Source organism: Helianthus annuus, chromosome 6 (assembly GCF_002127325.2).
Source record: "Helianthus annuus cultivar XRQ/B chromosome 6, HanXRQr2.0-SUNRISE, whole genome shotgun sequence".
NCBI classification, from domain to species: Eukaryota; Viridiplantae; Streptophyta; class Magnoliopsida; order Asterales; family Asteraceae; genus Helianthus; species Helianthus annuus.
In genome coordinates, this window is record NC_035438.2 from 65,131,691 (window position 1) to 65,203,779 (window position 72,089).

The window sequence follows — 72,089 nt, forward strand, 5'->3', positions numbered from 1 at the left end:
TATTGCGGATCCGCTAACAAAAGGCCTAAGTAGAGAGTTAGTACAGAAGTCGTCCTTGGGAATGGGACTGAAGCCCTTGAAAATATAAGTTCATATGATGGAAACCTAACTCAGTAGACTGGAGATCCCAGGAGCTAAGATCAATAGGAAAACCTAATTGTATGAATTAGTAAGGTCATTGTGGGGGATAACCCTACGTATATATATAAGGGAGTTTATTGCAAAGCTTAGTAAACTTCCTAGTCCATTCCTAAAAGTGACAAGTGTGAGGCTAAGCCTATGGCTTTTAATGATTCGACTAAGGTAACAATACATAGTGAATCACCTATGTGAGAGAGAAGTAGGGTCGCTTCGAAGGATATTGTTGGGGCACAATACCTAATGGCTCTCACAGAACCAGGCATCATGTTCATGACCATAACGAACATAACTATGAGGACTTGACTTTGTCAGGGAGAGTCTTGTGTGAAGTGCATTGTCGTCTACACAAACGGCAGACGAGTTCAAAGACATCAAGTTCTAGTCAGAGCTAGTGGGCTAAGTGCATTTCATGAGCGAAGATTCAAAGGGTAACACCTACCTATCATATGCAAAACTCAACTGCTGAAATCTAATTGGAATAATGTTGTTTCTGAGATCGACCTCCATTCATGTGGGGGATTGTTGGAAGTTTTGGTATGAATGGAAAGTCTCAAATGGTAAAACCACTTTGTCCGACATTGGAGTGGGAACAAAAAGATAGGCTATTTATAAGGTGAAACCTTAATGAAGACTTTCAAGTCTTATGACATGTTTTACCACAAGTCCTACCCGCGCGCGCGCAGGGGGTGCAAAAAATGGAATCGGAATTAGCTGAACTCGCGTATGCCCGCACGTCCTGCAGACACGAATGCTGCTCCGAAAACCCAGGCTCGCGGGAGACAGTTTTTGCACTCGAGACTGACTAATTATTTTTATTAATTAGTCTTTAAAACTAAAACGGTTGGTCTTATTAATGGGTTTTTAACTGAAATGATTTTCAATTTCAATGAGAATCATTATTCAGTTTCGAAACCGCTGAGCCATTATGGGAGTTAACTATCTTCACTGATGAGGCATCAGTTTCGAAACCGATGAGCCATTAATTCTCTGCAATGATGAGGCCAGAATCAGTTATGATCTGTGCCTATAAAATCCAATGCAGACAACCTGTTTAGACACACCTCAACAACTTCTCTTCTCTCAATCTCAGCTTCTATAACACAGCTCCTTTTTCTTTTCAGGCAAGTGTTCAAGTCCGGCAGTGCGCTGTTGCTGCTTCGAACCGGCGTACCCTAGGAACAGACAACGAATCTATCTAAGGGAATTGTGTCAAACACAAGCCCGGTTCTCATTAACTGTTTCATTATTTCTGTTTTGATTATTTTGCACCTCTTTTAGTAGCAGTTCTCTAACAAACCTAAACAGAACCGTCTTACTAATTGTTTCTTCATTTTGTTTTCCATTTCAGAATGGCATCCCAGCCCATGTCTACTTCTGTTTCTACAGTCATGACTGCTGTCATGACTTCCGTTGTTGCTGTTACAACCGGCCTGGTTGCGCCACTGCCTAACGCAATCTCACATGCCGAGAAACCTGAGAAATTCAACGGTGTGAATTTCAAACAGTGGCAGCAAAATATGTTCTTTTATCTGACCACTCTGAACCTAGCACGGTTCTTGACTCAAACCATTCCCCATGTGGATGAAGGGGATGTGGATGCTCAATTACTGAGCGAGGTTCATGCTTGGAATCATTCGGATTTCTTGTGCCGCAACTATATCTTGAATGGTCTGGTTGATACGCTTTACAATGTGTATTGTAAAGCCAAGATTGCAAAAGAGTTATGGGAGTCTTTGGACCGCAAATACAAAACAGAAGATGCGGGCACCAACAAATTTGTGGTGGCTAAGTTCTTGGACTTTAAAATGATAGATGCTAAAACTGTCATGAGCCAAGTCCAAGAATTGCAAGTTATTCTTCATGATATACAAGCGGAAGGAATGGTCCTCAGCGAGACATTCCAAGTTGCTGCAATGATTGAAAAGCTGCCACCAAGTTGGGTTGATTTCAAGAACTATCTCAAGCATAAGCAAAAGGAGATTACCATTGAAGATCTCGTTGTTCGTCTTCCTATTGAAGAAGATAACAAGTTGGCTTTTAAACGGACTGATGGTCCTGAAACAGTGAAGGCCAATCTTGTTGAACATGGCTAATCTTCAAAGGGAAAAAACAGTGGAAAGGGTGGAAAGAAAAGTCATGGGAAACGCTCTAACCTTGGTGCTAAGGGAGGAGTTGGGAAGAAGAAGTTCCAAGGAACTTGTTATAATTGTCAAAAGCAAGGCCACAAGGCCAACGAATGCAAGCTTCCCAAGAAGGAAAATTCTCGACAAGTGAACATGGTTCATGAAGTTGACAACCTTGTTGCCATGGTCACGGATCTCTCGATTTTGGTGACTGAAGTTAATTTGGTTGGGCAAAATAACAAGGATTGGTGGGTTGATACAGGGGCTACCCGTCATATGTGTCCCGACAAAAGCCTTTTCAACACCTTCAAGGAGGTGACTAATGGCGAAAAGGTTTTTATGGGAAACTCCGCCACGACGGAAATTAAAGATGAGGGGAACGTGGTTCTCAAGATGACTTCTGGAAAGGAACTCACTTTTTCAAACGTGTTATATGTTCCAGAAATTCGTAAGAACCTTGTGTCGGGGTGGCAATTGAACAAATTTGGGTTCAAAATGGTGATTGAGTTGGATAAGGTCGTGTTGACCAAAAATGGTATGTATGTTGGTAAGGGCTATGCCCTAAATGGAATGTTTAAACTCAATGTAATGGTTTTGAATGCAATGAAAGAAACCGCTACTAGTTCTACCTACTTGATTGAGTCTTCTAATCTTTGGCATGGTAGACTAGGTCATGTTAATTATAATTCCATTCGTCGTTTAATTAAACTTGATTGCATACCAACATTCGATATCGACTCAATAAATAAATGTGAAACTTGTGTAGAACCAAAACAAACGAAATCGTCATTCAAAAAGGTTGAACGAATCACCGAACCCTTCGAGATGATCCACACTGATGTGTGTGATCTAAAAGCAATTCCTACTCGTGGTGGGAACAAGTACTTTATCACGTTCATTGATGATAGTACAAGGTATTGCTATGTTTACTTACTTAAGAGTAAGGACGAGGCTACTGATAAGTTTATCTTGTTTAAAGCTGAAGTTGAGAATCAACTAAATCGGAAAATCAAAATCATAAGGAGCGACCGAGGAGGTGAATATGTTTCACCTTTTATTGATGTATTTGCAAAAAGTGGAATCATCCACGAACTCACGGCTCCTTACTCCCCTCAATCAAATGGCATAGCGGAACAGAAAAATCGCACCTTGAAAGAAATGATGAATGCTATGATGATGAAGTTCTGGTGTAAACCAAAACATGTGGGGGGGAAGCAATCTTATTGGCGAATTATGTGTTGAACATGATACCCAATAAGAAAAAGGATGTAACGCCTTACGAATTATGGACGGGAAAGAAACCACCATATAAATCCTTGAGAGTGTGGGGGTCTCTAGCTAAGTTGGTGGTCACACCGCCTAAGCGCCTACTAATAGGACCCAAAACAGTGGATTGTGTATTTATAGGATACACTCCTCCCTATGGTCCATATCGATATGTGTTGAACATGATACCCAATAAGAAAACGGATGTAACGCCTTACGAATTATGGACGGGAAAGAAACCACCATATAAATCCTTGAAAGTGTTGGGGTATCTAGCTAAGGTGGTGGTCACACCGCCTAAGCGCCTACTAATAGGACCCAAAATAATGGATTGTGTATTTATAGGATACACTCGTCCTTATGGTCCATATCGCTTTCTTATGCATGATTCTAAGAACCCTGGAATATGCAATGGCACCATAATAGAATCTAAGGATGCATCATGGTTTGAACATATGTTCCCATGCTTAGATAAAAGTGAACCGAGTTCTTCTAGACGGGTTGAGAAAATTGTTCCCGAGGGTGAAGTTGAAAACGATGAACCTCGAGAACAATCTAAGACTGAGGAAGTTGAAATCAGGAAAAGTAAACGGCAAAGGACTGAAAAATCTTTTGGCCCTGAGTTTCTTACCTATATGGTAGAAGATGAACCTCAAACGTACCAACAGGCGGTGCATTCCTCAGAAGGACCTCAGTCGCGGGAGGCAATCAAAAGTGAGATAGACTCTATCTTACAAAACCATAGTTGGGAACTAGTGGATCTTCCTTAAGGATGTAAACCACTAGGATATCCATGGATCTTCAAGAAGAAGATGAAACCAGATGGAACCATCGACATGCACAAAGCAAGGTTGGTGATCAAAGGATATATACAACGAGAAGGTTTAGATTACTTTGATACATATTCGCCAGTTACGCGAATAACATCCATCGGGTTGGTGCTTGCCATTGCCGCCATTAGAAATTTGGAAGTTCACCAAATGGATGTGAAAACAGCTTTCTTGAATGGAATCCTAGAGGAAGAAATCTACATGGAGCAACCCGAAGGCTTCACAACTATTGGGAAAGAAAAGAAAGTGTGTAAACTTGTAAAATCCTTGTCTGGATTAAAACAAGCTCCAAAACAATGGCACCAAAAGTTTGATCATGTCATGCTTGATGGTGGGTTCAAAATCAATGAATGTGACAAATGTGTGTATGTGAAGGACACATCTGATGGATATGTAATTTTGTGTCTATATGTAGATGATATGCTCATTGCTGGAAGTGATGACAAAATCTTAAAATCTACAAAAAACATGCTAAAAGCAAGATTTGACATGAAAGACATGGGTCTTGCAGATGTGATTTTGGGGGTCAAAATCACGCGAACCCAAAGTGGACTTGTTTTAAGTCAATCCCACTATGTGGACAAAATTCTTGAGAAGTTTAATGCAAATGACTCTAATGAAGCTAGAACTCTGCTTGACACAAGTCAACATCTAGCCAACAATTGAGGTGAACCCGTAAACGAGTTGGAATACTCAAGAATTATTGGTAGCTTGATGTATGTTATGAGTTGTGCTAGACCATACATAGCATATGCTGTGAGCAAGCTAAGTAGATACACGAGCAACCCAAGTTCAATGAATTGGAACTGTATCACTCGGTTGCTTCGCTACTTAAGATACACTCAGGAATACGTGTTGCATTATAACAGATATCCAGTAGTTATAGAAGGACATTGCGATGCAAATTGGATATCTGACAAGAATGATTCCAGAGCAACAAGTGGGTATGTATTCTCACTTGGAGGTGCTACTATATCGTGGAAATCGTCAAAACAAACGGTTATCGCTAGATCCACAATGGAATCAGAGTTCATCGCTTTAGATAAAGCAGGTGAAGAGGCAGAATGGCTACGGCAATTTTTTGAGGACATACCATGTCACACCCCGATTTCCACGTGTATCACCGGTGGGCCCGGTGGGGGATTACCGTGACGTAGTTGGCAACAATATAGTCAAACCACACAATTATATAAATGCACAGCGGAAGCTTAAAGATAATATATACTTCAACCTCTGGTTGTAATATCAAATGTATTACAGAAGTCGAATGTATCCACAGCGGATCAAAATAATAAAATATTGTTCATTCAGATACGGCATCGTGTTTGCGAGACTATTCGTGATGCTTAGGAAGCTAATACCAGCCAATTTCGTATAGTACCTGCAATTAATCTTTTTGGGGAAAATACGTCAGTTTACACTGGTAAATACATTCAACTGACACATTTGAAAATGTTTATTAAAATTGATTTGAATGCACAAGGCACAAACTCTTTTATAACTTGGGAAAATTATTAAAATCTTGCGAACGTTTTACATGTTCATTTATGCGTTCAGTAGCCCGGGTCGTGCCGGGTTAAAGATTTATAGACACACCACATTGCGTAAAACCGTAGTATAAAAACCAACGGCTACGTCTTTTAATTAATGTCGACAATGTATACCGGGTGTACGCCTACACCGGGATGTCGATGGTCGTGGTCATTTCGTAAAATGATGCCAAGGATATCCGGGACAACGGTCATTAAACCCCCAAAGGCTTTTAAGAAACAAAACTGTTTAAATGAGCCGATCATATTATTCAATTAACCACCTAAGCGATGGAAAATATAATGCTCAATCAAGCGGTATTAATATACCGTAACCCAAGCCCGTATAGGGGAAATAAGTTAAAAGTATTTACCTTTGCAAGTATTATTCCTTAATTTGATTAAATCACCGATAGCTTTTACTGGGCTCCTAATCTGGAACGAAGGTTTTAATTAACCTCTTAGAATCCTAACGGGTCTTTATATCGGCCGTAGCCTAGACCGGTTGGTTCCGGAATATATGTATGGTTTAATCGCGCGAAAAGGCGAAAACCGAGAATGGAATGTGATTCTGCCCCAAACAAGTTCAGAGACTTGTTTTATATGGGTTCAAGGTTCACACTCTGGATTTTGGGGTCCAAATAATATAATTTGACCCGTATTGGCTATTTTATGAAAACTAGTTTTATAAGCCGTATCGTGCGCGCAATAGGCGAAACGGTTAACCATGAGAGTCTTACGCTTATTTCCTAAGTCAATATGCCTTAAAGAGGTTGTGGTATCAGTAGGATACCTTCCGTGATGCCCGTAACGAGTTTAAGTTAATATTATGCCCCGTAGGGGCTTTTCGGTCATTTTAAAGACTTTTAAAGGGCTTTTCGAGTTCTACAGGAAATCTGAGTTTCCTGAACAGTTTATAAAGTCTAAAATACTTTATTTATTATTTAAAATCAGTAGCAACTGGAATCGGGTCAAAAGACCTTGTAGAACTCAAGTTTTGGCCGAAAAGGGCATATTCGGTATTTACCGAACCGTAGCCATAACCGCAGGTTATGAGCAAGGTAAAAATTATTAAAAATCTTTAAAATTCCAAAAATATTATTTTATAATAGTGGGTAAAAGTTTTGGTGACGAAATCTTGGTTTAGATGGGTGTTATGCTAATTGCGCCGTTTATTACAAAAGTTTACTTTAATCGCGCTATTTAGCATAACTCTCATTCTAGACCTCGGATTGACGTGAAACTTTAAGGACATGCTTATAATTTAATAAGCAAGGTTATAGTCCGTTCACGTGTCCGAAATACTCGTTTTATTTTTAAAAGGCCGTTACGGTCAACTTTTAGGCGATTAACGGAAATGCGTAAAAGACTCGGACAATTCATGAACCGATCACAGAGGTCTATACCATCATGTAACCTGGTCCTAAGAGAGTCATAAGGCATATCTATACCTTACTAAAACAGGTCAGAACTGAAGTCAAAGCAAAAGTCAAACTTTTGCGTCATTCGGCTCCGAACCGGGTCTATATAGCAAATGGTCGATTCAAACGAGCGTAAACAAGTTTATATACTTAATATCATGTTTTATGAGTGTCAAAACAGGTTTCATAACATATACATTACAGATTATGTATAAAACGGCAAAATAGCTTTCTGTTGACTTTTTAAGTGCACGTTTGACTCGACATTTGACATAGTTAGAGTGGTGATCAGAGGGAACCCTTTTAGGGGTTTATTACCCACATAAATACCAACTCAAAACTACTTTTGATCCGACAATTCACTGGGCCATTTGTGAATTATCGTTATGACAACCGTTAGTTACGACGGTTGAGTTTATAAGCTAAATCTAAGGAAATATAAGACCAAAATGGATTTGAACGACTTACAGAAGTTGTATCTTGCTTAGAGAGCAGAGAAGAAATGCTTGGGAGCTTTAGAATGATCAGTAGGTGAGTGTTTGAGTTGTGTGAATGTTATGAGCCAAATGTGGCTATTTATAGTGCAACAAAGCCCTCAAGATCATCACACAACACTCTACACTGATCATGGATGATGGGCAGGTGTCCCATAGAGCTATGGGTCGAGTAGGGGGTGCCCATGCTTCATTAATTGGTGTTTTGATCGTTCACAAGCTCAAAAGGCATAAGAATACAAGGTTTCTGCATCTGGGAGTCCCACGCGACCCGCATGGAGAATCCATGCTGCTTTTACGCGGGCCGCCTGAGATTCAAATTTCAGGCGAGTAAAAGAGGTGGCTCGCGGCCCGCCTCAACTTAAGCCTAATCCTTACGCGGGTCGCGAGAGGTTAAAATTTTAGGTTTTTAAAATCTTTTGTAATGATTACGAAATCCTGATAATTAATAACGAAATCTTTCGTAATGATTTACCTGACCTTTCGGGTTTGAAGGGGTAACTTTGCGGTTTGGCCCTCGGTTAATTACGACTAAGGACCTCGTGTTATTTACCCGCGTTGTTAAGTCCCCGGTTAGTTTATTAATTATTCAGAAAGCCTTAACTTTCATTATTGACGCTTTTAACCCTTCTTATACGAATTCGATTATAACTTTCTCGTTTTAAAACGGAACTTCGCGGAATTTATACAATATGTTCTAGTGAGCGTATAATACTGTTACAAAGCCTCGGGAGCGTTAAAGGGTCACTCAGAGGTATTATTAAACATGTTGACACAGTTAACCCCTGTAGCTTGTAATCTCTCACTTTCTTCCGCGTTTCGCTTCCGTACGATCCATGATTTATTCGTTTGAAGGTACAAGCATCATTTAGGGTTACAATACAGTATATTTACCCTTTGTTGACATTTATAACCCTCGAATTTACATACCTTCAAGGTTTGTCAAAATTAGTCCTTTATTTAATATCAATGCCACGTGTAAACTAATGACACGTGTTAACACATTATTGGACACAAAAAATTCGAGGTGTTACATCCTCACCCCCTTAAAATAAATCTCGACCCGAGATTTACTCAAATAAATAGGGGTACTTTTCTTTCATTGTGGCTTCTACTTCCCACGTATATTCGGGACCTCTACGAGCATCCCATTTGACCTTTACAATCGGTACGTGCTTTCTTCGAAGCTTCTTCACCTGTCGATCTTCAATCGACAAAGGTTTTTCTACGAACTTTAAGCTCTCATCTATATGCACATCTGTGTGTGGGATCACCAATGATTCATCGGCGAAGCACTTTTTGAGATTGCAGATGTGGAACACATTGTGAATTCCATTGAGCTCTTCAGGCAAGTTCAACTTATAGGCAACCGATCCGACACGTTCAATGACCTCAAAAGGTCCTATGTATCTCGGACTCAGTTTGCCTTTCTTGCCGAAACGCATCACCCCCTTCCAGGGTGACACCTTAAGCAATACCTTTTCACCCACTTCGAAGTGAAAATCCTTACGCTTTGGATCAGCGTAGCTCTTCTGCCTATCGCAGGCAGCCTTGAGACGTTCCCGAATCTGGACAATCTTGTCCGTTGTCTGGAAAACTATCTCTGGTCCCGATAATTGGACCTCTCCTACTTCCGCCCAACAAACAGGCGATCTACATTTCCTACCGTATAATGCCTCGAAAGGCGCAGCCTTTATGCTGGTATGGTAGCTATTATTGTCGGAGAACTCGATTAGGGGTAGATTCTTATCCCAGTTACCACCTAAATCGATCGCACACGCACGAAGCATGTCTTCTAACGTTTGAATGGTACGCTCACTCTGACCGTCCGTCTGTGGATGGTAAGCCGTACTGAAGTTCAAACGTGTGCCCAAAGATTGCTGGAAACTCTTCCAGAAGTGAGACGTGTATCTAGTATCCCTGTCGGAGATAATAGACACAGGTATGCCGTGTAAGGCTACAATCTTATCAACATAAAGTTGGGCTAACATATCGGAGCTATACGTCTCCTTGATGGGTAGAAAATGAGCTGATTTAGTCAGCCTATCGACTATGACCCATATTGTATCGTTTCCTTTCCTGGTTTTGGGTAACTTGGTTATGAAGTCCATAGTTACGCATTCCCACTTCCACTCGGGAAGCTCAGGCTGTTGTAGCAAGCCAGACGGCTTTTGGTGCTCGGCTTTGACTTGAGCACAAGTCAAGCACTTTGCTACATGGGCGGCCACAGACTTTTTCAAGCCTATCCACCAATAGTTCGCCTTTAAATCTTGATACATCTTGTCTGCACCAGGATGGACAGAATATTTGGAACTATGGGCTTCCTGGAGGATAACATCTCGTAGTCCTCCATAAATCGGAACCCATATACGTCCGTTCAGTCTAAGGATTCCATCCTTGCTAAGAGTCAACTGCTCCTCAGTTACTCCTAACTTTTCATTAGGATAATTAGCTTCCAACACAGCCTCTCGCTGTGCAGCTAATATCCTCTCAATCAAATTGTTCTTGACTTCAATGCTCTTGGCATTGATTCGAATAGGTTTTACCTTTTCTTTCCTGCTCAAGGCATCAGCGACTACATTCGCCTTGCCGGGATGGTACCTGATCTCGCAATCATAATCATTCAATGTTTCCATCCAGCGGCGTTGCCTCATGTTCAGCTCCTTCTGATTGAATAGGTGCTGAAGGCTTTTATGATCAGAATAAATCACAAATTTAATACCATAAAGGTAATGCCTCCACAATTTCAGTGCAAATACAACGGCACCCAACTCCAAATCATGGGTGGTGTAATTCTTTTCGTGCACCTTTAATTGTCGTGAAGCGTAGGCAATAACCTTGCCCTTCTACATAAGCACACATCCCATGCCTGTGTGTGATGCATCGCAGTAAACTACGAATTCTTCTGTACCTTCAGGTAAGGTCAACACAGGTGCGTTGCTCAGCTTTTGCTTCAGGATTTCGAAGGATTCTTGCTGCTTTGGACCCCAAATGAACTTTTCTTTCTTCTTGGTTAGGGAAGTCAAGGGCGCAGCAATCCTAGAAAAATTCTCAATAAACCTCCTGTAGTATCCTGCTAACCCCAGGAAACTACAAATTTCGGTAGGCGTCTTTGGCTCTTGCCAGTTCATGACTGCCTCTACCTTAGCGGGATCCACTTGGATACCACGTTCACTTACAACGTGACCTAAAAACTGAACCTCTCGTAGCCAGAATTCACATTTCGAGAATTTGGCGTAGAGTTTCTCACGCTGTAGTAATTCGAGAATGCAACGGAGGTGCTTCTCGTGGTCAGCTTGGCTTTTGGAATATATAAGAATATCGTCGATGAAGACGATGACAAATTTGTCCAAATACGGCTTGCAGACGCGATTCATGAGATCCATGAACGCAGCCGGTGCATTTGTGAGCCCAAAAGGCATCACTAGGAACTCGTAATGACCATAGCGAGTCCTAAATGCGGTCTTATGTACATCTTCATCTCTGACCCTTAGCTGATGATAGCCCGACCTCAAGTCGATTTTTGAGAAGTAGCTTGCTCCTTGAAGCTGATCGAACAGATCGTCGATCCTTGGTAAAGGATATCTATTCTTGATGGTAACTTTGTTCAGCTCACGGTAATCGATGCACAACCGCATCGATCCGTCCTTCTTCTTTACAAATAGGACAGGTGCTCCCAGGGAGACGAACTAGGTCTGATAAAACCTTTTGCCAATAGTTCATCCAACTGGGTCCTTAGTTCCTTCATTTCCGTCGGAGCTAGCCTGTAGGGTGCTCTCGCTATGGGAGCTGCTCCAGGTATGATATCTATTCTGAATTCCACCTGTCTATCTGGTGGCAATCCAGGTAGTTCTTCAGGAAAAACCTCGGGATATTCAGAAATGACAGGAAGATCCTCGATCTTCGGCTTAGGTTCTTCAATTATCACCTGAGCCATGTAAATTACACAGCCTCTGTTCAAACATCTAGAAGCTTTGAGCATAGATACGTCCTCGGGTAATCCGTACTGCGTATCTCCTCGAATGGTAAGTGATTCACCACTCGGAGTCTTTAGCACTATATGCCTTTTGCCGCAAATGATTTGGGCCTGATTACGGGATAACCAGTCCATGCCTAGAACAATGTCGAAACCCGCTAGTTTGAAGGGAAGTAGAGATAGGGGAAAAGAATGGTTCTTAATGGACATTTCACATCCCTCTAGCACAGTGGAGACGGTTTCTATCGTGCCGTCTGCTAACTCTACCTCGTATTTCATATCTAGGGTTTTGATCGGCATGTTCAATAGTTTACAAAACTTTTGGTCTACAAAGGACTTATCAGCGCCAGAATCGAAAAGTACTCTTGCAAATATATTATTTACGAGAAAAGTACCTGTAAGCACATTGTCGTTCTGTACTGCCTCCTTTGCATCCATGCGGAAGACTCTAGCATTAGTCTTCTTTGTCTCCTCCGGTTTCCTGGCATTCTTAGGGCAGTTGCTCTTGATATGCCCCTTTTCATTGCAACCGAAGCAGGTTGCGTCCTTGATTTTCTTACAATCCACCGTCTTATGATCCTTGGACTTGCATAGTCCACAGGAGGAAGTCTTTGCCTGCGACTGTGAATTCGACGCAAACCTACATTTCCCAGAGTGGGGTTTCTTGCAGATTTTGCAATTGGGTCTTTCACCAGCCTGCCCATCCTTCTTCGTCTCCGACCCTCTTTTGCCATCACCGTTTCCACGGTGCTTCTTCCCAGACCTTCGTGAGGTATCATCCTCACGTTTCCTCTTCTCAGCCTCCTTGCTCCTTAGCGTCCTCAGACGGACAACATCTAAAGTGAGAGACAAGGAGAGGTCAGTAACTGACCTGAAGGTCGTCGGCCGAGAGGCCTTCACGCTAGCCTTTATCGCAGGCTCCAAGCCCCCAATGAAACGGGCGATTCTTCTAGACTCTGGTGTCACAAGGTACGGAACCAGGCGAGACATCGTATTGAAGCTCGTCAAATAAGCCTGGCAGTCCAGGTTCGTCATCACCAGTGACACAAAGTCAGCCTCGATCTTCTCAACCTCATGCTGAGGGCAGTAGTTTTCCTTAATAAGAGCAATAAATTCCTCCCATGTCATCTTGTATAAAGCAGACTTACCTGATGCCTGCACCAATGCCCTCCACCATGCCAGGGCCTCGCCCTTAAATGACTGGGACACAAACTTCACCACATCCTTCTCTGCGCACCCACTGATGTCCACAATAGTGTCCATCTCATCTAGCCAGGTGATACAATCAACATCACCTTTCTCCCCCGTAAATTCCCGGGGCTTACAAGATACAAAATACTTGTAGGTGCAACCCTTGGCACCAGATGCATCAGTGTACTCTCGTTCACGACGAATACTATTTTCATCTGACGAGTGATTGTCGTCATCCTTCTTGGGTTGAGAGGGTGGTTTGGAGTGTGTCTTTGGTTTGGAGAGTGGTTTTGTTACAGATCTGCTATGAGACTCAGTGTATTGACGATCAAGAGCTGCCTGGACAGCATTGTCAATTAGAGCCTTTAGCTGTGCGCCTGTCAGATGCACTGGCGCATTGTCGTAGTCATCTTCATTTGTATGGCTGTTCTCTCCATTGGGATCCGCCATTGTAACTTGAATCTGTTACAGAAGATAACAAAATTTTATTCAGGAGATTATTATATAATTGTCTTTTATGACAATTTGTCAACCATGGTAACAGAGACCATATTTGGTTATCTTATTACTCACTTAGTTTTAGGATTCGAATACATCCTATTTTAGCTATAACAATAATATTGGCGGCATAAAGCCTAATCACGAGGATGTTTTATACTATTAGCCGAGATTTCAGAGAATCAAAGGCATAGAGATTTGAACCGTAGTTCTTTTATCTCTTTCTGACAGGGAGTCATAGGCCACCACTGCCCTTTTGTCTTTATACGACAATTATTACGGCCCATAGGCACTACACCTCTAATGGATGTTTTAATATGGTTGGCCCATAGGCACCAGCTTACTAATGGATGTTTTAATAAGATTGGCCCGTAGGCACTACATCACTAATGGATGTTTAAATAAGATTGATCACCTTCATTGGTGATTTAACCCACGATTTATAAATCATTTAGTTGGGTTTTGAAATCCTTAAAGGATTATTGTATAAGAATGACGTGCGTGATTTTAACGAATCACATCTGCCATGATTGTTAACACGCTTGCAGCGGTTAACAGGGAATCTGAATCTTTGAACTAAGTCCTACCATTTTGGTCGGATCTTAAAAGACACCAGGCTAGGTTTCACTCGTAAGATTCTTTATTTAGGCAGATCAATTTAAAAGGAATGGTTTTGATTTATTTCATACATATTAGAACAAAACTCATAACATACATTCCATAATCTCAAATACAATCACATATTGCCCTAAATGGGTCTTTCAAATAGTACATACCTCCATAGAGATTTTAAAATAAGTGAGAAGTCCACGCAGGGACTAACATAAAATAAGTGTCCATGTAAGGACTAAAAGATAAGTCCACGTAGGGACTGAAATACGATAAATGTCCACGCAGGGACTTCTTTCACAGTAGAAATTACATTAGTACAACTATTAAGGTTAGTGGTCACGTTTCTTCTTTTTGCCCTTTAGTAGATTCGCCAAGCCTTTGAGAAATCCTCGGTGGCTCTTTTTCTCTTCCTCGAACTCTCTCTCCACACGATCTAGTCGATGGAGTATCTCTTCCTGTTCAGGAGGAGAGAAACGTGGTTGTGGCGCTTGTTGCGGAATTGGAGGTCTGGGAGGTATTGGATACCCATGAGCTGAGTAGTCCGGAGCTCCCATGTTTCCATGTGCTCTGTCAGGGTAGCGTGCATTATATCTAGCCGACACCACATACGGGTGGCGCTCATAATTGTAGTTGTAATGTGCCTGAGATGGTTCGAACGGGTTGTAAGCCGTTGGACCCGTGTAAGCAGGTATGGGTTGGTCGTACCCAAATGGTGGCGAGTTTGGTGCAGCTGGTGCGGAGTTCGCCTCCTGTATAGGATTTGAAGGTCCTTCTTCTTGTAGTGGCGGATAGTGGCTACTACTAGAGTGTCGAGGGGTGCTGAAGTGGATACCCCCTCCTCCTTGTGTGGACATACGAGCATTTGTCCTCCTACGCCTTGGCGGATCAGGCATTACTGGTTGCGCCGGTGGCGGAGGTGGTGGCGTAACTGCCACAAAGCGTGAATCCTCAGAGGGATCCTGTGGATGTCGCGGTTGTTGTGATGTCTGTTGAGGTGGTGTGTAGTACCACTCATGTCGGTCGAACAACGCTTGGAAACTATCTGGCCCCTGATAGGGTGTGCCATGGAAGGATGACCCATCAGAGACTTCTATCGGATGCGTGGGCGTACCACGAGCAGGTTCTGTTGGATCAGTATCTTCATCCATATGGTCTTCGGAGAAGTGATCTTGTGGCCCTAGTGGAACAAAGCCCGAAGGTTCCTGTATGTAGTCAGCTGGATTAAACTGACCTATGAAGTATGGAGTAGGGTCGTCGTAATTTCGGTGTGATACCGAACGTTGTAGAGGTATGAAGGAAGGTTGTGGGTTGTTGGGATCATTCTCTGAATTTGGCCCAAAGGAGTGCCGGTATGATGGCGTCGAGCTGTGCGAGGTGGAATGCCTCGCGGGTTCGTAAAGGTCTCTTCGTCGTTGTGGTTCTTCGCTCCTTGTCATTGAAGGAGGTCTTGTACCTGACGGTCCAGCTTCGTGATCGTGATGTGTCACGATATCTCCTCTGCCTCTTCTTCCCCTTCCTCTTCCTCGAAATATAACAGGTGGCATTTCCCTGCTCCAAAACTTATTAAAAATCGAAATGAAAATAAAGACAAAAAGGAGTATTAATCCGAATTTGTCCTAAGTTATTGTCTAGACTCAAGTATGTGCAATTGTGTCATTGAGATTAAACACAATAGGATAGTGTTTAATTCGCTCAACGTTGGCTCTGATACCAACCTGTCACACCCCGATTTCCACGTGTATCACCGGTGGGCCCGGTGGGGGATTACCGTGACGTAGTTGGCAACAATATAGTCAAACCACACAATTATATAAATGCACAACGGAAGCTTAAAGATAAATATATACTTCAACCTCTGGTTGTAATATCAAATGTATTACAGAAGTCGAATGTATCCACAACGGATCAAAATAATAAAATATTGTTCATTCAGATACGGCATCGAGTTTGCGAGACTATTCGTGATGCTTAGGAAGCTAATACCAGCCAATTTCGTATAGTACCTGCAATTAATCTTTTTGGGGAAAATACGTCAGTTTACACTGGTAAATACATTCAACTGACACATTTGAAAATGTTTATTAAAATTGATTTGAATGCACAAGGCACAAACTCTTTTATAACTTGGGAAAATTATTAAAATCTTGCGAACGTTTTACATGTTCTTTTATGCGTTCAGTAGCCCGGGTCGTGCCGGGTTAAAGATTTATAGACACACCACATTGCGTAAAACCGTAGTATAAAAACCAACGGCTACGTCTTTTAATTAATGTCGACAATGTATACCGGGTGTACGCCTACACCGGGATGTCGATGGTCGTGGTCATTTCGTAAAATGATGCCAAGGATATCCGGGACAACGGTCATTAAAGCCCCAAAGGCTTTTAAGAAACAAAACTATTTAAATGAGCCGATCATATTATTCAATTAACCACCTAAGCGATGGAAAATATAATGCTCAATCAAGCGGTATTAATATACCGTAACCCAAGCCCGTATAGGGGAAATAAGTTAAAAGTATTTACCTTTGCAAGTATTATTCCTTAATTTGATTAAATCACCGATAGCTTTTACTGGGCTCCTAATCTGGAACGAAGGTTTTAATTAACCTCTTAGAATCCTAACGGGTCTTTATATCGGCCGTAGCCTAGACCGGTTGGTTCCAGAATATATATATGGTTTAATCGCGCGAAAAGGCGAAAACCGAGAATGGAATGTGATTCTGCCCCAAACAAGTTCAGAGACTTGTTTTATATGGGTTCAAGGTTCACACTCTGGATTTTGGGGTCCAAATAATATAATTTGACCCGTATCGGCTATTTTATGAAAACTAGTTTTATAAGCCGTACCGTGCGCGCAATAGGTGAAACGGTTAACCATGAGAGTCTTACGCTTATTTCCTAAGTCAATATGCCTTAAAGAGGTTGTGGTATCAGTAGGATACCTTCCGTGATGCCCGTAACGAGTTTAAGTTAATATTATGCCCCGTAGGGGCTTTTCGGTCATTTTAAAGACTTTTAAAGGGCTTTTCGAGTTCTACAGGAAATCAGAGTTTCCCGAACAGTTTATCAAGTCTAAAATACTTTATTTATTATTTAAAATCAGTAGCAACTGGAATCGGGTCAAAAGACCTTGTAGAACTCAAGTTTTGGCCGAAAAGGGCATATTCGGTATTTACCGAACCGTAGCCATAACCGCAGGTTATGAGCAAGGTAAAAATTATTAAAAATATTTAAAATTCCAAAAATATTATTTTATAATAGTGGGTAAAAGTTTTGGTGATGAAATCTTGGTTTAGATGGGCGTTATGCTAATTGCGCCGTTTATTACAAAAGTTTACTTTAATCGCGCTATTTAGCATAACTCTCATTCTAGACCTCGGATTGACGTGAAACTTTAAGGACATGCTTATAATTTAATAAGCAAGGTTATAGTCCGTTCACGTGTCCGAAATACTCGTTTTATTTTTAAAAGGCCGTTACGGTCAACTTTTAGGCGATTAACGGAAATGCGTAAAAGACTCGGACAATTCATGAACCGATCCCAGAGGTCTATACCATCATGTAACCTGGTCCTAAGAGAGTCCTAAGGCATATCTATACCTTACTAAAACGGGTCAGAACTGAAGTCAAAGCAAAAGTCAAACTTTTGCGACATTCGGCTCCGAACCGGGTCAATATAGCAAATGGTCGATTCAAACGAGCGTAAACAAGTTTATATACTTAATATCATGTTTTATGAGTGTCAAAACAGGTTTCATAACATATACATTACAGATTATGTATAAAACGGCAAAATAGCTTTCTGTTGACTTTTTAAGTGCACGTTTGACTCGACATTTGACATAGTTAGAGTGGTGATCAGAGGGAACCCTTTTAGGGGTTTATTACCCACATAAATACCAACTCAAAACTACTTTTGATCCGACAATTCACTGGGCCATTTGTGAATTATCGTTATGACAACCGTTAGTTACGACGGTTGAGTTTATAAGCTAAATCTATGGAAATATAAGACCAAAATGGATTTGAACGACTTACAGAAGTTGTATCTTGCTTAGAGAGCAGAGAAGAAATGCTTGGGAGCTTTAGAATGATCAGTAGGTGAGTGTTTGAGTTGTGTGAATGTTAAAATGTGGCTATTTATAGTGCAACAAAGCCCTCAAGATCATCACACAACACTCTACACTGATCATGGATGATGGGCAGGTGTCCCATAGAGCTATGGGTCGAGTAGGGGGTGCCCATGCTTCATTAATTGGTGTTTTGATCGTTCACAAGCTCAAAAGGCATAAGAATACAAGGTTTCTGCATCTGGGAGTCCCACGCGACCCGCATGGAGAATCCATGCTGCTTTTACGCGGGCCGCCTGAGATTCAAATTTCAGGCGAGTAAAAGAGGTGGCTCGCAGCCCGCCTCAACTTAAGCCTAATCCTTACGCGGGTCGCGAGAGGTTAAAATTTCAGGTTTTTAAAATCTTTTGTAATGATTACGAAATCCTGATAATTAATAACGAAATCTTTCGTAACGATTTACCTGACCTTTCGGGTTTGAAGGGGTAACTTTGCGGTTTGGCCCTCGGTTAATTACGACTAAGGACCTCGTGTTATTTACCCGCGTTGTTAAGTCCCCGGTTAGTTTATTAATTATTCAGAAAGCCTTAACTTTCATTATTGACGCTTTTAACCCTTCTTATACGAATTCGATTATAACTTTCTCGTTTTAAAACGGAACTTCGCGGAATTTATACAATATGTTCTAGTGAGCGTATAATACTGTTACAAAGCCTCGGGAGCGTTAAAGGGTCACTCAGAGGTATTATTAAACATGTTGACACAGTTAACCCCTGTAGCTTGTAATCTCTCACTTTCTTCCGCGTTTCGCTTCCGTACGATCCATGATTTATTCGTTTGAAGGTACAAGCATCATTTAGGGTTACAATACAGTATATTTACCCTTTGTTGACATTTATAACCCTTGAATTTACATACCTTCAAGGTTTGTCAAAATTAGTCCTTTATTTAATATCAATGCCACGTGTAAACTAATGACACGTGTTAACACATTGTTGGACACAAAAATTCGAGGTGTTACATACCAAGATGGCCTAAGCCGGCATCGGCCATTTGTATACATTGTGATAGCCAATCGGCACTTGGCAGAGCTCGTAGCACAATTTATTACGGTAGGAACTGACATATCAGATGTAGACATAATACGATACGATAACTAATCTCTACAGAAATTATCACTGTTGACTATGTGAGGTCAAAGGATAATATTGCGGATCCGCTAACAAAAGGCCTAAGTAGAGAGTTAGTACAGAAGTCGTCCATGGGAATGGGACTTAAGCCCTTGAAAATATAAGTACATATGATGGAAACCTAACTCAGTAGACTGGAGATCCCAAGAGCTAAGTTCAATAGGAAAACCTAATTGTATGAATTAGTTAGGTCACTACGGGGGATAACCCTACGTATATATATATAAAGGAGTTTATTGCAAAGCTTAGTAAACTTCCTAGTCCATTCCTAAAAGTGACAAGTGTGAGGCTAAGCCTATGGCTTTTAATAATTCGACTAAGGTAACCATACATAGTGAATCACCTATGTAAGAGAGAAGTAGGGTCGCTTCGAAGGGTATTGTTGGGGCACAATACCTAATGGCTCTCACAGAACTAGGCATCATGTTCATGACCATAACGAACATAACTATGAGGACTTGACTTTGTCAGCGAGAGTCTTGTGTGAAGTGCATTGTCGTCTACACAAACGGCAAACGAGTTCAAAGACATCGAGTTCTACTCAGAGCTAGTGGGCTAAGTGCATTTCATGAGCGAAGGTTCAAAGGGTAACACCTACCTATCGTATGCAAAACTCAACTGCTGAAATCTAATTGGAATAATGTTGTTTCTGAGATCGACCTCCATTCATGTGGGGGATTGTTGGAAGTTTTGGTATGAATGGAAAGTATCAAGTGGTAAAACCACTTTGTCCCACAATGGAGTGGGAACAAAAAGATAGGCTATTTATAAGGTGAAACCTTAATGAAGCCTTTGAAGTCTTATGACATGTTTTACCACAAGTCCTACCCGCACAGGGGGGGTGCAAAAAACGGAACCGGAATTAGTTGAACTCGCGTATGCCCACACATCCTGCGGACACGAATGTAGCTCCGAAAAGTTAGGCTCACGGGAGACAGTTTTTGCACTCGAGACTGACTAATTATTTTTATTAATTAGTCTTTAAAACTAAAATGGTTGGTCTTATTAATGGGTTTTTAACTAAAATGATTTTCAGTTTTAATGAGAATCATTATTCAGTTTCGAAACCGCTAAGCCATTATGTGAGTTAATTCTCTGCAGTGATGAGGCATCAGTTTCGAAACCGATGAGCCATTAATTCTCTGCAATGATGAGGCCAGAATCAGTTATGATATGTGCCTATAAAACCCAATGCAGACAACCTGTTTAGACACACCTCAACAAATTCTCTTCTCTCATTCTCAGCTTCTGCAACACAGCTCCTTTTTCTTTTCAGGCAAGTGTTCAAGTCCGGCAGTGCGCTGTTGCTGCTTCGAACAGGCGTACCCTGGGAATAGACGACGAATTTGTCTAAGGGAATTGCGTCAAACACAAGACCGGTTCTCATTAACTGTTTCTTTATTTCTGTTTTGATTATTTTGCAGCTCTTTCAGTAGCAGTTCTGTCACAGCCCCCGATCCCTAGTTCCCGGGAACGGGCGGCCGTGAGCCAGTTTCGGTGGTATCATGTTTATTTATCCAATTTTGGCAGTGGAAATTTTCATCAGGACCGTAGTTAGGAAATATTTAATCAGAGTAAACCACCATGTTTTATAACATTAGACATATTGGGAAAAACCCAAGTTTTCAATATACACATTTTATAGGAATAAATCCTATTTATTTAATAAAAATATCCATTTTATTCTTAGGTAACTTTATTGCCACTTTTCCAAGCCTCCAGTGCTATCCAGCTGGCTTCTATTTGGCTTTCACATTTTGTTACCTGAAACGCGTTTTAAAAACATTTTGTCAGTGGGAAATACTGGTGAGTGAATCCCATTTTAATCAGATTTAAATAAAAAGTAATTTCACAGTGAACAGTATTGAGGGCGATCCCGCAATTACATTTGTTTCCAAGTTATATCAATTATCACCCGTTGGTACTGTCGAAACCCGACTTGTGGAAATGTTACTCCTTAACCAGGTTGTAACCAATTTTGTATACAAAACCCCAACATACCCACGATAATTGTATTCTTACAAATACTCAATAACTGTTATTCGCATAGAAAGGTATTTAAGGTTTTGTAAAAACAGTTAACAAAAAGTGGATCAACTCACATTGCTGTCTTAGGTTATTCTTTAGAGTTTCCTGGTGAATATCTATAAATTACACAAATGCACGTGTGTTAGTATAATAACCCATTTTAACATTAGTAATACCCTCCCCGAGACGGCATTCCAACGACTACGTCGGGCAGAACCACGACAGCCGTTACGGAACCCTAGATCAATCGGGCAGCGTATCTAATACGTCTCCAGGGGTTATAATACTTACATCGTAGCAGAACCTCGCTATTTTAGGGGGGTATAATGCCCGGGTATAATAACGCCACTACAGAAATTTAGAAAGAAAGAAAGGAAATGAACGAGCAGACTGAAGGCCCGTTGCCCTCTTTATATAGGGCTGTAATCGCGTCTCCACGCGGCCCGCGTGAAGAACAGGCCAAGCTTACGCGGCCCGCGTCAACGCTGGGTCAACGCGTAGCTTGGCTGGGTCAGCGTATAGACTTGCCGTGTGTTAGGCCACGTGGCCGCACCGGTCTTTGCCAGATTTTAGGACGCTCGCGGCCCGCATGAACTTAAACGGAACCATACGCGGCCCGCATGAACTAAAGATTTCAGCGGAGTCCATTTACATATTAATGCGGCCCGCCTTAGGTTGAGGTGAGGTCATACGCGGCCCGCCTCAACTTAAGATTTAGGGTTTTTAATTTATTTTAGAGTAAACTTCCGTTTTGCTCCCTGTGGTTTGGTCAGTTTAACGGTTTTGCCCCAAACCTTTCAAAATAGCCATTTTGCTCCCTGATCTTTGAAGGAAATCTCCAGTTTGCTCCCCGCCCCTTAACCTCATCCATTTGTGCTGTTAACTTATGTCACATGCAAATCACCTGAGGGGCATTTTAGTCTTTTCCTATAATTAATTATTTATTAATTTATATATATATATATATATATATATATATATATATATATATAGGGTAAGGTTCATGCGAGAACCACCTTATTGCGAGAACCGCGAGAACCAATGTGAACACAACCTAAAATAGCTAAAAAAAACCCTAAAAAAAACCTAACCCCCACCCCCCAAAAACCTAAACCCCCCCCCCCCCTAAAAAAAAACCCAACCTCCCCCCCCCCCCCAAACCTAACCCCCCCCCCCAAAGCTAAAATGCTAAAAACTAAACCCCCAAAAAACCTAAAAAATCTAAAAAAAATCTAAAAATTTTTTTTTATTTTTTTTACTTTTTTTTACTTTTTTTTATGTTCAAATCGCTACTTTTAGTAGCTAAAAAAATTTTTTTTTTTTTTTAAAATTTAAAATTTTTTTTTTTTTTGGATACTAAAAGTAGCGATTTTTATATAAAAAATAGTAAAAAAATAAAAAAAAAATTTGGGTGTTTTTTAGATTTTTTTAGATATTACTGTTTGTGTTCACACTGGTTCTCACGGTTCTCGCAATAAAGGGTGGTTCCTAACGGATCTTTGTCCAATATATATATATATATATATATATATATATATATATATATATATATATATATATATAAACTAGAAAATCATTCAAACATTTCAACCCAATTATCAACCCCAAAAACACGTATACACTCACAATCATCATTCCATTTCATCTCTCTCAACCCCAATTTCGTCCTAAATTCCTCACACCACCGTCACTGCACGACCACCATCCACCTCCGGCACCACCACCACCACTCACCAACCACCTCTCCACACCCCCCTAACCCATTCCCCCAAACCAATTCCACCCAATTCTTATGCTAGGGTTTCAAAATGAACAATTTCGACCAAACTCAGGCTCCAAATCAATCAACGAATCAGTCAACGGGTCGCACATATCAAGCGATACGTTCACATGTCGTGTCTCTCTCTATCTCTAACTTCTGTAATGTCCACCACCGCCGCCGCCATGAGACACCACCACTGGAATTGATGATTACAGAACAGATCGAAGTAGTGTTGGTGGAATCCACCTGCTGCCCGTAAACTCCGACTTATCTTGTCGCCGGTTCAAAAAGTGCCTGTTGGACCATCGCCATCCGCCGCTAATATCAGCAAACTAGGTAAACTTCGTCTTCAATCTTCAAACTGGAACATAAACCGGTTTAGATCTGAAAAGGGGTAAGGGGCGGCGGCTAGGGTTTCCACACGAACCACGTTGATGATGACGATGGGGGTTGTGTGGGGGGTGTTGGAAGTGAAGGTTGATGGTGGTGGTGTGGGGATTCGATCTGCAATGGTGGTGTGACACAATACCGAACGGAGACGGTTGTGATGGTGGGCGGCAGGTGATGGTGGTTGTGGGTGGTGTCAGCAGGTGGTGGTTAGTGGTTATTGGTGGGTAGGTTGATGGTGAGACTGATTTACGGAGCATATCAGAGAAAGAAGATTCTGTATATTTGTTTTATTGGTGGGTAGGTTGAAGGCCGAAGGTGGTGGTGATGGTGGCAGTGGCAGTGGTCGGGTGGTGGTTAGAGATGGAAGGATGAGAGAGTGTAGAGAGAGATAAGAGAGAGGGTAAAGAGAAACAAAAGATCAGGGGTTTTGATGATGAAGATGATGATGATGTTATATATTATATATAATATAATCTTTTATTTGTAGTTTTACTAAAATACCCCTACTTTTATACTTGAAGTTACCAAAATACCCTTTTAGATAACAGACAATTTAACTGAGTTAGAGCTGAGGAGCAAACTAGAGATTTCCTTCAAAGATCAGGGAGCAAAATGGCTATTTTGAAAGGTTTGGGGCAAAACCGTTAAACTGACCAAACCACAGGGAGCAAAACGGAAGTTTACTCTTTATTTTATGTATTATGTTCTACTTTGGGCTCGGTTTTCACAAACGGGGTGCATATAAAGACATGTTGATATATTTCAAGATATATTAGGGTGTCAAAATTATTATGAGGGTGTTGGTTTTACCGAGGGTTGTTATATCCTCCCCACCTTGTTTTAGAGCTCGTCCTCGAGATCTACTGAAACAAGTGTGGATATTTCTTTTGCATTTTTGATTCAAGCTCCCATGTGTATTCAGGTCCTCTTTTGGAGTCCCACTTTACTTTGACCAGAACTAATCTCTTATGCTTGAGATTCTTAATTTTCCTATCTTCAATTTGTAGAGGCTTCTCTACAAACTTGAGTTGTTCATTAACTTCTATATCTTTAAAAGGTACTACAAGTGATTCATCAGCTAGGCACTTTTTGAGATTAGATACATGAAATACATCATGTATTCCTGCCATTTCCTCTGGCAGTTGTAGCTGATAGGCTACAGGTCCTACTCTTTTAAAAATCTTGAAAGGTCCAATATACCTGGGACTTAACTTTCCTCTTTTGATGAATCTTACCACTCCTTTCCAGGGAGACACTTTTAACAATACTTTATCTCCTACTTGAAATTCTAATGGTTTGCGTCTGTTATCAGCGTAGCTCTTTTGTCGATCACGCGCTGCTTTCAGTCGTTCCTTGACTTGAATGATTTTATCAGTTGTTTCTTGTACTATCTCGGGTCCAGATAGTTGTTTTTCCCCAATTTCTGCCCAACAGACTGGGGTTCTGCACTTTCGTCCAAAAAGTGCTTCGAATGGTGCAGCATTGATACTTGTGTGATAACTGTTATTATAAGAAAATTCTATTAAAGGTAAGTGTTCGTCCCAATTACCTCCGAAATCAACGACACAAGCTCTAAGCATGTCTTCCATCGTCTGGATTGTCCTTTCGCTTTGCCCGTCTGTTTGAGGATGATAAGCTGTGCTTAAGTTCAACTTGGTTCCCATTGCTTTTTGGAAACTTGACCAAAAATGAGAGGTAAAACGGCTATCCCTATCAGAAACAATTGATAAAGGAATGCCATGTAAAGAAACGGTTTCATTTACATAGAATTTGGCTAATTGTTCCATACTAAAGGTTTCTTTCATTGGTAGGAAGTGAGCTGACTTGGTTAGCCGATCTACAATCACCCAGATTGTATCATTACCTTTTCTTGTTTTGGGTAATTTGGTAACAAAATCCATTGTTATCAATTCCCATTTCCAAACTGGCATTTCTAATTGTTGTAGCAAACCTGAGGGTTTCTGATGTTCAGCTTTAACTTGTGAGCAAGTTAGACATTTAGAAACATAGGCTGCTACATCCTTTTTCATTCCTATCCACCAGAAATTTTTCTTTAAATCCTGGTACATTTTATCACTTCCTGGATGCATCGTATATTTAGACTTATGAGCTTCTTCTAATATACGGTTACGTAAATTTCCTAATTTAGGTATCCACATTCTCTTTTTATGGAATCTCCAAATTCCATCTGTTCCTTGTTTTAACTCCTTAATCATTCCTTTTAATTTTTCAGTATCCTCCTTGATTACTGATTCTTGTGCTTTTCTAATCTGATCGTTTAAATCTACTTGTAGATTTAATTTAAGAGAACGTACCCTTTTTGGCTTTTCGTGATACTTTCGACTTAAAGCATCAGCCACCACATTGGTTTTTCCTGCATGATACTGGATATCACAATCATAATCGCTAAGTAACTCCATCCAACGTCTTTGTCTCATATTCAACTCTTTTTGCCCAAAAACATACCTTAAACTCTTATGATCTGTGAATATGGTAAACTTACTACCATAAAGATAATGTCTCCAAATCTTAAGGGCAAAAATTATAGCTCCTAATTCCAAATCATGGGTTGAATAATTTTCTTCATGACTCTTAAGCTGTCTAGATGCATAAGCTATAACTTTTTGACGTTGCATTAATACACATCCATAACCTAACTTTGAAGCGTCACAAAAGACTACAAAGTCTTCAGTTCCTTCCGGTAACGCTAGTATGGGTGTATGGGTTAGTCTTTGCTTAAGAATTCTAAAGGCTTCTTCTTGTTTTGGTCCCCATTCAAACTTAAAATATTTACAGGTTAACTTAGTTAAAGGAATCGCTATTCTAGAAAAATCTCGGATAAATCTTCTATAATAACCGGCCAATCCTAAGAAACTCCTAACCTCGGTTGGTGATTCAGGGGTTTTCCATTTAGTAATTGCCTCGATCTTTGTTGGATCTACATGAATTCCTTCATGATTAACTAAATGTCCGAGAAATTGTACCTGTTCTAACCAAAATTCGCACTTTGAAAACTTAGCATAAAGCTTTTCCTTTCTCAATAAACTTAAAAGTAAGTGCAAGTGCTTTGCATGCTCCTCTTTACTTTTAGAGTAAATTAGAATATCGTCTATGAAGACAATTATGAATTTATCCAAATATGGTTTACATATTCGGTTCATCATGTCCATAAATGCGGCTGGGGCATTGGTTAAACCAAATGGCATGACAGTAAATTCATAATGACCATATCTTGTTCTGAATGCGGTTTTAGGAATGTCCTCTTCCTGTACCTTTAATTGATGATATCCTGATCTTAAATCGATTTTAGAGAAAAATCGAGCTCCCTGAAGTTGATCGAACAAATCATTGATCCTCGGTAATGGATACCGATTCTTAATCGTGACTTTGTTCAATTCGCGGTAGTCAATGCACATACGCATTGATCCGTCCTTCTTTTTAACAAATAAAATCGGCGCTCCCCATGGCGATGAGCTTGGCTGTATATATCCTTTCTCCAACAATTCGTCTAGTTGTTTCTTCAGTTCTTGCATTTCCGCGGGTGCCAACCGGTAAGGTGCTTTGGCAATTGGTGCTGTTCCTGGTAGCAGGTGAATTCTAAATTCAACTTCTCTGTCTGGCGGTAGTCCTGGCAATTCTTCTGGAAAGACATCTGAAAATTGGGACACTACTGGAATGTCTTTTAATTCTTTTCCTTTAGTGTTAGTGATTATAGAAATCAAATACAGTATAGATCCTTTCCTTATATAACTCGCAGTTTTCATCACAGAGATGAATTTAATGGATCTAGATGGTTTATCTCCTTTAATTGTGATCTTTTCACCTCTTGGTGATTTTACTTGAATTGACTTTTGATCACATAAGATATTGGCTTTATTGGCTATTAACCAATCCATTCCTAACACGACATCAAATCCTACCAGATTCATTGGGTAAAGGTTTGCAATAAATTTTTGATTAAAAATTTCCGTTCTTGCTCCTTGCAAGACTTCAGAAACCTTAACGGTTTCTCCATTTGCTGTTTCTACTAGACATTCTTGTGGTAGTTTAGTTAATGATTGATTTAGGAGTTTGCAAAATGAAGTATTAATAAAACTTTGGTTTGCACTAGAGTCAAATAATACTTTAGAAAAAATACCATTAACTAGAAACGTACCAGCAATGACGTCCGGAATCATTCTAGCTTCATCTGCAGTTAGAACGAATGCTCTAGCGTTTTTAGTATTCTTGCTGTTTGTAGCTGGAGCCAACTTTGGACAGTTTGTCTTAATATGACCTTTTTCTCCACAGTTGTAACACATTCCATTACTGGTTTTTCTCATGCAATTTTCTTCCTTGTGCCCTGGCGCATTACAGTAATTGCAGTAAGGAGAGCATCTTCCAGAATGCTTCTTCTTGCAGTTTCTGCAGTATGGTGCTGAGGTAGAACCTACATTCCTACGATTGGAATTCCCAGAACGGAATTCTTGAGTAAGCCTTTGGGTTAGGTTTCTCCTCTGGTCTTCTTCTCTAGTTCGCACTAGTTCATCAGTCAAGGTATTGGCTAGTTCTACAGCTTCCTCTATGGTTTGGGGTCTAGCTGCCTTGACTACATGTCTAATTTCTCCAATTAATCCCCAGATGTAACGGGAGATTAATACCGGTTCAGGTGATGCAAGGGTTGGTACTATCCTAGCATATTCAAAGAATGTGGTAGTGTAACCCTTACTGTCTACCCCGGCCATTCTTAGATTCAGAAACTTATTTGCTATCTGTTCCTTTTCATTGGGAGGGCAGAATTTCCTTTCTACCATATTTTTGAACTCCTCCCATTCCATATTATAAACCCTATCACTTCCTCTTGACTGGGTGATAGTGTTCCACCATTCTAGGGCTGCATTTTTAATCAGATTTGAAGCAAACATTATCCTATCTTCTTCAGCACATTTGCTTATTTTCAGAACAGCCTCAGTTTTCTCTATCCAGCGTAGGGCTGTAATGGGTCCTTCATTGCCCGAGAATTCTGTTGGTTTACAGGACCAGAATTCTTTGTAAGAACAACCATATGGCATGGTTCTTCTTCTTTTGGGAATGGGCGCTTGAAGTATGGGTCCATTGTTCACGCTGTGTTCCGGTTCACTTGGTCGCTTACTGCTATGCTTACTTCTATTATTCGCTTCTTGAACCGTTTGAATAATAAATGGCATTGCTTCTATAATTCCTTGTGCCACTATGTGTTGAACGACACTATTATCCATTTGGTTTCCATTGTTATTGTTGTCCGGATTCTCATTAACCACGTTAATGTTACTCTGGTTATCGTTATTCAGATTATCTTGATTTTCCTCGTCGGCCATCTGAATTTTAAACATTTACCAAATATTAATATCACAACTAATATTTGAATATAGCCAATCACATGACACGCACTTTTAGCCAAAAGCGTCGAGCATTGCGACTTTTACTCTATTTATATAGTATGCATCATTACACACCAGTACTGAAATTTAAATTACAATACCGACTAAAATGTAAAGCTACAATACTAATAGTAGGCATCTGTAGTGTTTTTTTTTCTAACACATACACACATATATTATTATTATTATATTACTACTACCATTCCTCTCATCACATTCACTGATATGGATTCATCCAAAAATCCATATTACGCTCGTCGTATTTCCAGACGAGGCGTTCTCCCACCTGTCGCATTCTCTCACTGCTTTCTAAAATTTCCTCACCGAAGGTCCTAAGCTCTTGGACATTTTCTGCACTCATTGGGGGTGCAGGTTCTAGGACTGGGTTTGGAATCTGTGGTACTGGTTCCTGGTACGGAGGCATAGGGGCCTGGTACGGGTATGGATTCTCTAAAATTTCCCTAACATATGCATCACTAATGTTGTAGGGATCTTGAGGATCTAACCCTGGATAAGCTTCTAAGTTGGGCATTGGCACATTTTCCTGTATTGGGTTTTGTTGCACATAGTCCCTAACATCGTCCCACCAGGGGTCGTAGTTGTTTGGGTCTAGAGGATTTGGTGCAGGTACCCTAGGTATCTCCTCCGGGTTGTAATCAGGCATTTCTATTTGATTTTCTATTTCCATGGGTTGGTCAGGATTTGGTGGTTGGGGTGCTAGCATTTGTTCCAGGTTTGGGTCAGCAGCAGTGGTTGCTAAAATATGGATATTAGCGATACCCCTATTGAGCATATCCTGATTATAAGCATCAGTCTCTCTTTTTGCTGCGGCTAACACTCGCTATTCCTGCAACTTTTTCATTCATTTCCTACGCTCGTGCGCTCCCCTACTGAACCATCCCCTCTTTTTCTGAGGAAATGGCTCTTCAGATTGAGCCTTAAACACAAAGATTCCTTCTTCTGTGTCAGCAGAGTACCCTGAGAGGGCAGGCGGAGAAGAGGAGGTGCCTTCGCTCCTAGGCGAACCAGACAATTGACGATAGGCGTCAGAGGGTCCTTGGTCGCTCATACTGTAAACTAACAAATAGTCAGATAACACATAGCAAGAAAATACAATTATGCACGTATTCCCGTAATTTATTTCCTAACACTTTGAATTTTGATGTCAGCAGAACACTTCTGTGGCTGAATCAGTGGCATAGCTCTGATACCACCTTCTGTCACAGCCCCCGATCCCTAGTTCCCGGGAACGGGCGGCTGTGAGCCAGTTTCGATGGTATCACGTTTATTTATCCAATTTTGGCAGCGGAAATTTTCATCAGGACCGTAGTTAGGAAATATTTAATCAGAGTAAACCACCATGTTTTATAACATTAGACATATTGGGTAAAACCCAAGTTTTCAATATACACATTTTATAGGAATAAATCCTATTTATTTAATAAAAGTATCCATTTTATTCTTAGGTAACTTTATTGCCACTTTTCCAAGCCTCCAGTGCTGTCCAGCTGGCTTCTATTTGGCTTTCACCTTTTGTTACCTGAAACACGTTTTAAAAACATTTTGTCAGTGGGAAATACTGGTGAGTGAATCCCATTTTAATCAGGTTTAAATAAAAAGTAATTTCACAGTGAACAGTATTGAGGGCGATCCCGCAATTACATTTGTTTCCAAGTTATATCATTTATCACCCGTTGGTACTGTCGAAACCCGACTTGTGGAAATGTTACTCCTTAACCAGGTTGTAACCAATTTTGTATACAAAACCCCAACATACCCACGATAATTGTATTCTTACAAATACTCAATAACTGTTATTCGCATAGAAAGGTATTTAAGATTTTGTAAAAACAGTTAACAAAAAGTGGATCAACTCACATTGCTGTCTTAGGTTATTCTTTAGAGTTTCCTGGTGAAATCTATAAATTACACAAATGCACGTGTGTTAGTATAATTGTAGGATCGTTCGTTGACCTGTTTGAGTCGTTTAGAGAAGTTCGTATCCGCATTAAGAGGCGGAAACTAATAATTCGGTGCTATTCAAGCTGTATTCACTTTAATCTTGCTGTTTTATTGATATTGAACACTATTACACGATCTGACAGCACTTCGGCAGAGTACCGGAACAAAACACCATCAACTATGTGTTTTAGAACCGCTCATGTGGACCTATATATAGACTTTCTGGTCCGCTCATATGTACATGTACGTATGAGCGGTTCAAACAATGACATAAAAGCGGTCCAGCAACATTCCAAATAAGCGATCCTAACCTATAATGACACATAAGCGACCCTAGAACATGTACATATAAGCGATCCCTATACAATCTCCTGTTTCTAGGTATCCGTGCCATTTCCGATCTGTTCAATCTTCAAGACTCGATGTAAGACGTAGTCAGCAGACGTAGGTGCACTAACAGACTACCCCTCGGATGTTGACGGAGTCTTTATAGAGTCTTCGCACATGACTATCTACAATCTTCATCAGTCGACAATCTGCCTCTGAAATATCTGTCGTTCCAAGAATCCTTGTTCTCTATTTTCATTATCAACAAACTCTTTTCTCTTGAATGTTGACACGGTGTCTTCAGACTCCCCCTCTCACACAGCTGGGATCGTAGACTGGAATTCAAACTTTCACTGGTTCTAAGATTGTTAACAGGCTCCCATCAGGTTCTAGATCGATACCTGGCTCCATTCTCTCTCAGGATCAATATCTGACTCAAGTCCTGCACAATCTCTACCTAACCATAAGTTTCTACAAAGATTAAAACTTTTCAACAATTTAGAAACTGTGTTGAACCAAAATAATAATGATTTTGCATTCAAGAAATGAATACTGGTTCTTATAAAAACAACTTTACCATCTACACAAACACTCTCCAAACCAGTTCTTTAAGTTTAGCACTTTGAATTTCGAAAATCAGCATCTCAACACCAGTTGTCGAAAATCTTTTTGAATTTTCAAAATTTATGCTAAAACACACCAAAAATCTTTTAATTTTCTGAATGAAAGTAAATGCAGAAATTGAAATATTTACAGACAATATTTTTGTGAGTTTGTGCAAGAGGATCATATCAGTTATAAAACATATCACAAACACCGTTAAGCTTGATTACATGTTAAGTTCTAAACAATTTACTTAGATTGTCAGTATGTTTGTCCACTTAAATTTTCACACAGATTTTAATTGATTCGAGATACGATATTAATGTTTTAAACACTTAAACTTAATTGTGTATCACTCCACTTGAATATACTCCTGTATCCAGATCCCAAATATTCAATCTTACAGGTGAGTATACCACAGATGATATCTGTAAAGGGGTAAATGCGAAACCGTGAGAGCTCAGGTCAGAACTTCCGTTCAACAGAGAGATGATGGCTCGACTTTTGGTGGGTCCCCTTTAGAGGATCTTTTGTTACAACAGCAAAGATTACCAATTTTATTGTTTAATCAGTTTGCTGAGGGCGGCGCTTATGTTTCAAAGCTTTTTGCAGAAAGTATTATTCGGGGACTAGGTCAGTATTTCCATACAGCAGAAGTCTCGGAATAATACCCCAGATATCACTGAGCATAAAGACCTAGTATCTCAGAATACGGGACCTTTCAAACAAGATTTCGGGGGTTACCCATATATCCAAGAATAGTTACCCACAAATTAAGTAAGTTTGATTTAGGTTTTTATCTCGTTTCAATATACTAAATGTGCGAAAATCTACTGACACATCCGCAGTAAGATTGTTTATCACATTTTGACTTTACAATTCTTTAGCGTGCTATGATAGTTCACTGATGTACTATCATTTCCTCTTTTATGCAACAAAAACTCATTTTTCAGTTTTATCATGTTTTTGTCTTTTTCAAATTTTCTGATATTTTTAGATTTTCTAAAAATTCTTACTCCCCCTAAAATTCAAACACATCTAAAGAAAATTGAAAACAAACTGTACAGAACATGACAACTGATATCGAAACACTTCAATTCTCCATCCGTTTGGCTTAAACAATCAGAACTCCCCCTCACAACAACCTATTTTCTCATAATGATTTCAAAACACTTAAGTTTGTTTTAATCAGAATGGTTTTTCCGGAAAATATGTTTAGTTGTTTTTACCTTTTGTAAAATGGGGTTCAAATCATCACTTTGTTTATCAAATTCTTGAATGATAATTAAATCAAGTCCAATTCAATGACCTTGATTTAACCACTTGTAAGATCTACACCAATCACTACCATACAACCACTTGTAGGTTTAGCAATTTAAGCTTATCAAACCTGTTTTTCAACCAATTACCATCTTTTGGTTGAATTCTCAAGATGCCGATTCCTACTCCTAGCTTACAAACCTGGGAGTTCCGGCAAGTCCTGCAACTTTTCAAACACAGATTTAGAAAGATGCCGATTCATGATCCACAATACCATCTTGGGATCTCCGGCAAGTCAGGTTTTTATTCTTGAAAAAATATATCCACCCAAGCCTGACCTTCCTTGGGTGTAACCTCATCGTTCTCCTCGTTCCTTTCAACCGACTTGTAAACCCATCCTTTGGACGCATAAAAATCTTTAATGCTCTGGGCCTTACCACTGACCATTTTTCTAAAGATGCGTTTTACATTTCCGTTAAAAGTTTTTTTAACATCAATTTTCTTCTTGTCAGAATAAAACTGATTTGAAATTTCAACTTTTCCGATTTTAGATTTGTAATTTTTAGCACTTAGTGGCGGAAAATTCACATCATCCACTTTCGGAACTTTCTTTTCAATCTTTTTCTCAACACGTGGCTCCTCTGATTTTATGGAATCAGATTCATCACCGGACTTTTTACCTGAACCTTTAACAACCCATTTCTGATTTGTAGCATTTTCTATTCTTTTGGAAGCACTCTTTGAACATTCTCCTTTTTCATAAGTTGAATTCTCAAAGCCTGTGAACTTCCGGGTTGACAGTTCAGTCTTTTCAACAACTTTTTCTTTCATTTTTCTTGAGACTTCTTGTTTTGGTCGAAATGTCTTTGGACAATCTTTCGCAACATGACCTACAGCTTTACACTGAAAACAAGATCTCTTTTCAACCTTCTTCGGGTCTTCCTTCTTCTTCATGTCCTCTTGCTTCTTAGCAAGGAATTCTTGATTTGTCTGATTTCTGAATGATTTTTCTTTTTCAGCTTCTGTTGTTTTTCCTGCAACAAACATTGTTTTTGGTTTATACACTTTTTCATTTTTATAGTTTTTCGGTGGAACAAAACCAAGACCTTTCTTTTTGTAATTACGATTATGGTTTGGTTTCTTTTGGAAACTATAACCACAATTGTAACCCATTTTCTTGTTGATTCTTTGTTGATCTCTTGAAGTGTATTGTTTAGGTTTTCCATTAAGATTAAAATCTTTTATTTCAGAAATATTAATTTCTGTTATTTTGAAAACCTTTTGAATCATTTCAAGTCTGACACTTCTTATTGGAAAATTCTCGTCAGAATATAACCTGTCAGAACCTTTCTAAGTATATGCTACTTTGACTGATTCATCATTCAAATTAGATTTTGAAAGTAAAAATTCTTTATCATAAACCCGTTTGTCCTTTTTGACTGTTGACTTTGACGCACTGGACCCAGACTTTGACTCGGGTTTAGACTTCGGTTTTGATTCCTCATTGTCATCTGTGTCTAACACCTGATCGACCATACTTTTTATCAACTTTGACTCATGATCAGTGTCTGATGACGTATATGTGACATCAATACTTTCTGGTAAGTTATCCGACGACCCAGACTCCCATTTCAAATTGATCGCTTTATTGACTCTTTCTGAATTTGGATTTCGAGGTGAATATCCATTTTCGACCGGGGGCGGACATCTATTGTAGGATACACTTGGTTTCTTACCAGAAGCTTTCACTTTTTCTTCATCTTTTGTCATGGATTTTTCTTCTTCAAATATCTTCACTTCTTCAAATGTCTTCAAATCTTTCATCACTGGATAAATCCTGTCAACAACAAAAGTAGAACATGAGTAACTGTCTAATAATTTCTTAACTTTCTCAGTTTCTATCTTTTGCGTTGCCAACTCAAGCTCGAGATCTGCACATTTCTTTATGTTATAGTTTGCTGTATCAAGCTGTCTCAGATAAGCTATCTTCAAAGTATTCATAGCTTCAGCTTGTTCACCATCAGAATCTGTATACTTGTTGATTTCTCTGTTCATTGTGTCATACGATTCTTTCAACTTGTGAATGTTGTGCAACAGCTCATTGTTCTGCTTAATCAGCGAATCACAGTTCATGCACTTTTCTTGGACCATGACCGGTTCAACATCCACTTTAATCTCAAATTTAGGAACCTCTTTGACTGTCCTGCTTGAATTTAAAAATTGAGCTCTTCTCAATTTCTCAGCTTTTGCTTCTTCCTTCAATCTCTCTTCCTCTTCTTCCTCCTCTCTGATCTTTCTTCGTCTCTCTTCAGCAGCTTCCATGACTTCCTGCATCTTTCTGCACATTTTAGATCATAAGCATTAGCAAAGAAAGCATGAGAAGTATTTTTGGCCATAAAGTCTTGATCTGTACAGAAATCATCCCAAGTAAATCCTTCAGCCATCTTCTCGTCATCTTGTTCAGCTAAACACACTTTGCTTTCTTTCGGAAGATACTTTTCCCAGGTAAAATTATCATATTTTCCCTGACTAACAACACAAGCCTTTTTATCAACCACATCTCTCCCATGAGCCGTTTGTGCATGCTGCTGTGCTGGCTGAGTGATTTGATGATAGATGGCCTTCTTGTGATAATCATTGTTTCCGAAAGGATTATGGGCACCGGTAGCTTCACGGTTTTTGCATTCCCTCTTGAAATGCCCCTTCTCCCTGCAACGAAAACACGTAACTTTGGATTTATCAAAACCCAAAGCTGAAACATTCGCATCTCGAAAATCATCACGGCCGGTAATTTGTTTAAACTTTTCAGCACGTCTCATCACACTCGCCATACACCATTTTATATCCATCAATTCCATTTCCTCAGCATCAATTTGATCGTAATCCTCTTTCGTGAGCATTGGATTTCCGATCTTTCCTGCAACAAAACAACTATAAGATTCTAAAATCATCCCTAACAAAGACATTTGATTTTTAGCAATTTCTTCAGTGTAGTCTTGATCATTTTCAAGGCTTAATACAATGTTACACTGAAGTTTTCTACCATTCTTTGTTACAGAGATATTAGGATCGAAAGATGAAAATCTTGTGCTGTTGCTTGATCCTTGAGATGCCGTCTTCTCAGAAGAATCTTTAACACTGTAAGCAGTTTCGATCTTAGGAGAATACTTTGTTGAATCAGTAACACCATGCTTGTAGTACAGACTGATATCCTGTTCTCCATCATAGTTTTTCATCCTAGCGATCTTTCTCTGCTCCATCTCTTGGGCTTCCAAATGCTTGATAAAATCTCCCAAAGTCATAGCTCCGTAATCTTTTCTGTTAGATCTTAGCATCATCAGAAATGTTCCCCATGTTTCGTGTGGAAGCGCATCTGCAAGTTTTTCAATTAATTCATCAGTGTCTTTCTTAATACCAAGTTTTGTCATATTTCTCACCAAGTTACAATATCTATCAATAATCTGCTTGGTGTTTTCAGATTTCAAACCACAACATCATCCTTTGTGGGTTTAACAAATTGTTCCACGGTGTGTTCCCACGCATCAAGATGATAGGCTTCTACCCAATTTCCGAATCTTTCCGACCACACGTTGTAATCATCAATATCCATGAGTTTCGGTGGTTTCTGAGACGTTCCGGTTTCATTTTCAATCAAAGCACTTTGAGTAATCGAGGCAGGGGTAGCAAAGGCGTTATAAAATTCAGTATCCATTGTTCACAATTGTTCACAAATTCACAATAATTTCCTAATTTTAGCAATCAAATAAGCGGATCAGACACTGTTCGTTCGAGCGATCTAGACAAATTTCACTAAGAGCGGTCCAAAATTCTGTCAAATGAGCGATCCAAAGATAGTCGTTCGGGCGGACCAACAGATGTTCATTCGAGCGGTTCACAAGTGTTAGTTCGAGCGGTCCAACAGTTTTAGTTCGAGTGGTTCACAAGTGTTAGTTCGTTCGAGCGGTTCAACCGAGTACGAATGAGCGGTCCAAACTAAGATTTCAAGCGATCCAAACCCAAAATTTGATCCTTGGAGCGGTCCAGATGCTGATGTCACGTTTTGCGCGAATCTGTAAGAACAAATCACCTAAAATCTTTGTATCTACGTCGATTTTAGATCTGAAAACTTCAAGGATTTGTTAATTCATGATTCCGAGTGCACAGTGTGATTTTGAGCTTGTTTTACCGTGAAAAATTTTGAAAAAAATGAAGAAAGAGTAGAAAATCAGAAAAATAGCAGCTAAAATGGCAAGAACTCCTCCTCCTGAGCTCTGATACCACTTGTAGGATCGTTCGTTGACCTGTTTGAGTCGTTCAGAGAAGTTCGTATCCGAATTAAGAGGCGGAAACTAATAATTCGGTGCTATTCAAGCTGTATTCACTTTAATCTTGCTGTTTTATTGATATTGAACACTATTACACGATCTGACAGCTCTTCGGCAGAGTACCGGAACAAAACACCATCAACTATGTGTTTTAGAACCGCTCATGTGGACCTATATATAGACTTTCTGGTCCGCTCATACGTACATGTACGTATGAGCGGTTCAAACAATGACATAAAAGCGGTCCAGCAACATTCCAAATAAGCGATCCTAACCTATAATGACACATAAGCGACCCTAGAACATGTACATATAAGCGGTCCCTATACAATCTCCTGTTTCTAGGTATCCGTGCCATTTCCGATCTGTTCAATCTTCAAGACTCGATGTAAGACGTAGTCAGCAGACATAGGTGCACTAACAATAATAACCCATTTTAACATTAGTAATACCCTCCCCGAGACGGCATTCCAACGACTACGTCGGGCAGAACCACGACAGCCGTTACGGAACCCTAGATCAATCGGGTAGCGTATCTAATACGTCTCCAGGGGTTATAATACTTACATCGTAGCAGAACCTCGCTATTTTAGGGGGTATAATGCTCGGGTATAATAACGCCACTACAGAAATTTAGAAAGAAAGAAAGGAAATGAACGAGCAGACTGAAGGCCCGTTGCCCTCTTTATATAGGGCTGTAATCGCGTCTCCACGCGGCCCGCGTGAAGAACAGGCCAAGCTTACGCGGCCCGCGTCAACGCTGGGTCAACGCGTAGCTTGGCTGGGTCAGCGTATAGACTTGCCGTGTGTTGGGCCACGTGGCCGCACCGGGCTTTGCCAGATTTTAGGACGCTCGCGGCCCGCATGAACTTAAACGGAACCATACGCGGCCCACATGAACTAAAGATTTCAGCGGAGTCCATTTACATATTAATGCGGCCCGCCTTAGGTTGAGGTGAGGTCATACGCGGCCCGCCTCAACTTAAGATTTAGGGTTTTTAATTTATTTTATGTATTATGTTCTACTTTGGGCTCGGTTTTCACATACGGGGTGCATATAAAGACATGTTGATATATTTCAAGATATATTAGGGTGTCAAAATTATTATGAGGGTGTCGGTTTTACCGAGGGTTGTTATAAGTTCTCTAACAAACCTAAACAGAACCGTCTTACTAATTGTTTATGCATTCTGTTTTTCTTTTTAGAATGGCATCCCAGCCCATGTCTACTTCTGTTTCTGCAGTCATGACTGCTGTCATGACTTCCGCTGTTGCTGTTACAACCGGCCTGGTTGCACCACTACCTAACGCAATCTCACTTGCTGAGAAACCTGAGAAATTCAACGGTGTGAATTTCAAACAGTGGCAGCAAAAGATGTTCTTTTATCTGACCACTCTAAACCTAGCACGGTTCTTGACTGAAACCGTTCCCCATGTGGATGAAGGGGATGTGGATGCTCAATCACTGAGCGCGGTTCATGCTTGGAATCATTCGGATTTCTTATGCCGCAACTATATCTTGAATGGTCTAGTTGATACGCTTTACAATGTGTATTGTAAAGCCAAGACTGCCGAAGAGTTATGGGAGTCTTTGGACCGCAAATACAAAACAGAAGATGCGGGCACCATGAAATTCGTGGTGGCTAAGTTTTCGGACTTTAAAATGATAGATGCTAAAACTGTCATGAGCCAAGTCCAAGAATTGCAACTTATTCTTCATGATATACATGCGGAAGGAATGATCCTCAGCGAGACATTCCAAGTTGCTGCAATGATTGAAAAGCTGCCACCAAGTTGTGTTGATTTCAAGAACCATCTCAAGCATAAGCGAAAGGAGATGACCATTGAAGATCTCGTTGTTCGTCTTCGTATTGAAGAAGATAACAAGTTGGCTTTGAAACGGATTGATGGTCCTGAAACAGTAAAGGCCAATCTTGTTGAACATGGCTAATCTTCAAAGGGAAAAAACAGTGGAAAGGGTTGAAAGAAAGGTCATGGGAAACGCTCCAACCTTGGTGCTAAGGGGGGAGTTGGGAAAAAGAAGTTCCAAGGAACTTGTTAAAATTGTCAAAAGCAAGGCCACAAGGCCAACGAATGCAAGCTTCCCAAGAAGGAAAATGCTTGACAAGTGAACGTGGTTCATGAAGTCGACAACCTTGTTGCCTTGGTCACGGATCTCTCGATTTTGGTGACCGAAGTTAATTTGGTTGGGCAAAATAACAAGGATTGGTGGGTTGATACGTGGGCTACCCGTCATGTGTGTTCCGACAAAAGCCTTTTCAACACCTTCAAGGAGGTGACTAATGGCGAAAAGGTTTTTATGGGAAACTCCGCCATGGCGGAAATTAAAGGTGAGGGGAACGTGGTTCTCAAGATGACTTCTGGAAAGGAACTCACTTTTTCAAACGTGTTATATGTTCCAGAAATTCGTAAGAACCTTGTGTCGGGGTGGCAATTGAACAAGTTTAGGTTCAAAATGGTGATTGAGTCGGATAAGGTCGTGTTGACTAAAAATGGTATGTATGTTGGTAAGGGCTATGCCCTAAATGGAATGTTTAAACTCAATGTAATGGTTGTGAATGCAATGAAAGAAACCGCTACTAGTTCTACGTACTTGATTGAGTCTTCTAATCTTTGGCATGGTAGACTAGGTCATGTTAATTATAATTCCATTCTTCATTTAATTAAACTTGATTCCATACCAACATTCGATATCGACTCAATTAATAAATGTGAAACTTGCGTAGAAGCAAAACAAACGAAATCGTCATTCAAAAAGGTTGAACGAATCACCGAACCCCTCGAGATGATCCACACTGATGGGTGTGATCTAAATGCAATTCCTACTCGTGGTGGGAACAAGTACTGCATCACGTTCATTGATGATAGTACAAGGTATTGCTATGTTTACTTACTTAAGAGTAAGGACGAGGCTATTAACAAGTTTATCTTGTTTAACGCCGAAGTTGAGAATCAACTAAATCGGAAAATCAAAATCATAAGGAGCGACCGAGGAGGTGAATATGTTTCACCTTTTATAGACGTATGTGCAAAAAGTGGATTCATCCACGAACTCACGGTTCCTTACTCCCCTCAATCAAATGGCATAGCGGAACGAAAAAATCGCACCTTGAAAGAAATGATGAATGCCATGATGATAAGTTCGGGTGTAAACCAAAACATGTGGGGAGAAGCAATCTTATCGGCAAATTATGTGTTGAACATGATACCCAATAAGAAAAAGGATGTAACGCCTTACGAATTATGGACGGGAAAGAAACCACCATATAAATCCTTGAAAGTGTGGGGATGTCTAGCTAAGGTGGTGGTAACACCGCCTAAGCGCCTACTAATAGTACCCAAAACAGTGGATTGTGTATTTATAGGATACACTCGTCCTTATGGTCCATATCGCTATGTGTTGAACATGATACCCAATAAGAAAAAGGATGTACACCTTACGAATTATGGACAAGAAAGAAACCACCATCTAAATCCTTGAAAGTGTGGGGGTGTCTAGCTAAGGTGGTGGTCACACCGCCTAAGCGCCTACTAATAGGACCCAAAATAGTGGATTATGTATTTATAGGATACACTCGTCCTTATGGTCCATATCGCTTTCTTGTGCATGATTCTAACAACCCTGGAATATGCAATGGCACCATAATAGAATCGCTTTCTTGTGCATGATTCTAGACCGGTTGAGAAAATTGTTCCCGAGGGTGAAGTTGAAAACGATGAACCTCGAGAACAATCTAAGACTGAGGAAGTTGAAATCAGGAAAAGTAAACGGCAAAGGACTGAAAAATCTTTTGGCCTTGAGTTTCTTACCTATATGGTAGAAGATGAACCTCAAACGTACCAACAAGTGGTGCATTCCTTAGAAAGATCTCAGTGGAGGGAGGCAATCAAAAGTGAGATAGACTCTATCTTACAAAACCATACTTGGGAACCAATGGATCTTCCTCAAGGATGTAAACCACTAGGATATCGATGGATCTTCAAGAAGAAGATGAAACCAAATGGAACCATCGACATGTACAAAGAAAGGTTGGTGATCAAAGGATATAAACAACGAGAAGGTTTAAATTACTTTGATACATATTCTCCAGTTACACGAATAACATCCATCAGGTTGGTGCACACCATTGTCGCCATTACAAATTTAGAAGTTCACCAAATGGATGTGAAAACAACTTTCTTGAATGGAATCCAAGAGGAAGAAATCTACATGGAGCAACCCGAAGGCTTCACAGGTATTGGGCAAGAAAAGAAAGTGTGTAAACTTGTAAAATCCTTGTATGGATTAAAACAAGCTCCAAAACAATGGCACCAAAAGTTTGATCATGTCATGCTTGATGCTGGGTTCAAAATCAATGAATGTGACAAATGTGTGTATGTGAAGGACACATCTGATGGATATGTCATTTTGTGTCTATAGGTAGATGATATGCTCATTGCTGGAAGTGATGACAAAATCTTAAAATCTACAAATAACATGCTAAAAGCAAGATTTGACACGAAAGACATGGGTCTTGCGGATGTGATTTTGGGGGTCAAAATCACGCGAACCCAAAGTGGACTTGTTTTTAGTCAATCCCACTATGTGGACAAAATTCTTGAGAAGTCCAATGCAAATGACTCTAATGAAGCTAGAACTCCACTTGACACAAGTCAACATCTAGCCAAGAATAGAGGTGAACCTGTAAACCAGTTGGAATACTCAAGAATTATTGGTAGCTTGATGTATCTTATGAGTTGTACTAGACCATACATAGCATATGCTGTGAGCAAGCTAAGTAGATACACGAGCAACCCAAGTTCAATGAATTGGAACTGTATCACTCGGTTGCTTCGCTACTTAAGATACACTCGGGAATACGTGTTGCATTATAACAGATATCCAGTTATAGAAGGACATTGCGATGCAAATTGGATATCTGACACGAATGATTCCAGAGCAACAAGTGGGTATGTATTCACACTTGGAGGTGCTGCTATATCGTGGAAATTGTCAAAACAAACGGTTATCGCTAGATCCATGATGGAATCAGAGTTCATCGCTTTAGATAAAGCAGGTGAAGAGGCAGAATGGCTACGTAAATTTGTTGAGGATATACCAAGATGGCCTAAGCCGGCATCGGCCATTTGTATACATTGTGATAACCAATCGGCACTTGGCAGAGCTCGTAGCACAATATATATCGGTAGGAAAAGATATATCAGACGTAGACATAATACGATACGACAACTAATCTGTACAGGAATTATCACTGTTGACTACGTGAGGTCAAGGGATAATATTGCGGATCCGCTAACAAAAGGCCTAAGTAGAGAGTTAGTACAGAAGTCGTCCATGGGAATAGGACTGAAGCCCTTGAAAATATAAGTTTATATGATGGAAACCTAACTCAGTAGACTGGAGATCCCAAGAGCTAAGTTCAATAGGAAAACCTAATTGTATGAATTAGTTAGGTCACTGTGGGGGATAACCCTACGTATATATATAAGGGAGTTTATTGCAAAGCTTAATAAACTTCCTAGTCCATTCCTAAAAGTGACAAGTGTGAGGCTAAGCTTATGGCTTTTAATGATTCGACTAAGGTAACCATACATAGTGAATCACCTATGTGAGAGAGAAGTAGGGTCGCTTCGAAGGGTATTGTTGGGACACAATACCTAATGGCTCTCACAGAACCAGGCATCATGTTCATGACCATAACGAACATAACTATGTGGACTTGACTTTGTCAGGGAGAGTCTTGTGTGAAGTGCGTTGTCGTCTACATAAACGGCAGACGGGTTCAAAGACATCGAGTTCTACTCAGAGCTAGTGGGCTAAGTGCATTTCATGAGCGAAGGTTCAAAGGGTAACACCTACCTATCGTATGCAAAACTCAACTGCTGAAATCTAATTGGATTAATGTTGTTTCTGAGATCGACCTCCATTCATGTGGGGGATTGTTGGAAGTTTTGGTATGAATGGAAAGTTTCATGTGGTAAAACCACTTTGTCCCACATTGGAGTGGGAACAAAAAGATAGGCTATTTATAAGGTGAAACCTTAATGAAGCCTTTGAAGTCTTATGACATGTTTTACCACAAGTCCTACCCGCGCGCTCTCAGGGGGGGGGTGCAAAAAAATGGAACCGGAACTAGTTGAACTCGCGTATGCCCGCACGTCCTGCGGACACAAATGCAGCTCTGAAAACCCGAGCTCGCGGGAGACAGTTTTTGCACTCGAGACTGACTAATTATTTTTATTAATTAGTCTTTAAAACTAAAACGGTTGGTCTTATTGATGGGTTTTTAACTGAAATGATTTTCAGTTTTAATGAGAATCATTATTCAGTTTCGAAACCGCTGAGCCATTATGTGAGTTAATTCTCTGCAATGATGAGGCCAGAATCAGTTATGATTTGTGCCTATAAAACCCAATGCAGACAACCTGTTTAGACACACCTCAACAACTTCTCTTCTCTCAATCTCAGCTTCTGTAACACAGCTCCTTTTTCTTTTCAGGCAAGTGTTCAAGTCCGGCAGTGCGCTGTTGCTGCTTCGAACCGGCGTACCCTGGGAACAGACGACGAATCTGTTTAAGGGAATTGTGTCAAACACAAGCCCGGTTCATGTTAACTGTTTCTTTATTTCTGTTTTGATTACTTTGCAGCTCTTTCAGTAGCAGTTCTGTAACAATTCTCATCCATGTAGACCAACCAGAAGGGTGTTGAGATTGCTTATTTAACTCCAAAAGTGTTTTTTGTCAAAAGTGTTTTTGACTTGTAACTTTTCCAAAATAAGTTTTAAAAAGAGTAATCTACAATTTGAGTCCATTGCGGGTAACACCAAATGACACTTTGAGTTTATATTTTTCAAAATTGAGCAATCTAGTCCAAAATTTCTATGAAAAGGCCAAAATACCCCATGGACTAGATTGCAATTGACTAATGATTAGTCTAACATCAAACTTCCTAATGATCCTGCAACATGATCCTCATATTAACATCAAACATGCAATTGAATATGTAGTTGACTAATGATCCTACAACATGATCCTCATATTAGCATCAAACAGACTATATGCAACATGATCCTGCAACTAATATGTAGATACCATTATACTCTTCTACTTAGATTATAATTAGGCATTACTACTATGTACAAAAAACGACCCACTTCAACTTAATCCACTCGATCACTGTCATGTCCCATGTAAAACCTCACCTTCACATTTGCACTGACAGAAACTACATCATAATACGGATTTGCAAACGGAGACAACGAGTAGTGGCTTACACCCTGAATCTGGCTACAATTTCACATAAAACGAACCGCATTTCAAATTTACTACAAGACCCGTACCACATATACATGATTTTTAAGTGAAATTGAAGTAATGTCATACCTTTAACATGCTTGGTGTCAATGATCACGCCAAACTACAACATTTTGAGTATGATCGGAGAAGGTTGGAGTTGGCCGGAGAAGACTCTTAACAACCGCGGTGAGTTTTTGAGTAAAGAGGGAGTAGAATGATTCTTAATGAGGATGCTTGGGGATTAATATGGTGTGAAGGTGTGACTTTTGGGTGAAATGACCAAATAACCTTTCACACCATTATCTATTGTAATGGTACTCTGACGGATATTAGAGGTAAGGACCTTATTGATTCAAATTGACAACCCCAGAGACTAGATTGTTCAATTTTACAAAATAGGGACTGAAAGTGTCATTTGATGTTAACCACGGGGACTCAAATTGTTGTTCACTGATGTAATAATTACATCGATTTCCATGTATAGTTTGTATAATAATTCGAGCCATTTTGAACGTGTCGTTTTACCATTAGTTTTGTATATTATCGTATCTTGTGTCTTTTGTAAGGTTCCGAAAGTAAAAAAACGAGCTAAAACGTTAAAGAAATTAGCACACATGAGAAGGTTTGGGCATAGGGAAGGGTTCTCATGAAATGGATATTAAAGAAGATAAGATGATACAGAATTGAATTACGAAGACGTAGGCGAAAATGGTTTTCTCAGTACAGATGCTCGTCGTGTCGCGCGAGGAGGAAACCTAATCATGCCCGCGCGACGCGAGGACGAGCCTGTTCAGCGCAAAAAAAAATCAGTTTTGACCCTATTCACTACTAGAAAATTTGAAATTTCTTACACCAGTTTTCTTAGGAAATGGGTCGTAAAACTGGCTTTTCTACGCATTTATGACAAACACCTGATGTTGGAAAACACCTCGTAGGAAACCCGTTTTTAACGCATTTCCTACGCAACTTCCTACACATTTTCTACGAAACTAGTGCGTCGCAAATTGCTACAAATCTCCTATAATATATTTAATTATTATCTTTTAGGTTTTATTTTTTTAACTACACATTTCCGACAAAAAAAATTAACAAATTTTAATACAGCATTATTTGTGACCCACTTCCAACAAATAAATAAGAAGTACTGTTGTTACAAATTTCCGAGGAAACTTAGTTTTTTTTGTGACACAATTCCGACAAATAAATAAGAAGTGTTGTTACAAATTTACGAGGAAAGTGAGTATTGTTTGTAACGGTTTTTCGACGAAACTGAGTACGTTTTGTGACAAATTTCTGACAAAATAAAGTAAAAAGGTCTACTATTTTTGACCGTTTTCCAACAAAAGCTTTTTATGTTGTGACACATTGCCGATGTATAAGAAATAACTTCATTATTTTGGTTATGACATATTTCCCACTACCTAATTTAGTAAATAAGAAAACTGTAAAAAATAATTAATATTTCAGCATTTTTCTGGCGAAAAATTCCAGAAATAATCTGTAATACCAAAAACTTGTTTTATAAAATTTACTAAAGTTACAATAACATAAATTCAAAAATCATGCGTCACAACGCAAGTTCCAATATGTTTAAACCGTAAGATACAATTCAACGTAATTCCAAAAAGATATAAAAAACTACAACTAATTAGAGGGAGGACGCCAATTCATCATAAATTCTTGAAGTTGTTTTTGAAGTTCTTCCCTTGCTTTCCTTTCTACGTCAAGACGAGTTGCAAGTAGATTCCTTTCTTCTTCAAGACGAGATGCAAGTAGATTCCTTTCTTCTTCAACCCAAGCCTCAAGATCTACCCTTCGGGTTCGCATAACTTAAGCCTAAAAAGTTGTTAAAATATATATAGTTATAATTAGTAAATACATTATATAAAAGAAATGTTTTGAGGCAAAAGAAAAGGTGTTTATTAGTTTGATTTCCAAAGATAATAATGCATGCGTGGATGCATGCATCCATGCATCCATGCATGCATGCATGCATGCATGCATGCATGCATGCATGCATGCATGCATACATACATACATACATACATACATACATACATACATACATACATACATACATACATACATACATACATACATACATACATACATACATACATACATACATACATACATACATACATACATACATACATACATACATACATACATACATACATACATACATACATACATACATGCATACATGCATGCATGCATACATACATGCATACATACATGCATACATACACACACACACATACATACATACTAGGGTATTCACGATTTAGTAAAACCGCGAACCAAACCGTTAGAACTTGCAAAACACAACCATCCCAACGGGTCGGCTTATTGAGATCTTAGTATGTGAAAATTGAACTATCAAATGGGTGGGTCAACTTAGTGACAAGAACCAACATTTTTAACATTTAGTAATACCAAATGGTAATAAAGATACCTTTTCTTGAGAGTTTTGGTACTCTGCTTGCGATGGTGCAGACCCGGCAGAAGAAGAAGATGTCCCGGTCACCAAGTATTGTAGATCCGAAGATCCTATCATGTATACATGACGCGTGCGACCTTCTCCAATCACACGTGCCCACACCTCAGGGTCATCTAGATACTCACTGAATCTCGGCTCGTAAACATCTTCCATCGCACTCAAATAATCCCCCTACAATTTATCAAAATAGCGTGACTGTAACTGCAATAGATAGGGAAATTATATAAGAATAGTACGGTCATTTACATATTTCCCCCTACTAAGATCATTTATTACATATTTACCCAATCCTTAAAATCAGTTACATAATTCCCCTTCCTATACCACATATATTACATATTTACCTATTTTATTAAAATTACTCTTTTAAATTACTGTTCTACCCCTAATCAATTTTTAGTGGTATCTTAATTGGTTCAATCGTAATTTCTTGTTGTCTTTCTTTTACTTCAAGGCCTATTTTCATAGCATTCACTATGAGTATACTGGATTTTTAACATAAAGTTGAACAACAGAACCACCATCGTCATCTGGCTCCATAAAGTTCATTCACCAAGACTAAAAAGAATAATATTACAGCTGAATATTGTAGGAATAACTTCCAGGTATGATATGTATATAACTAATTACTGTTGTTATATACTGAGACTCCAGACTTAGTTTCTTAAGACCTAGAATCCCTCAAATGGTGAGAGATAAATAGAAAGAATAATATTACTGAAGACCTATCAATAAAAGTAGAAGAAACACATAGTATGTACCAATTTGTATGATGCATCATTCGTCTTCTTGTATAAAATCAACTCAAGATACTCTAGAAAGTTGAAAACTTATTCATCTGTATGAAACATGATTCGCTAAGGTTGGGTAAATATGTAATAAAGGGTCTTAATAAGGGGATATATGTAAAAATCCCAAAATAATAAGAGTTAACTACAACAGCAAAATAATACTCAAAAATAAAGATAACTTACATATACTTTTTCGGCTCGTTTCATACAAAACGTCAATTCCTCTAAGTTATATATGTCAATGTCCCTGTCCCATAATTTTTGTTTGCATTTTTTGGTAAGGTGGGTTTCCAGAAAGATTTGTTTAAAATTGGGTTCCTCGTTCATTTTCCTTTTCTACAAAAAATAGAGTGCAATTAATGTAAAATGTTCAAGTAAAACTATTTACTTAAGATTATAAGTATGATTAGCTTACCTTTCTGGCAGGACGCTCATCATATCCCATTGATCCACCCATGTGTCGCGATGACTTCCCACTCATATCAGCGCTCCTACGGTTTTTTGACCCACTCTTGGACTTGTTAAGCCAACCAGGTGTGTTCCAACGCTATAAAGACTGTGTATGTATATGTGTGTATCACATGTTAAAGGCAATAATAATAAGAAAAAAAGGTACTAATTCGCTTGCCCTACACAACCCACGCCATACTTCTAGAGACATTGAATGAGGCGGATAATCACGAATTATGTCAAATTGTAGATAATTTTTTGGATCCATATCTTTTCGGACGACTGATGCCATCCTTGTGGAGGTTATACTCAAATGCCTCATTATGTCACTATAGCGTGTCTTTAGCACGTTAATAAACCCTTCATGTATGAGTTGCTCGCTTGCCGGATCCGACCTCCAATGGGTCTATAAAAATAAAAAGAAAAGTTCAAAACGCAAACTTACAAGCATTTCACAATAAATGTTTAGGAAACATCGTCATTTTCCCTTATTTTTTGGCTTATATAAATATTTATTTGGTAAAGAATAATAATTAACCTTTTGTAGGTTATTTCTGACAGATTTGTGACGCAACTGTCAATCAATTAGGGTTTTCTTATTTTTCGTCGTGGATGCATCGAAAATTTGTAACAAAATCTTGAAATTTTTTTTATAGAAAATTTCTGTAGGAAATTGTCCCCTTTTCTAGTAGCTAGTGATTTAAGCCTACAATAAACCCTAATAAGAACCCAGACAACCCTAGACGAAGTAAGAAGCTGAAAATGGAGATGTAGAAGATCAAGAGAGCTCGGGAGTGAAGAATTAAAGAGTGGGATCGAATCTTTCGGGTGTTAAGCATCTTATTACTTGGTTCTTCCATTTATGTTCGTTTTGCCATGTTTGCTAAACTCTTGAAAATGATTGTTTATGTTTTTAAGACTATGTTAGGCTAATTTCCTTATCACTACCTAGGTTAAAAGATGAATACATGTGTTTGACATTGTTCTATTCGGTTTTGGACATGAATTGCATAATTGATTAGTAAAGTATTAAACTTTGGTTTCAATGCTCTAATGTATATGCATGCTTAAGCTTAATTGAATCACTTAATTGAATCTTTATCATATGTTTCACTTACATGGCGGAACTTGATTGGTGCTTGTGAGTGATAGAATTCTATCACTAGTGACCACCCCCTCCCCCTTATGGTAAGGATACCGTAATAAACCGGATAGTCCCCGGACGATTGTCTACCTTATACTATTTTGAGTTGGGTGCTACAATAACGCTTATATTTTTGTTATTGTTAGTCACTTATACAAAAGAGTAAAAAAATATTTATTTTGAAAAAAAAATAATACAAACACACATCAAAATGTATATAAATTTGGGTTGTTTTTTTAGATTTCTTACTTAAATTACATGGATCTTAGGAGGTGTTTATAAAAGTTCAAAAGAACAAATTAAATAATATTTTTCTGAAAGGAGACCAAATTAAATAATATAACTAGATCTAATAGGAACTTATGTCAGTAATTAAAACTAACACAAAATAAGACGTAACCAACTAATAAAAAGATGATATAAAGACACGAATACAATGATTACGACTTTTAAAAACTTGCAAAAAAATATCGTTTGCGTAAGACCATTTTTAGTAAAATATAGACCCAATCAAATTCTGGTATGAAGCAAACGGTTGTTGACATAAAAGAATAAAGAATGCATAACAAGGTAGTTGAAGCGAAATGAAAAACAAACGTAACTTAACTTCAAGGCAATGGAGACCCTGCAACCAACATACCATCCCCATCAGAAAACTACAACCCCCCCCCCCCCCCTCTATTAAAAGGAACTCTTAACGTTGCTACCTTCACTATCCTAATCCTCTCTGTGTTCTGCACCATGCAAGCCAGTGCCGGTCTAGTAGCCGGTTCTCACAACCGCAATGAGCTCGTCGTCATCCACGGCCATGAAGAGGTACATTACTACTTATTTCTGTACAAAACTAGAAACGAGCGCGTTTGGAATTAATCTTTTAACTGGCATTTGATGTTTTGACAGCCGAAGTTTTTAAAGGATATGACATGTCAAGTTTGTGAAATATGTGGTGACGAAATCGGCCTCACAGTGGATGGAGATTTGTTTGTAGCATGTAACGAGTGCGGCTTTCCGGTATGCCGAACATGCTACGAGTATGAACGAAGAGAAGGCAGCCAGAACTGCCCACAATGCAAAACCAGATACAAACGTCTAAGAGGCAGTCCAAGGGTTGAAGGAGACGATGATGAGGAAGATGTGGATGACATTGAGCATGAGTTCAACATCGACGATGAACAAAACAAGAACAACAACAACATTCCAGAATCAATGCTTCATGGGAAGATGAGTTATGGCCGAGGACATGATGATGGTGATGCTCATTATGGAACGGATGATCGTGGGGATCAGATGTTATCATCACTTCATAAACGGGTGCATACATATGGGTCGGCTGAGTTTGGTATATCTCTAACATAATCAGTTAGATTTAAACCATTTGATAGATCTGTACACAATGCATTATGGACTAATGAATTGATAAATGTTTCAGGAAGTGGAAGATGGGATGAAAAGAAAGACGGCGGGTGGAAAGAACGAATGGACGAATGGAAAGCGCAGCAAGGGAATCTCGGGGCTGAATTTGATGATTCGGTTGATCCCGATATGGCAATGTATGTCTTGAACATGTTCCAAAATCCAAATATGCAATAAAGTTTAAATCTTTTATGGAATTTAATAACATGAAATGGATATTTGTTGTTAATAATGCAGGTTAGATGAAGCAAGACAACCACTTTCAAGGAAAGTACCAATTGCATCCAGCAAGATCAATCCTTATCGGATGGTGATTGTGGCTCGGCTTTTTATCTTGGCTATCTTTCTTCGGTATAGACTCTTGAACCCTGTGCATGATGCGTTCGGGTTATGGTTGACTTCTGTTATCTGTGAGATCTGGTTTGCTGTCTCATGGATCCTCGATCAGTTCCCCAAATGGTTCCCAATTGATCGTGAGACTTATCTTGATCGCCTTTCTCTAAGGTACGCAAAAATAATAATATATTTTTAAACTTGTTGTCTGTTTGTAATTTATAAATAAAATCGAGAGCTCATTTATTTTGTAATGAAGGTATGAGAGGGAAGGTGAACCGAATATGTTGTGCCCGGTGGATGTATTTGTGAGTACGGTGGATCCATTGAAGGAACCACCCCTTGTTACCGCGAACACAATTTTATCAATCCTAGCTATGGACTACCCTGTTGACAAAATATCATGTTACATATCTGATGATGGAGCTTCAATGCTTACTTTTGAATCACTATCAGAAACCGCAGAATTTGCACGAAAATGGGTTCCATTTTGTAAGAAATTTACCATAGAGCCACGAGCACCGGAGATGTACTTCTCTGACAAAATCGACTATCTAAAGGATAAAGTTCAACCCACATTTGTCAAGGAACGTCGAGCTATGAAGGTCTCTAACACAACTTCCATTACGTTTTTAACCTCGTGAACATGCTTTTTTTGCAGTTTTAATATATTACTCTTGATTATTTACAGAGAGAATATGAAGAATTCAAGGTTCGGATCAATGCACTTGTCGCAAAAGCTATGAAAGCGCCTGCGGAAGGTTGGATCATGCAAGACGGGACACCATGGCCTGGGAATAACACGAAAGATCACCCAGGGATGATTCAAGTCTTTCTCGGTCAAAACGGTGGGACGGATGTTGAAGGAAACGAGCTTCCTCGTCTTGTATATGTTTCCCGAGAAAAGAGGCCCGGTTTTCAACATCACAAGAAGGCCGGTGCTATGAATGCCCTGGTCCGGGTCTCAGGAGTTCTAACAAACGCTCCATTTATGTTGAACTTGGATTGCGATCATTACCTGAACAACAGCAAGGCGGCACGAGAGGCAATGTGTTTCTTAATGGATCCGCAGATAGGAAGAAAGGTTTGTTATGTTCAGTTTCCACAAAGGTTTGACGGCATAGATAGACACGATCGGTATGCCAACCGGAACACTGTTTTCTTTGATGTAAGTCCTTTAAACATATAAACATTATTATAAAATATGAAAAAGTGTAGCTCAAGTGCTCAACCAGTGTAATTTCCATCTTTGGCAGATTAACATGAAAGGTCTAGATGGAATTCAAGGGCCAGTATATGTCGGGACAGGATGTGTTTTCAGAAGACAAGCGTTATATGGTTACGATCCACCAAAGGGTCCAAAAAGGCCGAAAATGGTAAGTTGTGATTGCTGCCCTTGTTTTGGGCGTCGAAAGAAGAATCCAAAGTATGGAAAACATGGATCGGGTGGGAATGTAGAAAACATCCAAGGTACCTTGACGTTCTTGCCCTTCAACTACTAACTAATTCCATCAATCTCTTTGTAACTTATATGTGTTTCTCCTAATCAGGATACGATGATGATAAGGAACTAATGAAGTCTCAAATGAACTTTGAACAAAGGTTTGGACAATCGGCTATCTTTGTTACTTCGACATTAATGGTTGATGGTGGAGTTCCACCGTCCTCAAGCCCAGCCTCGCTTCTCAAAGAAGCGATTCACGTAATCAGTTGTGGGTATGAAGACAAAACCGAATGGGGTCTAGAGGTAAACTCCTCATTTTAACATGTGAATTGCATGTGTCAAAAAAATCGCATAACATTGAAGTATCGTTGCTATGCAGTTGGGCTGGATTTACGGGTCAATCACAGAGGATATTCTAACGGGTTTCAAGATGCATTGTCGTGGATGGAGGTCTATATATTGTATGCCAAAAAGAGCTGCATTTAAAGGGTCAGCTCCTATTAATCTATCGGATCGTCTTAACCAAGTTCTGCGTTGGGCTCTTGGTTCGGTTGAGATCTTCTTCAGTCGACATAGCCCGCTTTTGTATGGTTACAAAGGAGGTAATCTCAAGTGGCTCGAGAGGTTATCTTACGTAAACACAACGGTTTATCCCTTCACTTCTCTTGCACTTCTTGCTTACTGTACCCTCCCTGCCATTTGCTTGCTCACCGGGAAGTTTATCATGCCAGAGGTACAACTCTTTTCCCCGTGCCATTACAATAGTTGTTAATAGCGCTCATAGCGGGCACTATATCGAATAGCATAGCGAAGCGCTCATGTGTCGCTATCTGATTCCAGCGCCTCCATAGTAGGTAAATAGCGGGATTTTTTTAGGTTTTCTGTTAAATACACAAATAAAACAACGTATTTGGATATAATATGCATATAATATATATATATAGTGGGGATCCTACGGAAAGTGTGTTTTTCCTAAAAAGTGTAAAAAGTCATAAAACACAATAATTTCAGGCATAAAACACACCTAAAACTCACAAATAATAGAATGAATATTACTAAAACACCATATTCAAACTCTAATAGTCCATAAAAACTTCAAACACACCATTATAGAACTATGAATATAAAACACACAATGCTAAACAACATAAAACACAATAATATTTGTCATTCCACAATCAGAGCCTTAACATCTAAAACACAACACAAAACCCACATACATGATGTTTTAGTAATCTTTATCATATTATTTGTGGGTTTTTGGTGTGTTTTATGGTTGACATTATGGTGTTTTATGACTTTTTACACTTTTTAGGAAATTTGGACTTTCTGGCCAACTCCTATCATATATATATATATATATATATATATATATATATATATATATATATATATATATATATATATATATATATCTAAAAATTTTCTTCTAGCGTGTCGCTAAACAAAAGACAGTGCCCCCTATTTCATTGCTATCGCTACGTAGCGTATAGGTAACTTGTCAATATCGTCCACTATTTGTTGTTAATAACTATGACCATTACTACACCTACAACTAGTAAACGATCTTTCTTAAATCTGAAAATTTTGATTTAAACTTGATACAGATAAGCACCATGGCAAGTCTCTTCTTCATTTCTCTTTTCCTCTCGATTTTCGCAACTGGCATTCTCGAACTGCGATGGAGTGGAGTCAGCATCGAAGAATGGTGGAGAAACGAGCAGTTTTGGGTGATAGGTGGTGTATCCGCTCATCTGTTTGCCGTTATACAAGGTCTACTAAAAGTTTTGGCAGGAATAGACACCAACTTCACAGTCACATCAAAAGCATCAGACGATGAGGAATTCGGGGAGTTATACGCGTTCAAATGGACAACACTACTCATCCCTCCAACCACTATCCTAATCATTAACATGGTTGGGGTCGTGGCAGGAGTTTCGGACGCTATAAACAACGGTTACCAATCATGGGGACCTTTGTTTGGGAAACTATTCTTTGCATTTTGGGTGATTGTCCATCTTTACCCGTTCCTTAAAGGTCTTATGGGAAAGCAAAACAGGACACCGACTATCGTGGTCATATGGTCCATACTTCTTGCTTCTATCTTCTCGTTGCTTTGGGTCCGAATCGACCCGTTTGTGTTGAAAACCAAAGGGCCTGATGTCAAGCAATGTGGACTCAATTGCTGAAATTCTTTCCTCTATTTACCTTTCCTCATTTTTTTTTTCTAAATTTCATAGTCAAAAGTTTTGATCAGATGATGATTTGTAATAAGTTGTCTGTATTAAGGCTATGAGTAGCTGCATCAAGAATACTTTCAAGTTTTTATACAGTATCCAGTGTTGTAAAAATCAGGATTAATCACCAATTAATCGGTAATCGTAGTTTACTAATTAAATTTCACTTAGACCCAAAATCGGTAGCTGATCAAACTCAGTCAAATTTGGTCAAAATCTTTTTAAGTATTTATAAAATTATACTGATTAATCCAATCCAATTAGTAAGTTTGACAAATTATAAATAAAATTTTGTGTGTGTAGGGGAAGGATAAAATGAAAACTCACTTGAGTTGAAAAAACTCAAAAAAAAAAACCTTGTAAAAACCCTATGTAACATTTTTTTTTCTAAAAAAATAAGGAACATAACATACATATATTTGAACATTTTTGTAAAAAGAAAAATAAAAGCATCAAGTAGTTTTTATTAAATGTTAAAAATTCAATGTTACATAATATATATGTCAAAAAAATGTAACATGCAGATTTTGAACATTTAAAAAAAAAAAAAAACTAGTCGGCGTTTTTTACATTTTTTTTATAAATATGTTCAAATATATGTATGTTACACTCCTGTTTTTTTTAGAAAAAAAAATAAAGATGTTACATAGAGCTTTCTTGAGGTTTTTCAACTTAAGTCAGTTTTCTTCCTATACTCACGTCTTCACCTGTGTGTGTGTGTGTGTATAGGATTAGGTTCAAACGTGAACAAAATCCCAAGAGTGAACTGCGTGAACTGATCTGGGCCCTTGATTTTTATGATCTTGAGATTAAAGTGAGTGGTATGATGGTAATTATTTGGTTAATTTTTTTCATTTAATTAAATACAAAAAGGGTATATGTGTAATTTCAATCTTAAATTGATTAAATAAATCTCTTACAAATCAAGTAATCAATTATCTTCTTAAATTGATTGCATAAATCTCTCACAAATCAAATCAAGGATTAGGAAAGATGTAACTTAATTCAATTATTAAAATAATTATTTGTTTAAATGCGATGTACACATGTGTATTCTGATTTTGCCCTCTTTTTAATACGATGTACACATGTGTATATCGTCTTTTTTGTGATATCTCGGAATTTTTTTTTGTATTGAATGTTGACGTACACCTGTGAATTACTGTACACATATGTACGATGCTGAGTACACATGTGTACTGTTCTATTTATATCCAAGTACACATGTGTATACCGTTGAAATATGAAGGTTACGTGGATCTTAAAAATCAAAATTTGAATTCTGGTGATGAAATCTGAAATAAAAATTAAAATTGAAATCTGGTGATTTGTTGTTTGTTTTGATAATTATCTTATTAATAAATAAACATAATGTGGATAATGAATTTAAATTAGGAAAGATGTAACTTAATTCAATTATTAAAATAGTGATTTAAATCTAATTTTTTATATAATTACAATCATACCCTTAACAACTAAAAAAGAAATCAAGGGTCCATATCTGTTCACGCAGTTCACTCTTGGGAAGTTGTTCACGCTGGAACCCTACCCTATATATATATATATATAGGACAAAGATCCGTTAGGAACCACCCTTTATTGCGAGAACCGCGAGAACCAATGTGAACACATGGCAAACTTGTAATTATACTATATTGTATCATAAAACACGTGCGTCCTTCAATTTTTATTAAGGTTCTGTAAGTGTTCCCCTGTTTTTAGGGTTTCATCAATTCACATCGTTCCCAATCCAAAATCGATCCACAATCGGCATCAGCAGCATCGATACATTGACACGACGGCTTGAACCCGCTGTTCACGGCAGCGTACAGGCGTGTACGATTGTCTTACGGCAGGAAAAGACGGTCACTCCCACCTATTTCACGGTGGAGGCGTTCGGTATACTGATTAGGGCTATATATAGTGTCTTCTAATTCATCCCGTGTTGAACCTAACGCATATGATGATCATCATCCAACAATTTTTGAATATTATCCTCATACACCTGATGCTGATTTTGGTGGCCCATCTGCTGCCAATCCCATTTCTGTTGTCAAACCAAGTGAAGTAACAAACTTGTGTTTACAACAGTTGAAAGTCGACACACCCTTCATGGCTTTGAAAAACAGACTCTTGATTCCATGTCAACATCAGACAATGTTATATTATCCTCTGGTAATGCTAATATATCTAAACACTCATTGTCATTTGACACTAATTTGACTGGTACAACACCTACAAATACAGAACATCAGCAATTACAGTTCATTCAGTTTGAGACTAAAGGTATTCCATGTCCATTTTCTGTAAATTGTGATTTGTTCAATGATATACACGTTTACAACATGTTCACAGTTATATTATGTTGTAAATAATGATTACTCAAGAATATATGCACATGTGCATTATGTTAACTGCATCATATTATAATTTATGTTGCATTACAAATTTATGCACATGTGCATTATGATGAAAAATAACTTATGACATTATATATTATCTGATAATGCACATGTGCATTTTGGTTACAATTTTACTATTCACCTGTTCATCATGTTGACCTTTATTTATTTATTATTTTCTCAGAAACAATTACGGCTGCTATACATTCTATGCCCAATGGCACCCCATATTGGATAGGTGAAGTTGATATTGAATACATTCCTGTTATAACCAGTGTGAACACATGACATTTTTTGTAATTATATTTTGTTTATAAAAAACACACATGTTCTGTTTTTTTCTTATGTCATTGTTATCTCCATTTTAGGGTTTCAGTAGTTCACCAGCACCAGTTCATGGTCTTCACACTCGGCTGGGAGGTATTCACAACGGTTCATGGCGGTGGAGAGCCATGCACGATGGTTTTCACGGCATATAGATAGTCTTGTTCATGTATTTCACGGCGATTGTAGTCGGCACGATGTTTACAGCGGCATATGGCGTCTTCTGATTCATCCCGTGTCGATCCTCGTATATCCTGCTCGTATATCCGATGAATCTCCTCATATATTGTCTAAATATCATCCTCATACAACATCTGATGCCGACTTTGGTGGTCCATCTGCTGTCAATACCGTTGATAGTCACAGAATTATGTCTAAAACTGTTGTAAGTCGACATACACTTCATGGCTTTGAAATTTGGACTCTTTACTCTATGTCTACATCACTTTGACTGGTACGACACCTACAAATACAGAACATCAAGAGTTGCAATTCATTCGATTTGCGACTAAAGGTATTATACTTTGTAAATGATATCGTATTAAATGATATGCACATGTGCATTATATTGAATGTAAATGATGTTATATTAAATTATATGCACATGTGCATTATGTTGATTGTAAATGATGTTGTATTAACTTATACGAACATGTGCATTATGTTGAAAATTAGACTATGTCGTTGATGTATAGATTCTGTTTATGTATGGATTCTGAACAGGTGCTTAATGGATTACTATCCAATTATGTACAGAATGGCATCAAACAAAAGGGTCTTGGGTGGCGGACAACTACAACAAAATAGGGGATGTGACTGTGTGGGATTGGCAATAGAAGAACAAGCTGACAACCAGGGAGGCATGGGTGGAGTTTATGCATCTTTTGGCGCTGCTGAGAAACACCAGAATGAAGACGGGTCAAGATGGGTAGGGATGGCACTCGGAATAAGTTGACTTTTAATGTTAAACCATTAGAGAGGATTTGTGTGTCACAAGCGGGGACCCGTCGAGTGGCTTTGTAATGATCTGGAACGGCTGGGCTACACCTAAAGCCAATATGTTAAAATGGAAAAGCGTCGAAGGCAGGTTACCGACAAAGACGGATCTGGAAAAAAAAAGGGGGAATTCAGATCAGCAACACATTGTGCCCGGGTTGCGGATACGAGCAAGAAACTGCGATAACTAATCCAGCTCGTCTGTATACGATTAATCAGTCGAATACATCATTTATTCGGTGATTACAACAAACTAATCTGGCACGTCTATATATGATTACTCATCACCGATAAACTGTTGACCATGTATACATCGTTGACCGTATACACATTGTGCGTACACATGCCATATATTTTATTAATTATGATATTTATATCTTCTTTTTATTCATTTTATTTTTTGTTTATATACAGTAACAATTAAGACTGCCGTGCATTCTTCACCTAGTGGCACACCATATTGGATACCTGATGTTGATGTTGAATACATCCCTACTCTAAATAGAACGTTTAATCACTAGGAGGACATTATGATGATGTACAACACTTATTCTACAAAATCTGGATTTTTTCACACGCAACTACTTATATATTGATTATCACTTGTTTTTGTTTACATTCATTGTTTATACTTATTGTTTATCTACTTAACGGTGTAATATTCACTGTTTTATTCATGACCGATTAACATAAATTACCAATATGTCCACTATTTCAACACATGCACATGTGCATTTCCCAACGCGTGCATTTTCAACATTGAAGCCGTAGCATCTAAACTTATCGATGCACTGTTTCTAATGTCATTATGTTTTAAGTGCATGTACTCCATTTTCAATCCACCTATTATACATTGCAACGTATACATTATGCACATGTGCATTTCCCACCATATACTATGTCAAACAACATTATACATTACTACCGTTATGTTATGCACATGTGCATTGCCAACATAAATTATGCCACACATTATATCACATCAATAGGTGTCTGGGCGTTTCCAACATATATTATACCAGACACCATACAACATTGTAAACTAGATATCCTATACCAAACACCATCATGAATTACCACGATGCATCATAATATATAAATATGCACATGTGCGTAGGCAACACAATCATTTACGTCATAATATTACACACTTGTGTATTTCTAACATATACTATACCAACCACCATATAACATTTGAAAACGTTGTAAACTGAATATAATCATCCGGTAACACATCATATATCACCACTATGCATACTAATTCACCTTATGCACATGTGCATTTCCAACATATACTATACCATATTACATCAAATTATGGAATTAACGATCACATAGTTGTCACCGTCCAATAAACAAATATAAATTATTGTTAAAAGAAAATAACTAACATATAAACCACCATATAAAAAACAACCATAATTTTCAATATAACATCGTTCTATCCAACTTTCTTTCATTAATGTTTTCTACTGCCTTGTCGCCCTTATCATCCATCACATAAGATTCATCACATCGTGCATTCGTCTACTTGTCCTATTTCTTGTATTTCTTTATCCTGCCGTAACTGCACGTGACATCAAAGAATATCGTTCAACAGAAAGTAACAATTGGATGCACATGTGCATATATTATCAACTGCATCATCGACTAATAACCGACCTTTTTTGGCTTTTCACTTAACACTTTTGTATTCACCTTCCTTATCATCTGGTAGTTTTGTTGCCCCTTCGTCATTCTATCTCAACAAAAGTGTTATTTTCTTCGCTTTTTTCCATTTTTTTTCCTACAATAATAATTGAAACATAATATAATCAGACATGCAATTTCAATTAGTATGTGCATTAAACAAACTTTTTCATCACTGTAACGATATGAATTTGTGCATCACATATTCTTATAATAATGCTTAAAATCAATCCATATGTAAAGTTTAATGTTATGTGCTCAAATTCAATATGCACATATGCATCAATTTAAACAACATCAACAAAATCTAATTACACAGAATCATATACACGTATATTAAACAAAGCTGCTCATGTTTGCTATGCACATGTGAATCACATGAAACAATAACACCATCATATCCTAATTACACAAAACCACGTATCTTACACAAAACTTCTCAAGTTCACTATGCACATGTGCATTACCTAAAACAACAACACCAGCATTTTCTAATTACCCAAAATCATATACACGTATCCTAAACAAACCTGCTCAAATTCACTATGCACATGAATGATATTGTTAACTTTATTTGGTTCACATATACATACTAGGTCGGCTATGGCACTTTATAAGATCTGTGCGATAACATAACAAGCACAGTTAACAGATCAACGAGTTGAATCACATTCATATAAATCATTGATGGAAATCAAACCTACTGATAAAAAACAGATACCTAAAGAACAATATATATATCTACTGTAATAATCAGATCCTTACCGAGTGTTAGATGGCGTGATTGGCGACTAATTGAGATTTGGCAGGGATAGCCAATCAGCGATAAATAAACTGACACGATTTCTGATTTCTAGGGCATGTCGAGCAATGGTAATCAATGATTTTGTAATCAATTACTAAATGTAATAACAATCAGTAACTGATGATGAATGATTTTGTTCAATTTGTGCCCTGAATCGACACGATTTCTGATTTCTAGGGCATGTCGAGCAATGGTAATCGATGATTTTGTAATCAATTACTGAATGTAATAACAATCAGTGACCGATGATGAATGATTTTGTTCAACTTGTGCCCTGAATCGTGCCCTAATTTGTACGATGATATGGTGATGTTGACAACGGAACTCGAATTGTAGAGATTGTAGACACCGGGAAAACGAATTGCAGAGATTGTAGACACCGTGTTATTAACATTCAATATTTAATTACAATAATACCCCCTGTTCACACTGGTTCTCGCGGTTCTCGCAATAAGGGTGGTTCTCGCATGAACCTTACCCTATATATATATGTCTGGAAAATTACATATAAAACTCCAATCCGATTAAACCGTATCAATCCCGATTAATCGCTAGTACGTAAGCCACCGCCTGACTAGCGCCTAGCGATTTTTACAAGCATGACCAATTGCTGTATTTACTGGTTACTTAGTATTAGATAATATTTGGTCAATATGTACAGTTAATTGTAATTATTTAGTTACTAATTTCTTGTAGTCAATCTCCTCAATTATAGGAGTAAATGTTGTATTGTTTTTATTATATAAAGAGCTCCCTCTCCGTCAATACGATTCATTGAGGTTGATTTATCACATGGTATCAGCCATATCATCTCTCTCCTATCTTTCCCTTTATTTTCGATCCTTCCTTTGCCCTGTTCTTCCTTCCTCTCTTCCATGGCTGCTGACAATTCTTCCTTCCCCAATACCGTCCCTCACCTGACCCCCATAAAATTATCCTCGACAAATTATCTGGTTTGGCACAATCATATGAAACTCCTTGTTGGTCTACACCATTTTACTGCTCATATCGATGGCACCTCAACCCAACCGCCGGCCACCATTCTTTATAAAGAAAAATCGATACCGAATCCCAATCTTACTAAATGGACTGCTGATGATCAAAAGGCTGCTCTTCTCCTCCTTTCTTCTCTCACTGAGTAGGTTGCCTCTGAAGTTCTTGGTCTCTCTACAGCCCGTCAGATCTGGTTAGCACTCGAAAATGCATGCAGCAATGCATCGGTCGAGCGTGTTCAGTCTCTGAGGGACTCCTTACGACAACTCACCAAAGATAACACTTCTGTTACAGATTTCTCTCGTCGTTTTCGTGTTATCTGTGAACAACTAGCCTACCACTGCCCAGTAAATTTTGTATTGTTTTTATTATATAAAGAGCTCCCTCTCCCTCAATACGATTCATTGAGGTTGATTTATCACACTTAATGACTTAATCTGTTAAAAAAGCTATGCAGTTGCAGTGATTATAGACAACAATATGAATTGCATTTGGCTACTGATCTTGAATCTGTTGCATAATCAATAGAACAAACAGCCATCATTCATAATCAAACAACGATAAATAACAAATTACAGTATAACGATTGACAAGGAGAAGCATTATATAAACATGATCAGAGAGTTCCAGATTCAAAAGGTTGGTTTACCGTTTTCAAACCCTATTATTATCTTCCTGTTGTGAAGAATCATAGCATTATAAGCAATTGTATCTGATTATTCAGTCTGCTCAACCAAACAATCTCCACATTGATCGAAGAAATCTGTACATTGAGCAAGAATTTTATGTACGATGACAAACAGATGACCAATATATATAATAAACCATTTATAAAGGAATATTTAATAACAGATCAATATAACTACTATAGGATTCCCAGGTGATTGGCTGTGGGAATTCGATTGGATTATGTTCATTAAAGTATAGATTCGTTGGAGTAATTGAAAGACAAAATCAAAAAATAAGTTATGCTATGTAATTGAAAATCAAAAAATAAGTTACGCTATTATAATATACTTGGTTAGAATCCCGTGTATTACACAAGTTAAATAAATGTAATTTTTATACTAAATAATAAAATAATATATTTTTAAAACCTCATTTATTACACGTGTTGAATAAAAGTAATTTTATATATTAAGTAATAAAAACATTATATCATTAAGAACCCTATGTATTACACGGATTAGATAAATGTAATTTTGTACACTAAATATAAAAGTTATATCTTCAAAAAAACATGTTTTTTAACGGTAGTAAAAAAACATGTATTGTACGGGCTGAATACTTAACTAAATCGAATTTCATATACCAAATTATAAAAAAAGTTATATCTTTTAAAACTCCGTGTATTACACGGGTTGAATGAATGTAATTTTTATAGTAAATAGTTAAAATTTTATATCCCTAAGAAAACCATGTGTATTACACGGCTTGAATAAATCTAATTTTATAAACCAAATAATAAAATATTATATCTTTAAAAATCTCGTTTATTACACATCGAATTCAATGTAGGATAAGATTTAATATTAGTTTATATAAGATAAGTATAAAACGAAGACGAGAAACTAAATAGTAGATGCCTCCATATAATATTGTTATCGTTATTTTATTTTATAAAAGATGACATGTTACATGATTATTTGTGTATGTTCCACTAACAAAAAAATAATTCTTGTTCCATGTATATCTTGCCAAAAATTTATTAATATAACTAAACTAATAATCATCTTACTTATCTACAATTACATGAATTATAAATTATCTATCACTTAGCGAGATATACATCTACAAGTATTAAAGCTATATTAATATGAATTATTTAAGATATATATCACTTAGCGAGACATTTACATCTACAAATATTGAAGCTATATTAATATGAATTACAATCAAAATAAAATTCTAATATAATATTTAAATTTTTTTTAATTTAAATTTCAAATTTATCAATAAATTATTGTTTCCCTCATTGAATGACATGTGTCCCAAATCAGGTTTCTTTTATTATATAGTACTAGCGGTAAGACCCGTATGCAAACACGGGTCGTTTCTTAGAAAACCATGCATAGCCCATATTGACAGAGAGTAAAAAAATAACTAGTGCAGACTTATAAAATTGATATACACTAATGGTCAATAGGTTTATTCAACCGCAATTCCATTATGTTGATAGCAAACTACTGTTGTCTATTAACTGTTAAAAACTTATGTTGCTTTCCAACAGAATTTCCTAAAAAATGTTATCTATTATCTCCAACAGAGCTTGCTAGATGGATAGCTTAAAGTGAAACCACTATTTTCAAAACCATCTGAGATACTATATTTTATTAACTTTAGATCGAAAGCAATTCTTGCAATAAGAATGAGAAATATACGGTACTTGTAATTTAAATTCAAATAAAGTTAAAACCAATTTTGCAAATAAAGTTGACCAATTCCATTGATGATTGCTTAAAGTGAAACCACTGTTTTCAAAACTATGATTCTTAGTGGTTCAAAGTCTGTTTGACCAAAGTCAAACCACTGTTTGCAAAACTATGATTCTTAGTGGTTCAAAATCAGTTTGACTTTTGGTCAACATATGTTTAACTGTTGGCCAACATCTGTTTGATTTTTGGTCAACAACTGTTTGACTTTTGGTAAACATCTGTTAGACTTTTGGTCAACATCTCATTTAGTATTCAACAGAGAGTAAAAAAATAATTAGCGCAGACTTATAAAATTGATATGCACTAATGGTCAATAGGTTTATTCAACAGCAATTCCATTATGTTGATAGCAAACCACTGTTGTCTATTAACTGTTAAAAACTTCTGTTACTTTCCAACAGACTTTCCTAAAAACTGTCATCAATTATCTCCAACAGAACTTGCCAGATGCATAGACAATAAGTATCAGATGTTAGAAAACCATGCATAACACAGATTGATAGAACATATAGATATATGTATAGATATTGTACCAAAACGTGTTATCTATTATAAGTAAAAGATAACTATAAATATGCATCATCAGTTAACATAGAAAATACATATGAGTATTTCCATTGTCCTATCCACAAAAAAAAAAAATAGCACCCACCCATTGACAATGAAAGCTGTTTATAGACATAACTACATATAGAACATGTCTAAGAAGCAAAATTAGTACCACTGACGAACCAGACGTACAACCACAATCAATCATGACATTTTGTCACGGTATGCACAACTTTTTTTTAACTTAAGCAATTGAGTAGACTTGTGAAACTCTAATGAAAGTTCATCACCAAAAGCAATATTGCAAGATCTCAGATAAGAAGACCATCCAACAACAGCGTAGTTGAATCCAGTATTGGTTTTTTTAGATGTTGTAAACAGTTCCTTGACTTCACATTTGAGATTCTGGATATTGATAGGCTTAGGATTATCAGTATGCAGATCCAACGCAGAAGATACATCTGATGGCAGATGCTAAAAACAGAAAATTGAATAGTGAATTTTATAAAATATTGATATATAACTGTGTTAGGATCTGAGTTTGGATTGATTGTGATTTGTGTTTGAATTTAGATGAACAAATGAAAGAGTAGTGCAGCGGAATTTAAATGGAAGCAAACTTTTCACAATCAAACAGAAGAAATGCTTTCAATCATACATTTTCACCACTGAATCAAATGATTAAATTTAATTTTAAACTTCGATTACAATGTATGTATGATATGCAAACTCCCCCTCAGCCCGAGCTCAGTGTTTGTTCGTGCAGAAAGAAGATGGTGAAGGAGCTGAACAGAACAGTACAGAGTACTGTTCTATTTATAGGCACTTGCAAACCACTGAGCATCTAAGCTGACGTCACCATAAAAGTGACATCTAACCTCCTAACAAATTCTAACCTCTGATCCATACAAACACTGCTATGCTAACTATTGATATTACATTTCAATACATAAAACAAACTTTAACTCCTGCTGCATCCTTCCACTGCTGTGAACCCAGCAGTACTTGTTATGATCAGCAGTGCTTGAACCAAAGCAGTAGATTGAGCAGCAAAGCTTTTAGTTCTTCAATCAGACTTTGTCTTGAGCAGTAGTTGTAGGTCAGCAGTTTGCATGATCAGCAAATAGGAGGTCAGCAGATGTTGAAACCACTTTCAAGGGAGAGACTTGCAACCAAACATCTGCTTATTCTGGATCCACTGCTCTGATCCAGTTTTGGCTTTTATTATCTGTTCCTCTGGTAGGGTTCAATCCCAACAATCTCCCCCTGGAACAGATAATGCCAAAACTCTTCATTATTGTAGATCTTTATTGCCTCAACAACAGTTCCCTTATTTGCCCTTTGAATTGCAATTCAAAAGTTAAGGCATCTGTATCATCATCATCCCTGTTAAGTGGAAGATCAAGGAGATCCTGCAAATCTTCAAGACTCAGGCCAAGAGCTTGTTCCCTTGTTAGTTTCTTCACTTCGCCATCAGACCTGATCATAGTCAATACGTGGGTCTGTTTATCAGTTTTCCACTTTAGTACTTTTGAGCCTGATGGGTTTCTTGGGAGATCTTTATTTGTTGAGGAATTTGGTGATGCTGGCCTGTTCATGACTGGCTGAGCAGTACTTGCAGATTTTTCCAGTTCAGATTCTTCTTTCATCATTAACATAATTCCCTCTTTTACAAGGTCATTACTAGCAATTAAGTCTTGAACTGTTTCAGCACCAAGCTGGTTTTGACTCCTTCTTTTGTAGATGGCAGCACCAGTAGGAGCAGTGGTTCTTTTGACTTGCAGCTTTGGTGGTCTTTTTGAGACCTCTGCTTTGGAGTAGTCAGGCTTTTATGGAGTTGTCGGATCTTTCTTCCTAAGTTCCTCCAACCTTTTATAGGTGGCCCTGACCCTAGCTTCTCCCCACTTTGACACAGAGTTCCTTGACCCATATTCAGCAATTATCAGCTCCTCTTTCATTCTCTTCAACTCTAAGGCTTTGTCAGCTTCAGCCTGTTTGAATTTTTCAGGGGGAGTCTGCTGGACATTATCTTTGATCATTTCATGAATCCTGGCTACTTCTTTTTCAAGCTCAGGAATGGTCCAGTTTTTGTACATGTGTTTCTCCCCCTTGTATTTCTTGTAGGTCATGATATTTTCAATGTAGTATTTTCTTAGGGTCTCATCTGCCCTTTCTGAAATTTGTTGACTAACATTTTTGGCAAATTGTTCCATTGATCTGACCTGTGTAAGGAGAAACTGATAGTTTTGCTGAAATTCCCTATCAGCTTTCCCTTGTTTGTTTTTGTTAGCGATATCCTCTGCTTGCTTGGCTTTGATTTCCAAATATTCTTCAATGCTATTTGGCTTGGGATATCCTCTAACTGAAGGCAAGCTCCCTTTGGCAGGGTTGTCCTCATAGTAGAAAGATTTGATTTCATCTCTAACTGCTATGAGTTCTAAAGGAAACACAACACCTGCAGGAGGTAATGGCTTTTGAATTTGAGTTGAAGAGAGAAGAATGGGTTTTGAAACTGTGACAAGTGCTTGGGATTTTTAAGCTGTTGGTGGTGGTAATGGAGAATCATCATCTGATATGATAACCCTTCTCCTTTTTATTTTAGGAGAGACAGATGATGTTTTGGGTGGAACAGTGGAAGTGATTTGAGTGGCAGTGGTTTGTGACTGACTAACAGCTGTTGAAACAACTGGTGTTTCAACCACTGTTGTCATTACATCAGATGTTGTAACATCTGTTGTCTTCTGCTTTATGGCAGGAAGTGATGGTGGAGATGTTGTTTTTGGTGGTGATAAGGCAGTCTTAGTGGTGTGTGTTGAAGTGGTGTGTGTTGAAGTGAGAGCAGTTGTTGTAACAACTGAGGTACCAGCAGATGTTGGTACAACAGAGGTTGCAACAGCTGTTTGGGTGGAGGTTTGATGTTGGTGGCTTTTGGATGGTGGTTTTGGAGTATGCTTTGGAAAACTGGATGGTGTGGACTTAGGTTTCCATACTTTTCTAGTAAGATTTCCTTTTGGAACAGGATTTTGATCATCCTTTTCGCCAGAACAACCCTGCTCATTCAGCTTCATGAAAGCTCTCTTCTCCTCGTTCCATCTTGAACATGTTTTTCATGCTGCTGCTCAGCCATCTGGTGTTGTTGGTGGAGAAATGATTGAAAAAGATTCCAGAGCTCATTTGTAACATCTGCTGGTGGTGGAGCAGGTGCTTGAAGTGGAACAGCAGTGGATTGTACCATTTAAACTGTCAACAACTGATGCAGCATGTCTTTGATTTCTGCAACAGTGGTATCCAGTTTTTCAACTCTGTCCGTCAATTCCTGGTACTTTAAACCATCACCCAATTTAATGGGATCATCTGATTTCCCACTAGTAGTGGTTTTATCAGATGTTGAGGTAGGGAGTGTACTCCAAACATCAACAACTGATGCCCTTTTTTCTTGGTACTGGGGTCTTCTTCCTTCAACACTTGATAATCTTTTGATGGAACCAGTGGTTGATACAAACTCACTAGCAGATAACAGAGGTGTTATGGAAGGAATTGCCTCCAAGGAAGTCTTATTGATGTAACCACTGTCCAAGTGTAAACCTGTAGGTTCAACACTTGTAGTGGCTGCTTCACTTGGATTACCACCAAGAGTTACTTGTAACTCAAGGGGTGTAACCTCCTCAGGTTGTGTTGGTGGGTTAGCAAAGATTGATACATCAGGCCCAGTCTTTTGTTGAGGTATATTCTCATGGACAGGTGATTGAGAAGGACTGGTTTGTGCCAGGTTCAGATCAATTGCATCCAACGGTAGTTTGGTGTTTGGGGGAATTGGGGATGTGAAGGTAGGTTTTGAAAGCGGAATTGCCCTGGGTATTGGGCTGTGGGGGATGGAAACGAGTGCTTCCAGAGCCTCATGATGTGGTGACCCTATTTGTACAACCTGTTGTTTTTGTGAAGAAACATGAGGAGTTTCAGGTATGGGTTGAGATATTTCTACCAACTACTGTGAGGAAGTAGCAGCAGTGGTTTGTTGTGACTTTTGTGCTGTCACAGGCAGTTGCTCTGGTATCTCATCCTCCAGAGTTGCCTTTTTTATGGGTTTTTGATTTTTCTTTTTCTGTGGCTTTTTGGTGATTTTAGGTGTGGGTTTCAAGGCAGTTGTTTGGCTACCTTGATCACCTTGAGCAGTGGTGTTAGATCTGAGTTTCCTTTTGATTGTATTTTTGTTTGAAGTTAAAATGGAAAATGGATGAGTTGTGCAGCGGAATTAAAATGATAACAAACTTTGCATACAATCAAATGAGAGTAATACTTTAATCAAACATCTTTACACAAAGAACCGAATGATTGAATTTATTTCAAACACGATTACAATGATGATGTATGAATGCAAACTCCCCCTCAGCCCGAGCTCAGTAGTTTGTTCGTGCAAAGAAGACGAATGATGTGAAGAGCTAATAGAACAGTACAAAGTACTGTACTATTTATAAGCACTTGCAAACTACTGAGCATCTTTAGCTGACGTCACCATGAAAGTGACATCTAACCTCCTAACAAACTCTAACCTCTGATCTATACAGACACTGCTTGTGTTAACTACTGCTATTACATTCTATTACAAACAGACTTTAGAACTACTGCTGCAACCTTCTACTGCTGTGAACCCAGCAGCACTTACCCGGATCAGCTATGCTTGACTCAAGGCAGTAGATTGAATCAGCAGGACTTGAGTCTTCATCAGATCTTTAATTAAGCAGCAGTTATTGGTCAGCAGTTAGTAAGATCAGCAGATAGGAGGTCATCAGTTGTTGTAATCACTTTCAAGGGGAGAGATATGTATATCAGCATCTGCTTATTCTGAATCCACTGAGCTGATCCAGTTTTGGCTTTACATTGTCTGTTCCTCTGATAGGGTTCAATCCCAAAAATCTCCCCCTGGAACAGATAATGCCAAAACTCTTCATTATTGTGGATATTTTATTGCCTCATCAACAGCTCCCTTATCTGGCCTTTAAATTGCAATTCAAAGTTAAGGGCATCTGTATCTTCATCATCCCTGCTAAGTGGAAGATCAAGGAGATCCTGCAAATCTTCAAGACTTAGGCCAAGAGCTTGTTCCCTTGATATTATCTTCACTTCTCCACCAGACCTGAGCAAAGTCAATACGCGGGTCTGTTTGTCAGTTGCCCACTTTTGTATTTTTGAGCCTGGTGGGTTTCTTGGGAGATGCTTATTTGCAGAAGTATTTGGAGAGGCTGGCCGATTCATCACTGGCTGAGCAGTGGTAGCAGAATTTTCTTGTTCAAGTTCTTCTTTTAACGTTCTTAACAGGCCTTCTTTTACAACAGCATTGCCAGTAAGAATTTCTTGAACTGTTTCAGCACCTAGCTGGCTTTGACTCCTTCTTTTGTAAAAGGCAGTGCCAGCTGGAGCAGTGGATCTCCTGATTTGCAGCTTTGATGGTCCTTTTGAAACCGCTGCTTCAGGGTAGTCAGGTTTTTGAGGGATTTTAGGATCTTTCTTCCTTAATTCCTCCAACCTTTTGTAGGTTGACCTGACCAAATCTTCCTTCCATCTAGCAACTTGTCTTTTGGTTCCAAATTCAGCAACAACCAATTCTTCCTTCATTCTTTTTAGTTCCAACTGCTTTTCAGGTACATTCTTTTTGAACTTTGCCCAATCAGGAGGAGTGTGAGTGACTTTCCTTTTTATCATAACTTGAATTCTGGCTGATTCAGCTTCAAGCTCTGGAATGGTCCACTCTTTGTACATGTGTCTCTCTCCTTTGTATTTCTTGTAAAACATGATGCTTTCAATGTAGTCTTTCTTCAGAGTTTCAGCTGCTCTTTCAGAAATTTGTTGACTAACATTCTTTGCAAAACGTTCCAGGGAGTTGACTTGTGTAAGCAGATATTGGTAGTATCTTGACACTTCTTTGTCAGATTTCCCTTGTGAGTTTCTCTGTGAGATATCCTCTGCTTGTTTGGCCTTTATTTTCAAATATTCATCAATGTTTTTGGGCCATGGATATCCTTTGATTGAGGGCAAACTCCTTTTAGCAGGGTCATCCTCAGTATAGAAGGATTTTATCTCTTCTCTGACAGCTTCTAGTTCAAGAGGAAATTGAACACCTGCAGGAGGTAAAGGTTTGTGCATTGGAACAGAAGAAAGTGGAACTGGTTTTGGTATATTGACAAGAGCTAAAGGTTTTGAAGATGTTTGGGGTGGTGAAGTGACATCATCTTTAGGAGTTAGCCTCCTCCTCTTTATTTGAGGATGGACTGATGATGTTTTGGATGGAAAGATGGTTGTAGTGGCAGTGGTTTGTGATAGACTAACAGCTGTTGAAACAACTGGTTTTCCAACCACTGTTGTCTTTACAACAGATGTTTTAACATCTGCTGTCTTCTGCCTTTTGACAGGAGGTGATTGTGATTTTGGTGGTGATGGTGGTAAAGCAGTAGATGAAGTGTGTGTTGAGGTGGTGTGTGTTGAAGTGAGGGCAGATGTTGAAACTACTGAGGTACCAACAGCAGTTGATACAACAGAGGTTACAACACCTGTTTTGGGAGGTGGTTTTTGAAGAGACTTTGAACGCCTGACCGGAATGGATTTGGGTAGCCTTACTTTTCTAGTAGGCTTCTTCTTTTCATCAAAAAGATTTTCATTATCTCTTGACCCTGAAGTACCCTGATCCAGATAATCCACCTTGGCTTTCTTTTTGGCCTCTCTATCCCTTTTTACACAAGCAAGTGCTTCTGCAAGTGCATTTGTAGTCTCATCAATTTTCTTACTACAATCTGGCAAAGGGATCTGCTTGGTCATATTTGAATTTTCTGGTGCAAGGTAAAGACCATCAGTTATTCCCTTTCTCCTCCAT

General features: G+C 38.5%; 2 protein-coding genes across 2 annotated transcripts; both read left to right on the forward strand.

Moving 5' to 3' along the window:
- The first annotated feature begins 5,155 nt into the window (after positions 1 to 5,155).
- Positions 5,156 to 39,350, forward strand: LOC110895114. The gene is made up of 2 exons (XM_022142685.1): positions 5,156 to 5,433; positions 38,606 to 39,350. The coding sequence occupies exons 1-2, from the start codon at positions 5,156 to 5,158 to the stop codon at positions 39,348 to 39,350; spliced, it is 1,023 nt and encodes a 340-aa protein (XP_021998377.1).
- A 10,822-nt stretch (positions 39,351 to 50,172) lies between these two features.
- On the forward strand, positions 50,173 to 55,148 carry LOC110943205 (cellulose synthase A catalytic subunit 7 [UDP-forming]). The gene is made up of 10 exons (XM_022184960.2): positions 50,173 to 50,420; positions 50,505 to 50,943; positions 51,034 to 51,154; positions 51,255 to 51,521; positions 51,610 to 51,955; positions 52,042 to 52,518; positions 52,607 to 52,820; positions 52,901 to 53,097; positions 53,174 to 53,527; positions 54,402 to 55,148. Exons 1-10 carry the CDS (start codon positions 50,346 to 50,348, stop codon positions 54,981 to 54,983), a joined length of 3,072 nt encoding a protein of 1,023 aa, XP_022040652.1. The 5' UTR covers positions 50,173 to 50,345; the 3' UTR covers positions 54,984 to 55,148.
- The last annotated feature ends 16,941 nt before the right edge of the window (positions 55,149 to 72,089 follow it).

Bases quoted from the DNA above. Each gene is read 5' to 3' on its own strand.
- LOC110895114 (XM_022142685.1), top strand. From the start codon at position 5,156: ATGAATTGGAACTGTATCACTCGGTTGCTTCGCTACTTAAGATACACT. The intron at 5,434-38,605 runs GCAATTTTTTGA...TTTTCTTTTTAG, and splicing joins GAAGAGGCAGAATGGCTACG to AATGGCATCCCAGCCCATGT.
- LOC110943205 (XM_022184960.2), top strand. From the start codon at position 50,346: ATGCAAGCCAGTGCCGGTCTAGTAGCCGGTTCTCACAACCGCAATGAG. The intron at 53,098-53,173 runs GTAAACTCCTCA...GTTGCTATGCAG, and splicing joins AAACCGAATGGGGTCTAGAG to TTGGGCTGGATTTACGGGTC. The intron at 53,528-54,401 runs GTACAACTCTTT...AACTTGATACAG, and splicing joins GGAAGTTTATCATGCCAGAG to ATAAGCACCATGGCAAGTCT.